The sequence below is a fragment of the Phragmites australis genome, chromosome 15 (genome assembly GCF_958298935.1).
Source record: "Phragmites australis chromosome 15, lpPhrAust1.1, whole genome shotgun sequence".
Lineage (NCBI taxonomy): Eukaryota > Viridiplantae > Streptophyta > Magnoliopsida > Poales > Poaceae > Phragmites > Phragmites australis.
This window is the reverse complement of record NC_084935.1, coordinates 17,392,273-17,464,361: the sequence shown is the minus strand read 5'-3', so window position 1 is coordinate 17,464,361 and position 72,089 is coordinate 17,392,273. Positions and strand designations below refer to the sequence as shown.

General features: G+C 44.0%; 1 protein-coding gene and 1 long non-coding RNA gene across 4 annotated transcripts; both read right to left on the bottom strand.

Annotated features, from left to right (window-relative positions):
* Positions 1 to 21,507: 21,507 nt before the first annotated feature.
* Positions 21,508 to 23,805, bottom strand: LOC133893618 (uncharacterized). Its single transcript, XR_009904540.1, has 4 exons — positions 23,679 to 23,805; positions 23,220 to 23,595; positions 22,053 to 22,174; positions 21,508 to 21,973 (listed from the first exon to the last, which is right to left on the bottom strand). It is a non-coding gene; the product is annotated as an uncharacterized LOC133893618 (long non-coding RNA).
* Positions 23,806 to 24,370: 565 nt separating this feature from the next.
* Positions 24,371 to 44,398, bottom strand: LOC133892437 (uncharacterized). 3 transcript variants are annotated; one of them, XM_062333209.1, is made up of 10 exons: positions 43,873 to 44,398; positions 42,793 to 42,863; positions 39,663 to 42,369; positions 39,495 to 39,575; positions 32,529 to 32,681; positions 32,027 to 32,190; positions 31,803 to 31,950; positions 31,577 to 31,699; positions 31,294 to 31,381; positions 24,371 to 24,861 (listed from the first exon to the last, which is right to left on the bottom strand). In XM_062333209.1, exons 3-10 carry the CDS (start codon positions 42,354 to 42,356, stop codon positions 24,683 to 24,685), a joined length of 3,630 nt encoding a protein of 1,209 aa, XP_062189193.1. In that variant the 5' UTR covers positions 42,357 to 42,369; positions 42,793 to 42,863; positions 43,873 to 44,398; the 3' UTR covers positions 24,371 to 24,682. The 3 variants fall into 3 exon arrangements, with proteins under 3 accessions (XP_062189193.1, XP_062189194.1, XP_062189192.1); XM_062333210.1 differs by lacking the exon at positions 42,793 to 42,863 and having other exon boundaries at positions 39,663 to 40,906; positions 41,015 to 42,369; positions 43,873 to 44,396; XM_062333208.1 differs by lacking the exon at positions 42,793 to 42,863.
* Positions 44,399 to 72,089: the final 27,691 nt, after the last annotated feature.

Genomic DNA, 72,089 nt, shown 5'->3' with positions numbered 1-72,089 from the left:
TCTAAGGAGCGTGTCTTCCAGTCGGTGCCTGTGAACGTTTAATTAAATAAAGTATTGCTTTTGTTACTTCACTTATGACGTCCTTATGTGTGTTAAACTTCCTGGGCACACCTAAGCCGCACTTGGTTTTGGCCGTTAAAACCAGGTGTGACATCAGTGGAGGTGACCATGTTTGAGAAGCCCTCCGACGACGGTCTTCGCCGAGTTCCCCGAGTCCACACCGCCACCGCTCTCAGAGCTACGTTCGAGGCAGGGATCAAGGACGCTGGTCGCCAGGCTCTGGCTGTTCTCTGCCGGGAGAACAGACAGGACCTCCGCCTCACTCAGTTCGGGAAGTTCCTGCAGCGCCTGTCAGGCAGTCTGGAGGTCATCTTCGCGCCCGTCAACAGCGAGCCGGATCTCCGTCTACGAGAGCAGGTCCACCTCACTGCCACCCTCTACGCCAAGCTGGACAAAGCACTCGACGAGTTGGAGGATCTTCACCAGCGCCACGCCGAGCATGAGCAGATGATCTACAAGATGGAGATGATGTTGCAGGATCCTGACCAGCACCCCGACAAGGTTCCCCCAGCACCGTTTTCCGCCCCTGCGTCAGGCAGATGTTGCAGGCCCTTCAGGCACCGCCGGTTAGGAGTAGAGTCGAGCTAGGAAGATGTCCCTAGCAGAATAAATCGTTTAGACTCATGTTGTTTTTCCTTGTGTGTGCTTGTGTCTGTTTAGTGTGAGCCTTGTAATGAGTTGGATCTTTGCATGTGTGTTGGTGTGATGTAGGGGTTTTCCCCTCTACATTTTCATCAGTTAATAAATTATAGTTGGGAGTCATTTCTATCTGTTTCCTTCAATTCCTATCTGTTCTTGTGTAGTCTTTCCGCCCTTGCCTCTCTCTTATGCTTTCCATACCTTGGCAACAACAGATGGTGAACACTAGGCGCAACAACAACGACAACATCAACAACAACACTGCCAACAACAACAACCTTCCTCCCCCGCCACCCCTCATGGACGCCAACCAAGTCATGACTCTTCTTCAAGGTTTGGTCCAAGCCATCAATCAGCAACCCCAAGCTCAGCTAGCACCACCGCTGCAGCTGCAGTCCAGGCTCAGGACTTTCTTGAGCGCTCAACCACCCACTTTTTCTCAGGCAGTGGAGCCTATGGAGGCAGATGACTAGCTGAGGACAATAGAGAGCAAGCTTCAGATAGCTCAGTGAAATGCAAGGGAAAAAGTTCTCTTTGCATCCCTCCAGCTGAGCGGGCCAGCTCAGGAATGGTGGACTGCTTACACTGCTGCTCACGAGAATCCCCAGGAGATTACCTGGGCAGAATTCAGGAATAGTTTTCGTGCCCACCATGTTCCCGCCGGAGAATTAAAACTGAAGAGGAAGGAATTCCTCAGTCTCAAGCAAGGCCCCATGTCTGTGAGGGAGTACCTCACCAAGTTCACTCAACTGTCTCGCTACGCCCCCAATGATGTTGACACAGACGAGAAGAAGCAAGATTATTTTCTTGAGGGTCTTAACCCTGGTCTATAGTATGCCCTCTCCGCCTTCATCATGGAGAAGAAGCGCCAGAATCTGGGTGAAGAGCGTAAGCGCTATCTGCAGGGTTAGCCTTTTGGCAGTAACACCCGCCCCTGCTTCAACACCTCTGCCACTGGACCGATGTTCCGCCATGGAGGGTAGAACCACCAGCAGCAGAATTAGCCGTAGAGGCCGCAGCAGAAAATGCAGAATCAGGGTACGGGGTCGTTCAAGCCGCCAGTGCAGCGGCAACAGCAGCAGTAGTCTCGTCCCAGCTTCCCGCAGTAGCAGCAGCGACCCAACAACAACCAGCCACAGTAGCAGAACTGCAACAGCCAAGGGTCAAGCAACATTGGTCCATGCTTCAGTTGCGGTAACTTTGGGCATCTCACCAACAAGTGTCCCAAGAAGCAGCAAGGCCAGGCCCAGGGCAACAATCAGCAGCAGCAGCCTCGCCAGAATGCAATGTATGGTCGTATCAACCATGTTGCAGTGGAGGAAGCCGAGAAAGCTCCTGACGTGGTTCTGGGTATGTTTTCTGCCAACTCTCATCCTGCAATAGTATTATTTGATTCCGGTGCTACGCATTCATTCATATCATATCAGTTCGTGAATACATATAAATTGCCAAGAGCATTAATGAAAAATCGAGTGCTAGTAAGTTCTCCTGGAGGAGAAATGGAATCACGGCATGTATGCCCTAAAATAGGTATATGCATAAGGGGGGTAGACTTTCTGGCCAACCTCATCATTCTAGAGTCCAAGGGTATTGATATCATTCTAGGAATGGATTGGCTAACCAAGTACAAAGGAGTCATCAGATGTGCTACAAAGACGGTTCAGTTGACCCATAAAGACGGAACCAAGGTGGAGTTTCAGGCCACGACAGAGTCAGATATCAACGCCAGTTTAAACAAAGCCAACGCAGTGGAAGATAGCAGGGTGGTCAGTGAATTTTTGGATGTCTTCCCGGAGGATTTGCCAGGTATGCCACCTGATCGAGAAATTGAATTCATCATTGAATTAGTACCTGGAACGGCTCCTGTATACAAGAGTCCATATAGGATGGATGCCAATTAGTTGGCTGAGCTCAAGGAACAAATCCAAGAGCTTCTAGACAAAGGGTTTATCCGCCCCAGTTCTTCACCCTGGGGAGCCCTAGTAATCTTCATTCTGAAGAAAGATGGTACACAAAGGATATGCATAGACTATCGAGCTCTAAATGAAGTAACAATCAAGAACAAGTACCCCCGCATTGAAGATCTATTTGATATGTTGATAGGCGCATGTGTATTTTCCAAGATTGATCTTTGATCTAGATACCATCAGTTGAAAATTCGTGCTTCGGATATCCCCAAGACAGCATTTGTTACTCGGTACGGTCTATACGAATACACAGTGATGTCTTTCGGACTGACCAATGCCCTAGCATACTTCATGTATTTGATGAACAAGGTCTTCATGGAATATTTGGACAAGTTTGTTGTGGTATTCATTGATGACATCTTGGTCTACTCCAAGAACGAAGAAGAACATGAGGAACACCTAAGGATGGTTTTACAGAAGCTCAGGGAAAACCAGTTGTACGCTAAACTGAGCAAATGTGAGTTCTGGCTGAAAGAAGTTCCTTTCCTTGGTCACATCATATCAGCAGGTGGTGTGTCAGTAGATCCATCCAAGGTAAGTGATGTTCTGAATTGGAAGCCACCGCAAAATTTATACAAAATCCGCAATTTTCTAGGCCTAGCAAGATATTATCGTTGTTTTATCGAAGGTTTCTCCAAGTTAGCGAAGCCAATGACTGTACTGCTAGAAAAAGGAGCAAAGTTCAAGTGGATAGCCACCCGTGAAGCCAGTTTCAATGAGTTGAAGAAAAGATTGACCTCAGCACCAGTTTTGATCATGCCAGATACTCAGAAGCCCTTTGCAGTGTATTGTGATGCATCCCGTCAAGGCTTGGGATGTGTGCTCATGCTAGAAGGTCATGTCATTGCATATGCATCCCAACAGTTAAGGAAACAAGAAGAACATTATCCGACGCATGACTTGGAACTAGCCGCATTGGTTCATGCACTCAAGATCTGGAGGCATTATCTAATTGGTCAGAGATGTGAGATCTATTCTGATCATAAAAGCTTGAAGTATATTTTTACTCAACCGGATCTTAACCTCAAGCAGCGCATATCGTTAGAGCTTATCAAGGACTATAATCTGGGAATCAACTATCACCCAGGAAAGGCAAATGTAGTAGCTGATGCCTTGAGCAGAAAGTCTCAAATTAATGCAATGACTCTTCAAGAGATGAGTCCCAAGCTATGCAAGGAGTTCGAGAAAATGAATCTAGGTATGGTGTGTAACACCGAGGTAGTTGCAATGGAAATTGATTCAATACTTGAACAAGATATAAGAAAGGGTCAGCTTGCAGATGAAAAGATTTTGGAAATCAAGCAGTTGATCAAAGTCGACAAAGCCCCAGATTTCTCTAAGGATGAGCAAGGAACAGTTTGGTACAAGCACATGATTTGTGTTCCGGACGTAAAGCCTATTCGGGACACCATCTTAAAAGAAGCCCATGATTCAGCTTATTCTATCCACCCTGGAAGTACCAAGATATACCAAGATCTCAAAGATCAGTATTGGTGGTACAGAATGAAGCGTGCAGTAGCAGGACATGTAGCTTTGTGTGATATCTATCATCGAGTCAAAGCCGAACACCGAAGACCCGCAGGACTGCTACAGCCATTGAAAATACCTAAATGGAAGTGGGAAGAAATCAGCATGGACTTCGTAGTGGATCTACCACGAATGCAATCAGGATATGATTCTATATGGGTCATTGTTGACCGTCTGACAAAAGTAGCTCACTTCATTCTAGTCAAAGAATCCTATCGAGGTCCGAAGTTAGCTGAATTGTATATGTCCAGAATTGTGTGTCTACATGGAGTACCCAAGATAATTGTATCCGATCGTGGCAGCCAATTTACCTCATGGTTCTGGCAACGATTGCATGAATCTATGGATACAAGATTGAATTTCAGCTCAGCGTACCACCCACAAACTGACGGACAGATAGAAAGAGTAAATCAAATTCTTGAAGACATGTTGAGAGCATGTGCACTGAAGAATGGTAACAGTTGGGACAAGAATCTACCGTATGCAGAATTCTCGTACAACAACAGTTATCAAGCTAGTCTCAAGATGTCCCCTTTTGAAGCCCAATACGGACGGAAATGTAGAACCCTGCTGTTCTTGAATCAGACCGGGGAAAGTCAAGTTTTCGGTCCCGAAGTCCTAAGAGAAGCAGAAAGACAAGTGCAAGAGATCAGAGATAATTTGAAAACAGCACAGTCAAGACAGAAGAGCTACGCAGATCATCGACACCGGGAACTAACTTTTGAAGTAGGAGATTTCGTATATCTCAAAGTATCACTAATCAGAGGTCTACGCAGATTCAAGGTTAAAGGCAAGCTTTCACCTCGGTTTATTGGTCCGTACAAGATTTTGGGAAAACGAGGAGAAGTAGCTTACCAGCTTGAGTTACCACCTCAACTCTCAGGAGTACACGATGTTTTCCATGTGTCACAGTTAAAGAAGTGTCTAAGAGTTCCCGAAGAACAGATGCCAGTAGAAGAACTGGATACAAGAAGATCTCTCATATTTTGAATATCCAGTTAAGATTCTTGAGATATCAGAACGGTTACCAAAAACAGGCAAGTCCGAATGTGCAAAGTACAGTGGAAGCATCACTCAGAAGAAGAAGCAACCTGGGAAAGAGAAGATGATCTGAAGACGGGGTTTCCCCATCTCTTCTCCGATCCTTCCGAATCTCGAGGGCGAGATTCATCCTAAGGGTGGTAGGTTTGTAACACCCAAAATTTCAATTTTTGCAATAGTTTAAAATTTTGCTAGAATTTAATTAGGTGGTTGCATTTTTTATTCAATAGGAAAATTAATTTCTAAATTTAATTTGTCCTAGGATAATGTTTGATGCATTCATGCCGTTGTAGATGCAATAGAGGTTTTATTGTGTAGAAAAAGCTTCCAAAAATTCGCTAGAAATCGCTCGTTTAAAACCCCTTTTGAAAATTGTTGAAAATCTAAATAGAAAAGGAATTCTAATTGGAAAAATTGCCTTTGGGCCGTTTCTTCTCTCCCCTGGCCCAACCCCTCTCCCCCTCCCTTCTTTTCTCTTCCGAGCAGGCCGCCCCTCTCTCTCTGCGCTGGGCCGCCAGCCCGAGCCAGCTCCCCGCCAAACCGCTCCTCGCCTCTCTCTACGCGCAGGCCCGGCCCCGAGCCGCCAGCCGAGCTGCCCGCTGATCGGCTCGTCTTCTTCCTCCCATCGCCGACTGGCAATGAAGCTGGAGCTTTCGACGATGACTTCGACCCGGAGCTGCTGTTCTAGGCTATGGTGCCCCCGGTCGAAGCCTGTGGAAGATGGAGCCGCTAGCGCTGAAGACCCTTTAGTTTCCCCACTGTGTTTTCTTTAGAACCTTGGGTCCTTTTGTATTAAGTTAAATACGATGTTGTAATAAAGGCACTGTTATGATATTACTAATGGTGTAAGCACATGTATGAAACTTGATCCCGGCATACATGTGTTGTGCCCAGTTTTGTTCGTTTAAAACTGGGTGTTACACCCCTGTTCACACATGAGGGCTTATTGTACCGCTTATGCTATCTTTTCGTCTGTATGTTCCCTCTCATGTTGTAGCACTTGTTCAAGCATTTGCATCATCCTAGCTTGTTCTGCCTCTCGCTCCCCTTGGGATTTCTTTCGACTCTTGTAACTGTTGACGTCGCCTGGGAATCCATATTTCCAACCCATAACCCCAACGGCTCGAGTGCAACCACCGTGCTCCTTGTTTCCCAGGGCCAAGGTGAGCATGTCCCTATCTCTGTCTGGCTTGAAAGACCCTTCTGCAGACTACTCGTGGGCTTCTACAAGCTTTTTTGCAAGAGTTTGCTTCACTTCCTGGTCTTTTAAGGTCATAAAGCATAACCTTCCATTAGACGAGTAAGAAGCACCCCTCCCAAGAAGGAAGCACGTCGATCGATCGCTCCAGCACTCTATCTCAAGTGTGACACCTCTTTCTCTCGCAATTGATCTAACTATTGTTGCCATTGCCATTCTTTCCTCACATACCAATGACTGTCGACTTTGTGGGGGTAGAGGTTCTTCTTTGAGTTCACTTTGTTCAACTCACTCAACCTTTTGTGCTTCTTCCAGTTGTGGCCACTTGTGGAAATCTGGCATTGTACCTTTCTGCACATACGTTTTATTCAGTGTGCCCTTCTAGTTCTTAAATGAAAGGCACATGATCATTAGTATCTTACACTTAACTAATTCTTCTCTAATATCTTAGACCACAAGATGTCGTTCTTGATCGAATTAGGAACCACGTGTTGATCACCTCGTTCTCCAGTCCACAATTTGTAGATGATGGGCACGTGATTCTTAACAGCAATCCCACAGACTAACTTACATGGCCCCAGAACTCTCTCGGATGCAGTTGGCTCCCCTGCTGGTGAGACCTCCGTGATCACAAATCACCCTGTAGGCATCTTCGAGAGACCTCGGACACAATGCCACTCCTGGTATTGCTCATTGTTGTGACCCTCTGGAGCATCAAGCATCTGCGCTTAAGGGAAAAAACTATTGGGAACCTAAACGATAATATGTAGAACAAATGCATTTATCTACTTATGAATTACCTCATAGCCTCCACAGGTGTCTGTTTGTTCCAGGTTGAGGTAGTGGCTCGGGCTACCTTCTTCAATGTTTGACGACGGCACTACATCTCCTTCTAGCACCTAGGCCGGATCGGTCGTTGGTGGTGTCATCCCTTCTTGGAAGTTCTGTATGCGATGATGATGAGCAGCTGAGTATTCTACAAATAGAGATAAAGCTGATGAGGGAGGGAGAGAGGTTGTCAAAAGAGTGAGATAACCATAAAGGAGTACATTGTGACCACATTTACATAAAGATGTCACATCTTACGAAGCAAATAGACATAAAGGTACTGATAATTGACACATTGATCTTACAAGTCACATCATCTTACATAGCAAAATAATGATGATTACAACTAGAACTAGGATTATAACATCTTTACACGTGACATCACACTTCTTCTTATTTTCAAAGTTAGCCAATTTTAGCTTGGCTTTAAGGATTTGACTGTTGTGTGCCGCAACAGCTTCATGTTTGGACTTGTATCCTTTTTAACATGCTCCTTTGAAGAAACACGGGGCCAAGAATCCATATCTCTTTCACAATGTGAACAATGAGATGCACCAAGATATCAAAAAACGATGGAGGGAACAACGCCTCAAGCTAGGATAGAGTCTCGACCACGTCTTCCTGCAGCTTATCTAGCTTGGTCAGATTGATGGCCTTCTGTGATATCGTGTTGAAGAATGAAGACAACTCTATGATTGGGTTTCGGACCTTCGGTGGTAGAATACCTCTAATTGCAATTGGAAGCATCTGTGTCATCATCACATGACAATCATGAGACTTCATGCCAGTTAATTTCAAGTCTTTCATGTTTACTAGTCTTTTTATGTTGGCGGAGTAACCGGATGGAACTTTGATTCCATGAAAGCACTTGCACATTATAATTTTCTCCACCTTGCTTAGATTGTAGCTAGCGGGGCCAAGATATTTGTCGCCTTCTTCCATCTTTTTGGGATGTAGATCATTTCTGAGTTTCAAACATTTCAGGTCCTTCCGTGCTTGGAGTGTATCCTTTGTTTTGCCAGGTATATCTAGTAACGTACCAATCAAGCTATCACATACGTTCTTCTCAATGTGCATGATATCGATTGCATGTTGAACCACAAAATCCGACCAATATGCTAAGTCATAAAAGACAAATTTCTTTTTGAACATAGGAGCTCTAAGATTAGATTTCAGTACCGGTGTACTCCCGCGTCCCTTTCCAAGGATAATCCTAAGTCCCTTTACATCTCATATATCTATCTCCTAGTGCGATGCTTAGGAGGTGATCGAGTCTCAACTTTCCCATCAAAAGCTCTTATGTTGCTGCGGCACGGGTGATCCTTGTGAAGAAATTTACGATGATCTAGGTACACTATTTTTAAGCTGTTCTTTAGCCACAAGCGCTCTGTTTCATCGAAGGAATGCACGCATACATAGTAGCATTTGATAGTCTAGCTCGATAGGTTGCCAAGGGCTGGCCAATCTTGGATTGTTATGAACAGCATTGCGCGTAGGGTGAAATTCTCTCATTTGTTGGCATCTCATACCTGCACACTATCGTTCCACAGTATTACAAGATCTTCCATTAATGGTTTCAGGTAGACATCGATATTGTTGCCAGGTTGCCTCAACCCTGGTATCAGCACCGGCATCATAATATACTTTCGCTTCATACACAACCAAGGAGGAAGGTTGTAGATACATAGAGTCACAGGCCAAGTGCTAAGACTACTGCTCATGTTGCCGAATGGATTCATCTCATCCGTACTCAACCCAAATCTTATATTCCTCACATCTTCTGCAAAGGGCTTCTTGTATTTTCTATCGATGTTTCTCCACTGCGTAGAATCAGCGGGTGTCTCAGCATTCCATCATCCTTGCGCTCATTGGCGTGCCATCGTATCAGTTCGGCATGCCTCTTGTTCGCAAATAAATGCTCCAAACGGGGGACTATAGGAAAATACCACATCACCTTCACAAGACGCCTTTTCTTCTTTCCTTAACCATCGATATCATCACTGTCATGCTTGTACCGTGCTGCACCATAGACGGGACATGCTTGCAAGTCTGCATGCTCTCCACGATACAACATACAATCGTTTAGACATGCATGTATTTTTTGTACTTCCAACCCCAATGGGCACACAACCTACTTGACCTTGTACATATTTTCTGGTAGCACATTTTCCTTTGGAAGCAATTTCTTAAAAAAAAGTAACAACTCTATGAATCTTGTATCAGGCTACCGGTTGCTTACCTTCAATTGCAACAGTGAAAGCACGATACGTAACTTTGTGTGCTCCTTCTCGTAGCCCAAGAACAACGATGTTTTAAAGTCCTACCATACGCTGGAACTTTTGAAACTATCTTTCATTGGTGAATTCCCCTCCCCATCGCGCAACATCTGCTCTAGATCATCGACATGTCGGCCAACATCTCCTCTAGATCATCATCGGCCAACGTATCTCTGGCAGGTGGTATATCGATGTATTTGTCGACTGGCATATCGGTGCATATGTCTTCGTCTTCTCTTCTAATGTATTGCCCTTCCTGTACGAACTTAGCTTTACTGGGCTCGATCCAATGGGTATAGCCAGGCATCTGCTCGGTGGTGGAGAACTGCTTCTTGTTCTTGCAATCAACGCATGGATAGCACATGTATTGAGACTATGTATTTGACTTGTGCGTCGTGGCTGCTACCAGGAAACCCTCCTCACCGTTCTTGTACTCTACGCTCACACAACTCGCATCGTACATCCATCTTCTGTCCATCTACAATTATATCATTATTGTAAATCCAAATTCCAAATATCTAGAAGATTTTGCGATCACCAACAAATAAATTACCTTACCATCTCCTACCGGCAATTGGCCCAGGTTGGAGTAGCTGCCTTTTGCATACTTTCGCGTCCGCTTCTGATGAGTATTTATTGGTGCCGTCCCTAGAAATTTTCTTTATTAGTCAACCCTTATCTATGACTCATTAAGGAAAAATAAAACATAAATACACTCATACCTAAAGTTTCTATATTGAAGGTTGCTAATTAAATAAAATATAAAAAATACAATTAGATCTTGCTACATACCTAAATATCATGGCTAATTTTTATAATTCATTAAAAATAAAAAATAAATATGCTCATACCTAAAGTTTCTATATTGTAGACTTCTAAATTTATTCCTATGGTTTATTAGAATCAACATTGAAGATTTGCCTAGGTCTCTATAGGGATAAGATCAACTTTGGTTTTCAGGAAAAATTTTGAGTTAAAATGCTAAATATAGGATTAACCTTGGGGATTTCAACTTACTTGACATCAAGAGGCTCCTGCTAGAAGCTTGCTTGCTGTTGGGGAAAAATCCAGAGTTCACTTGTCCTAAAAAATGAAGAAAGGGCAAATGAGCAAATGGAGAGGAAAGAAGGGATTTTGTTTGGATAGTTAGAGAGAGCTCATCTAGACCTCCTTCTTGACCAAAATTAAGCTTGAGTGGTCGGGGAATCAATGCGGGAGAAGGGATGAAGTGGTTGTTACCATAGGAGATTTTGTGAAGGAGAGAGTACTGAAATAGCTCTGTTAGCTTGAGGTAGAAGAAGGTAGGGAAGAGGAGGATATTACTGATAGCTCATATAATCCGCCGACAGTGATGTAGAGATATCACAGCCGGTTAGTAGATTAAGCCGGCAGTGATGAGGTGTTGGTGCATCACTGTCGGCTCAATCCATCAGCTGGTAGTGATGACCATTATTACTACCGGTTCATAAGCACAACGGCTGATTCTTCCGGCGCGGCTAATGAATCGGCAGTGATGTCCCAGTACTGCAGGCCTATGAGGAACCGGTAGTGATGGGTCGATATATAATCCTAGTTATGTAGTAGTGGATATCCCTTTTTCTATTCTTCTCTACGTTTGTCTTTTTAGTATGAGGTGACACACCTTTTGCATTTTCTAGAGGGCCTTTCAAGAATATTCATTGTCATTAGCGAACAGAATATTCTTCACACTACCTCTTACTATGATGGAGATCATGCGCATAGGAGGAAATAGATTCCTCACATCAAGAAATGAGTCTTAAAAAGAGAAGGGTGTATACCTTTACAGATCAGTTGTGATATTCGTTGGCGCGAGAGGCAATGGGGTAAGCTCACAGAACAGTGCAAGTTTGGAAATTAACCGTATTACCTGATGCCTGTATTTTTTTTATCGATCTTGTGTTTAGCGGCAATGACTATATAAGCTAAGCATGTTTTAGTGTGTTGCACGTACTCAGGAACTTGTGCATGCATTGGTGTATCGGCCGCTAGCTAGTGCATGCACACATGCATACGTACTCCACGCAACTTGCTGCCAATTTCCCATGTGCATACCTACTCCACGCTACTTGCTGCCACTATTACAAAATAGGTGATCAGTACCGGTTCAAAAATATGATCAGTATCAGTTTATGAATCGGCACTGATAGTCAGTGACTATCAGTGCTGGGTATAAAACCGGCACCGAAAATCACTATCAGTGCCGGTTAATATTACCAACCGGCACTGATATGAGTGCTATCAGTGCTGGTTGTTTGTTACTAACCGGTCGGTACTGATAGGTGTTTCCCGCCTTTTTTAAAAAATGTAGCGGTTGCCGCCAGTACAGTGCCATTTTCAAATTTTGGACGTTACCGAAAATAGACACGCATACATATCAAGTTTCATCACAGCATATATACACAACCACATATAAATTTTATTTATAAAACATCAAGTCTCGTCACAATATATATACACCGCATACTTATCAAGTTTTATTACAATAATCTTATGGAGTTTAAGATTTCTTGTGAACCGATGGTTCTGAACTCTGCCCTTTTTTATGGGTTGAAGGTAACGAGAAAGACGATCCAATTTCATGGAACTCGCCGGTTGGATTGATGATTTCATCATTGATAAACCCGACAAGTTGTTCTTGAAGTGCGTTGATTTCATGAGGCATGAGACGTTCTTTGGACAGCTCGAGGATCTGCAATTTCAAGAATTGAATTAATCAATACATATGATTTTGGCATATCAAACCTAAAAATTAGTCATCAATGTATATACCGCCTACCTCAGGATCTTCCAGCAGGATCGAATCCTCTGTAATGAAGCTGTGCATGAATTCCATTACATAAAAACCACATAAATTATTGCCCGAACCCTGCTTCCTACAAGGAAAGCCATGTTGGACTGTCCATTCTTTCGTGTATGGCCTGTATCTAACGCTATTCTTGGTGTATCTCAGGTACACTCTGTATGTGTGTGATTATTACCGTAAGTAGACTTAGATTCAATCAAATCAAATATTACAAGAGCAGTAACGAAATGGTCGGTTTTTACCTTTGTAGCAAGTCAATGACGGGTTGGTAGGTTTCTTTCAGATTATTTTGTGAGTCGAAAATAAAGTTCTTGCTAATATCTGACTGGATGACTGTACATAGGTCACTATAGGTTAGTTGGTCCTAATTTCTAACGATGTATTGCTCAAAAAGAGTAGAAACACGTACCCCCAGTGGTAGGGTAAAAGTATGTATTTCTTCAATTGTAGCTCCAGAAGACACTTCAATACATAATCCTCGGCTTTCTTTAGGTCGGTAGATTTCATCATTGTCAGGTTAATAAGATATGGGTCGATGAATCCCACATGCATGATGCACTCCTTCCTGCATCTTTGTACCTCCATTCTACACAAGGAATAAGTTAAGAGAATCAATACAATGGTACAGAAATGTATATTGTGAATTATACGTATACAACACTTACAGAGTCCAACAACTCAAGATAGACACGTCGAGGGCATCATGTTGGTACAGTCGATACATTTCCTCGAAGAATATAAAAATACTGCCGTCCCCGTGGAGGAGATCTTGTTCCTTGACTCTGGCCTCGAAACTTTCCTACCCTCCTTCGACTCATTCATGTACCACGCATGAAATTTCCGAAGTTGATATGTCAGTTTGGCCCACTCGTCCGGCGCGACCAACAGTTCGCCCAGCTTAAATTGCCATCTCTCGGCTGTTTTGGGTGCCACGGACTCATTAAAAAAATGCTCTCTTGTCATATTGGCATCCTTAAGGAATCTTTTTAGTTGTTGTTCTTCCCGTACCTGGTCGATAGAAGCCTGCCGCAAGGATTTCTTTCCTTTGATACGCTCGTAGTCTGATTGATGCTTAGCCATAGCAGGTTTGCTCAGTGTCAAGAGAAACTTTTTGGTTTCTTCAGTGAGTGGTTTTTTCTTCTCAGGCTCTCGCTTTTTAAAAAATTTCTCAACTTCGGCGTTCACTATCGCTCTGTTTTCCTCTGCAGTTCTTTCATAAGGCAACTTCTCAGGTGCTGCCACCTTCTTAGACTGAGAGCGTGTTGTCAACTTCGGAGGAGGAGTTGGCAATTTTGGTGGCAGTGTTGCTGACTTCGGAGGAGGAGGAGTCGGCTCACTTGGTGGCACTGGTGCTGACTTCGGAGGGGGAGGTGTTGGCTCCCTTGGTGGCACTGTTGCTGACTTTGGAGGGGGAGGAGTTGACTCTCTTGTTGGCGACTTGCATTGGGGAGGAGTCGGCTCTCTTCTCGGTGACGGTGGCAGTGGCGGCGACAGTGGAGGAGTTGGATCTCTTCCTGGTGACGGTGGCACTGGCGCCGACCGTGGAGGAGTTGGATCTCTTCTGTGTGCTGGGTCCGACTCCGCATCAGACGACTCGTCTGTCTCATCCTCAAACAATATGTAGTGCTTGTGCCACAAAATGAAGCCACCCACGTTTGATCCGAGCCTCTTGGAACCCGTCTCTCCGGGGTAATCCATGTCAAGCTTACGGTACGGCTTTCGCACAGAGTCCACGTGGACCTTAACATATCCCCGTGGTATCGGGAGATCGTTCAAGAGAGCCCCTTCGACGCATTGGTCGACCTGCCCCATAGCCACCGTCATGGTAATGTTCATAGTGGGCACGACAAGCTTGCACACATTCCTTTCTGTGATGTCGTCCACGGGGAAACGGGCTAATTCTTCTTCTCCAAACCCCGCGGATGCGCAGCTGCTGCGACAACCACCAGGGCTCACAACATTTTCTTCGCCTTGCTGCTGCCTGATTCCTTGCAGAAATGATTCTTTGATTTCTCTGATTTTGGCATCTGTCATCTGACGCTCTTGCACAAGTTCTTGTCGCACTACAGCCAGCAAGTCTTCCAGCTCTTCTCTCCTTCTCTTCCGACTCCTATAACTTCCGGCGGATTCTGGGAATCCCTCTTTCTAGGGCACCACACCCTTGCCTCTTGTGCGACCCGGGTGCTCCTTGGTTCCTAGTGCCAAGGTTAGCTGGTCGTTCTCCCTATCCGTCCTGAAAGAGCCTTGGGAAGACTGGGTGTGGGCATCTGCAATTCTCTGCATCACTTCCTGTTCTCTGTCGCTTTTGAAGTTCAGACTGCCATCTGCCGCCAAGGTCACCCCTCTCGCGTACAGATAGTGCACGTGGTCTTCTGGGAGTTGGCTTTGTTGATCTCACTTAGTCGTTGTGCTTCCTCTGAACGCTTGTGCTCTATGAAATCGTTCCAGAATGGTTGAACCGTCGGATAATGGTCCTATTTTGGTGTCCGACCCACCAAGCTATAATTTCTCCACAGCTTACACTTGAAATTCTTGAACGTGATGGACATTGTTGATAGGGCACGACACTTCGCTTTGGCCATGCTGCATCCTTCAGGGAACTCAAACTTTGCCAACAACTTGCCCCACATAAGATCCTTGATATTTTCGGGAACCACCCACATGTCATCCCGTCTGCCTCTCCAAGTTCTGTATGTGACTGTGACATGGTCCCTCACCAGACACCCGATTGTTGTCTTGTACGGGCCCAGAATAACTTTTGGTCTCGTGGGATCCCCGACAGCATTGACCTCCGCAATGATGAAACGTCCCTCAGGCATCCTGCTGGGATCTCGTCCACTCCTCTCTTCTCCAGTCATCTCATCACCACCCGGAGCATCAGCATCAGGGTCGATCTGACCCTCCGGTGCATCACCTTCGGCCATGCCCTGTGCAGCCTCAGCGGCTGTCTCCAACTCAAACTGTTCCATATTCAAGTACAACCTCGGGCTACCACCCCATGTCTGGTCCGGCTCCATGTTTGCAGGCTCATCATGTACTGAGGCTGGGGCCGGACTTGAGGGACCTTGTATCGGAGGGGGGACGGGATGGGGCCGTGCACGGCAGTTGAATTTCATATGTGTCATTCCTACATCAACATTTTAGACACAAGAAGCACTTGATTTAGAGATAATCTAAAACCGAATGCTATACTGGAACATAGAAGAAATGAGGAGAAAGGGACGTAAAATGCAAGGGCATAAGGCACACAGAAATGCAAAAGTACAACATATTGATCAGGTCCATAAATACAACATACATCAGTTTCAGTTATACAAGTGTTCATAGCCAGAGTACAGAACACATAATAATCAGGTCCACACAAGCATTATACATTCAAACTACTCATCGCTATCATCACTCGGCAACCACCAGTACTCGTCGCCCTCAATGTGGCCAACATCATCGCCCTCAACGTAGTCATAAGGAACCACGTCGTTCAGGTCCACGCTAGAATCCACATCACCGCCATCAAGGTGGCCAACATCTTGATGGTCCAGCACCTCGGCCGATTGAATGGACAACTTCTGAAACCTGCTCACTACCTCCTCAATTTGGAGTACAAGCCAGTTCGCATCCATAGAGCACTTGCACGAATAGGAATCGAAGCTTTCGTTAGCCATTTCCTTAGGTCTACAACTATATCATCGATCTTTTCGATGGTCCACGCCCAACCATTAGTCATTGTTCTACAACCATCCAAAACGGATAGGAAAACACATATGACATACCAATTTATGACAAAGCTATATATACAAAGCTATATTCAAAGCTATATATATAAATGAAAGGCACATATTAGAATCAATGACAAAACTATATATACAAAGATATCGAATTTCCCTTGTACTAATGCTATGAAGAATTCTTGAAAAATTTAATTGTATTGAGATGGAGGATGACTTGAACTTCTTTTGGAAAAATTTAAGGAAGCATATAGCTTGATCAAAGATTTTATTGCTTGGTGTGTGCTACTCAAATTCTGCATTAATCCTATGCCACAAAATAAAAACCTGGAAACAAGTCAGTGTTATCCTTTTGTACACAACTAATTTCCATAGGTAGTAACTTGTAAGAATAGGAACAGCAATACAGGTTTGCACTTCTAAATATTTCCGGCATAACCAAATAAAACTGCCAACTTGCTAGTGCCAACACAGCACTGAATTAACAAAACCAACCAGAATATCTCCAGTAAATCTATAGAAAGTGCAAAAATAGGTAATATTTTCTAGAAAAATGCATGTTCTTTGGATATCTGCAGATTCAGTGACAATGTTTCACATTTCAGAAATCAAGTAGATCTCTTACAGGTTGTATACTTCCATCATCGACATCAAGTAAACCAATACTACCTTAGCTTTCTAGCTTTAGGAGATTTAGGAATTGCGCAAGTGGAGTCAGTTTGTGAAACTGATAGAAAGAGGTATGGAATGAAACACTCAATGAAAATCGGGCATAGATACTGAGTTAAACAAGTTTACTACAAGGTTCATAATAGTGCTCCACCACAGGAGCATCCAAAAGCACTAACTTGAACGATGTTGCATTATTGCTTTTGGGATCTAACACCAACGGCATTTTGGCACTCATAACTCCTAGCATAGCAGTTATACAGCCACAAAGCAAAAACAGAGTGACAAATGCAGCAAAATAACAATATCTGGGCAACATATCAGCACGTTTTTCACAATGTATATACACAAGCAGAACAGCAGATAAACACATGCGCACAGAACAAAATCAATTCACTTATGTATGCTGCCAAGTAGCAGATAAACACAACATCCATGCTGCTGCCGAGCAGCGTCCAAGTTGCAGGTGGCCTCAAAGATATCTTCATTAACCGAACAAAGAAAACCATGTCTTTGAGACGTTACTGAACACAGAAAGAAAAGAAAACATAGCAGAGTCTATTGTTTCTAGCTTTAGGAGATTTAGGAATTGCGCAAGCATTATTTCACTAGAACTAAACTTCCAACTTAATTTAGCAAATTGTTATGATATTAACTTCCTGAATCCATCTATAGCAAGTACCATTCAAATACTTGCTACAATAATTCATACTTTTGGAAATGATGGTGACTACTTTATTAAGATCATAACTTCGTTACAGAGATTGGGCCTCACTTTTAAACAAAGAACAATTCAAAGAAAAGCTACTATATGCTTTATACCATAATATCTAGCAATTTATGGGATAATAGCCACATCGATAACTTTTTCTTTTACCTACTTAAATTGCTTCTTCAACATCCTTTAGGGTCATGGGCATATTTTTTGTCATTGCAAAACAATTCACAATGTGGAGTCAATATGAGTGCACTTTCATGTGCAATCAAAATAAACAATGGTCTGCATGTGTAATATTCCTAATTTGAGTTGAAGGATTCAAATTGAGCTGTTCGAGTCAAATTGGACGCTGCCTGGTACCCTCTGCATGTGTAATAGATTACAAGTTTACAAATGGGTGGGTGGGTTGCTAACCGAAATCGAAACCGAGCAGGAGAGGTGGTCCTCGGCGTCGGCATCAATGGCGGCAGCGGCTCCTCCTCCATGGGGGTGATGGTGGCAAGAGGTCGGGGACAAATCGACATCGGGAGGAGGCGGCAGCGCGTCGGGGCGACGTCCAGAGGAGGCGGAGTCAGAGGAGGCGGCGGCGCGTCGGGGCGGCGTCGGGAGGAGGCGGCGGCGCGTCGTGGTGGCGTTGGGAGGAGGCAGCGCTAGGGTGAATAGAGGAACGAGGATGCAGCTAAGTGTTGGAGATAAATATAGGAGACGTATCAGTGCCGGTTCTATTTTCTAACCGGCACTGACACTAGTATCAGTGCCGATTATATTTACAACCGGCACTGATAGTTGAAGTATCAGTGCCGGTTATATTTACAACCGGCACTGATAGTTGAAGTATCAGTGCCGATTTTATGTACAACCGGCACTGATACTTCAACTATCAGTACCGGTTACTGCATAGAACCGGCATTGATACAAGTTTTCCCAGCAAATTAATTCTTATAATGTGCTTTGTTTGACAAAATAAATGCTTTAATGTGCTTTGTTGCATATAAAATTAGTTTTAATTCTAGAAAATTGCAAATAAATTTTATAAAATCTTTTTAACTTGTTTTATGTTGAAAAATAATTCTAGAAAAATTCAATATGCACTCGATATAAATTAAAGCATATTATTACATCACCCATACATGTCCTTGATACAAAATAAAGGTTAACCTAAATATTATACAAATTTCACCAAATACATGAAAGCTGCTTTCACTGAACGATTAATGCTTCGTTATGGTCGCGGCGTATGTAGGTAGCTTCCGCAGTGTCATCAATGAGAGGCAGTTCGACATTCTCTCCAAAAGGAGGCAGGTCTTCGAATTTGTCGCAGTCTTCGTCATCGACAACATTCTCAATACCGACGATTTTTCTTTTTCCTTGAAGAACCATGTGACGCTCCTCCTTGTTAGCTGGGTCCGGGTCCTTTACATAGAAGACTTGTGCAACATCGTTGGCAAGCACGAATGGTTGTTCTCTGTATCCGACGAGTTTGAGGTCCACGATAGTCATACCGTACTTGTCGACCTTGACTCCCCCTGTGAGCCTGACCCATTGGCACCGAAACAGAGGGACCATCAACTCGCCATATTCAAGTTCCCAAATCTCCTCTATGAATCCATAGTACGTCTCCCTATTGCCAGCACGATCACAGGCATCAGTACGGACACCGCTATTTTGGTTAGTGCTCTTGTTGTCTTGACTCGCGTATAAAATGTATAGCCGTTAATCTCGTATGCTTGGAATGTGCGAATCGTAGTTGATGGGCCATTTGCCAACAGTTCCAACAGAGCATCGTCGGTATCCTTACCCATCATGAGTTGACGTAACCAATTACCGAAATTATCTCTGTGCTCTTTTGTGATCCAATCATCTGACTTCGTTGGATTTGTGGAGCGTAGCATGCTCACATGCATTTTGACATACGGGATCACTACAACTGCCTGTTGCAAAACTGCAAAGTGTGCTTGAGTGAATGAAGCACGATCTTTGATATGGATTGAAGTATGATCTATCGTCCCTTTCCCCTTTAGCCTCCCCTCATAGCGAGATATAGGCATACCAATCGCGTTCAGTTTCATATAGTCAATGCAAAACTCAATGACCTCCTCCATACTCCACCCTTGGGCAATGCAACCTTCCGGACGACCTCGGTTACGAACATATGTCTTCAGAACCCCCATGAACCTTTCGAAAGGATACATCTGATGCAGAAACACGGGGCCAAGGCTCTTTATCTCACCCATAATGTGAACAATTAGATGGGGCATTATATCAAAAAATGTCAAAGGGAAAATAGTCTCAAACTGACATATAGTATGGACCACGTCTTCGTGCAGCTTTGCCAGTTTGTTCGGATCAATGACCTTCTGTGAAATTGCGTTGAAGAACGAACACAGCTTAATGATTGGGTCTTGGACCTTATCCGGCAGGATACCTCGAATTGCAACTGGAAGCATCTGCGTCATCATCACGTGACAATCATGAGACTTCATGCCAACTAACTTCGTATCTTTCATGTTTACAAAGTTCCTGATATTGGAGGAGTAACCGGTCGGAACTTTGACATCACGCAAGCAACCAAACAAGCGGATCTTCTCTTCCTTGCTCATAGTGTAGCAAGCTGTGGGAAGTTTCTTTTTGTCGTTGTCTAATTGTATGTAGTGTAGGTCCTTCCTAAGGTTCATTTCTTCCAGGTCCAGCCGTGCATTTAGTGTATCTTTTGTTTTGCCGGGTATGTCTAGTAAGGTACCAATCAAGCTATCAAACACATTCTTCTCCACGTGCATGACGTCAATTGCGTGTCGGACCATAAGATACTTCCAATAAGGCAGCAACCAAAATATTGACATCTTTTTCCACATGGGAGTATTTTGCCCAGCCTGCATTTTTGTACTGCCTGGCCCCTTTTCAAGTACAACTCTAAGTGTATTAACCATCTTAAATACCTATTCTCCACTGCGAATCTTCGGAGCTTGACGAAGCTCCATTGTCCTGTCAAAAGCTCTTTTATTCTTGGGGTATGGGTGATCCGGATGGAGGAACCTACGATGACCTATGAAGATCATTTTCCGGCTGTTTTTTAGCCACCGTCCCTCCGTTTCCTCCAAGCACTGAACACATCTATCGTACCCTTTTACAGTCTGTCCTGATAGGTTACCAAGAGCAGACCAATCTGAAATCTCACGAACAGCATCGCGCGCAGGGTGAAATTCTCGTGTCTGTACTCATCCCATACCCGTACGCCATCTTTCCACAGTACAAGAAGATCTTCCACCAATGGTTTGAGGTACACATCAATATCGCTGCCTGGTTGATTCGGCCCACTAATCAGCCGAGGCATCATAAGGTACTTCCGCTTCATGCACATCCAAGGTGGAAGGTTGTAGATACAAAGAGTCACAGGCCAAGTGCTATGAGTACTTCTTGTGTTGCCGAAAGGATTCATCCCATCCGTGCTCAACCCGAACCTTATATTCCTCACTTCATCTCTGAATTCCTTGTATTTCGAATCAAATCTCCTCCATTGCATGCCATCAGTAGGGTGTCTAAGCATTCCATCTTTCTTGCGCTGTTCGGTATGCCATCGCATCAGCTCGGCATTCGCTCTGTTAGCAAACAATCGCTTCAAATGGGGGACTATAAGGAAATACCAAGCCACCTTAACGGGGGGTCTTTTCTTCTTTCTCTTCACCCCTACGCCATCGCTCTCGATATCATCAACGTTACTCTTGTACCGTGGTGCATTGCAAACGCGACACGCTTCCAAGTCTGCATCCTCGCCGCGGAACAACATGCAGTCGTTTCCACATGCATGTATTTTCTCTACTTCCAATCCCAACGGGCAGACAACCTACTTGTTATGGTACGTGTTTTCGGGTAACACGTTCCCCTCTAGAAGCAATTCCCTCAAGAATTATAACAATTCATTGAAACCCTTATCGGCCCAACCATTGCTAGCCTTCATTTGCATCAGTGTCAGCACCACATGCAACTTGTTATGCTCATCTTTACAGTTCGGGTAAACTAGTGTTTTAGCGTCCTCTATCATATACTGGTACTTTTGATGTTGTCTTTCAATGGTGAAGTCCCCCTCCCCATTGCGCAACATTTGTTCTATGCCTTCTTCATTATTACCAACAAAAGTGTCCCGATCATCGTTCTCGACAAAAGTATCTTCAAATGCCGACATATCGAAGTATTCGTTAGCCGTCGGATCGTTGCCTCCGTCTCCTTCGACTGTTGGTTGCCCTTCATGCCCAACATCTGCAAGTTCACCGTGCTCAGTCCAATGGGTGTAGCCAGCCTTGAAACCCCTGCGAATCAAGTGTGCACGGATCTGCTCTATGTTTGAAAACCGCTTCTCATTCTTGCAGTCGACACACGGACAGCATATATAGTGCTCGTCACGCTTCCCTTTTTGCTTCTTGTACGCCGCGGCAGCCCTCAAAAAAGCCTCGATGCCAACAATGAACTCTGGCCCTCATTGCTTGTACATCCATGACCGGTCTATCTGTAAATCATTATAATTAGACACATTGGACTTATAATCATTAACCATTTCAAAATCTAGAACATATTCATCGAATTACCTCGCATCCTGATTGGTCCCTATTTGAGAGCCCATCTCCTTCCGGTACTTGGGCCGGGTCGGGAGACCCGCCTTCCAAAGGCTGCCGAGTCTGATTGCGACCCGTGGGTGGACGTGCCATCCCTACAACACAGTATTTTATCAACTGTACATGTTAAATTCACTATGTTGATTAATTAACAGAGGAAATCTACTGGATTATTATTAAAATTCATGACTTTAAAAATATACGCAATCCACATACTAGAAAATTAGAGCTAGATTTTAGGGACATTTTGCAAATACCTCCCTGATTTTTTATTCTTTGAATGCCACTCGAATGACAGCTCTAGCGGTATTTTTGCAATTTTTGAATGGCAATAACGGTTCAACAAGTGGCAAATTTGCAATTATCCATAGATTTTAATGTAGGTACCCAACTCTATTTACATGTGACTTTTAATCTACTCGTTAAATCATCTACAATGAAAAAATTGCGACCTTTCTCTAATTTATATGGATATTTGAGCTCTTGCTCATTCCAAATTTCAACACCAACTAACAACCACCTAAATTCAAACCTAGAGAAATCTAGCAACTAAAATCCAACTAAGAATCAAATGTAGATAATCTCTATACATCTAATAACGATAAAGTTGCAAACTTTACCTAAATTAGATCTCAACTACATCTCTAAATCCATAACCATGGAACAAGCACCATCCATCATCAACCCTAGAGCAATCTACCAAGTAATCTATCCAAAAATGAAATATATATCTCACTAACCTTAAAACAGTTGACTCCTCCAAAATTTGAAGGCTACCACACAAAAACCCTTGAATCGCCAAAAAAAATGGCAAGGAAGCGCTGTAACACTGGGCTGCGGCGGCGACGGCTCTGTTCTGGGTCGAGATGAGGAAGAAGATGGGCTATATATATACTGTAGCAGACTATCAGTGCCGGTTCTAACCATAAACCGGCACTGTTACTATCAGTGCCGGTTCTTAACTCTAGACCCTCGATCGCGGGCGGAAGTTTTAGAACCGGCACTGATACCACTTTCAATACCGGTTCCTTTGAACCAGCACTAAAGGTGACAGCTATTATGTGGTGTTCTGTAGTAGTGTGCCAATTTTCCACGACGCATAGGAAAAAAATTGTTTGTGTGCTGAAGATCTTGACTCACCTCTTTTTCAAAACAAGATCACACACAGGTAACCAAATCATCTGTAGTTCATCTGTGATACGAGTCATTGCCTCTTCTTCTTCTTTGGAGGTAAATATGTTGACATCAGCATTGACTTCCATTGAATCAGTCACTATTTCGCTTTCCATGGAGTCAGGAACTACTTCGATCTTCATGGAATCAGGCACTTCACTCACTATGGAATCAGGCACGACTTCGCTATCCATTGAATCAGGCACTATTTCCTATGAACCAGATCCTAGAAGCGAAGAGGGACATGATTCACAAACTGGAAACCAAATTCTTCTTAGTTCAGTTATGAAAAGCACCATTTCTCTGTCAAGAACATCCCTCTCTGTCCGTTGATGTGCCACTTCTACATGTTGTGGAAGAAACACATTTGAATGACTAGAATCATGAACACCAATCAACTAATAAAACAAAACTAATCGAACTCACCATATTTTTCCTCCATCTTCCTACCCATCGCACAAGTCCTGGCTTTAGTTGCATCACCAGCCATGAAGACTCTTGCCTTCCAATGCGCTCCTGTCGGCGCGACCATGAACAACGTCGTCCTGCCCAGGCATTAAGTGTTTCGGGAGCATGCACAGGCATTCAAAACTCATGCAGGAAATTAACTCACACGGGTTGTAGTGGCAAACCGGGTTGAAACTTCCCAAACATCACTTATTTCCAGCCGTTATCCCAAGTGCTAAAACTTCATTTAAATCAGACTAGAGGGTGACACCATCATTTGTGTGTAAACAACTAGAACTGATAACCAGTAAAGGTCTACTTCCACTGATTCCAAATATAAGTTAATAAGGATATAGACACGATCTCCAATATGATACTTTGATTAATAATATCTATAAAAATATATTATTTTAAATAGAAATATATATATAGTATAAAAGTATTTAATGAAAAATCTAGTAACATCAACTTATGTTATCAATCTATATAATTATTTAGCTATTTATGGTCAAAGCTAAAAACCTAAATGGACTTATATTTGAGATTGGAGGGAGTATTTCTCAAGAGAAGCTACTCAAAAAGACGATAAAACCACCTGACCTTACCATAGGGAACGTATGGCAACCCTGTTATAGATGGTGTAAGAAAAATAATGTAGACACACCGAAAAATGCTTAAACAGAAACTTTTTATATACTCTTTTGCAAAGTTGTAGGAGCTTCTTATTCACAGTTTTGAGTACATTACAACCCTGCTTTCTGTTTATGGAGTAACACCTGTCAATGACCATTCTCCAAATTCCATATAAAGTTCTACACATCACAACCTCCAAATAGAGTCAGGATACAGCCCAACCCATGAGATGGTATAAATCAAAGCACTCATTTTTACACAACTCGATAACATACATGTATATATTACCCTCCAAGGGAAAAAGAAAACTACAAATTGGAGCCTAAAGGGGAATGCTCCGCCTGCACACTTTATTTGGTCACCTTCGCCTGATTTGCCGCAACGGACATGGAGCGAAGTCGTCCAGCTATCTCTGTGAATGCTGGGCGCTGTGCCGGATCCGGGGACCAACACTGCTCCATTAGCCTTCTCCACTCCGAATCACACGATGCTGGTACAGGCGGCCTCAGTGTGTTGTTCACAATCCCCCCTGCAAGAGTTTCAAAAATCCCATGTTATGTGCTAATTGCCGAAAAGAAAAGAAAATATTAGGATCTTGGAAAATAACAAAATACACATAAGCACAACCGATTTTCATCATAGGATTGCTGTGAAGTATCATGATAACTTGGAATACTAGGCAACCAAATTTTCACCATATTGAGTGGCGGCAACCAAAAAATTAATCCTTACAAGAAAACTGCCTTCATAAATCTAATTAGATATCAAAGAATTCATATTTAAGTTTGTTGTTATGTACCAGGACATCACTAATTTGGCAAATGAGAAATAAAGAAAAACTAAGAGGAGAAAATGATGAATAAGATGCAAACGGTTAAATAGCCTTATCTGTACTACTTTTCCTTGCCTATAATTAATGAATGAAAAAGTTTCTATCAAAGCAGTCCAGCGGCCGCCAACCATAAACGAAGTGCCAAACAGGACTAGTAACCACTCACCAGGCTAGAAGCTTACATGATATCACCTAACATGGTTCTCTCAAGAAATCTCTAGATTTCTAAACAGCAGGAAGTGCCCAAATAGACAAAGGATTTGCCCTGTCCAAAAGGAAGGATCTGGTCTGTTCCTATTGTAGACACTTTTGTCGGACGCGTCTACAGGCGGCGGCAATAGGCGAGTCCGGCAAATGCAGGAAGATCGGTTGCAGCTTCTTCAGTGGATGGATAGATGTTCAATTAGAGGTAGAGTCTGTTAGCTTAGTTAGATTGGTTGAATTCAGATATGATTGTTAGTCGGTTTATGGTTGAATTCAGATATGATTGTTAGTCGGTTTAAGTTGGAGATAGGGTTGTTACTCGATCTGTTAGGCGCCAGCTCTATTTAATAGTTTGGATTGTTCGGTTTTAAAAAGCATCAATAAAGTTTAAGGTTCCATCTAATAGCTGCTCAGAGCCTCGAAAGAGGCCGAGTACGCTCCACAATCTAACCATATCATCTTTGGTATGGGCGATCTTGCGACCATGGCCGACCTCGCATCCAAGCTCGATTGGCTCTTGCTCACCGTCAACCGCAACAACAATGACATTGCACACATCCAAACATAGTTTGCTTCGCTGAACGTCGCCATAAATCATCTGCAGAGCAAACAGCTCGCGCGTGAGACCGGCAGTGCCTGGCCAGGACGATGACCGGTAGTGCCAGCATATAAATTGCCCGCCCAGCAACGCATGTCCACAAGCTTCGATTTCCGGATTATGATGGCAAGGATGATCTGCCCATGTGGATTCACCACTGTGAATAGTTCTTAGCTCAATGCACTCTAGATGACGAGAAGGTTTGGCTGGATCAGCAAGCCAATGATATTATCGTTTGGAACGCAACCGTGGTGTCCCGACTTGGTCGTAGTTCGTCAATTTCGTCAATGGCCGTTTCGGACCACCTGTTCGTAGTAATCCTTTTGGTGAATTGATGCATCTACATCGCACAAGATCCGTGAAGCATTTTAGGAGTAGTTCTTGACGCTTCTTTCTCGGCACGACGGCATCACAGAGATGCAACAAGTGCACAAATTCACAGCTGGCCTTCAGAATCCTCTTCATACCGACGTCGAGTTGCAACATCCTACGACCTTGGAGGACGTCATGAGCTTGGCTCGAGCTTTTGCCCGGCGCCTAGACGTTGACGATAAGAACACGCGATCGAGGACGCAGCTGACTCATCCTCATGTTGTTCCGGTTAGGTGCGGCACGACGTCCACGCCATCACAGTAGAAAGGTGTGCCCCCATCCACCTTAGCGCCATCCGTGTCTTCAATTCTGACGCAGCAACCTCGCACGGTCCTTAAGCCTGGAACACGCTTCACATGCTTGTCGCATGCGGGGATGGCAGAGCGTCGCCTAAAAGGCTTGTGCTTCAACTACACGGAAAGTTTTCTAAGGACCATCATATCTCCTGGAGCTTGAAGATGCTATTGCCCCGGAGGTGACACCAGAGGACGGCCCTAGGATCTCTATGCACACCATCACTGGGATTGTGTCGGGCCAAACGATGCATTTGTCAGTCAACATTGCTAGCGAGACTCTGCGAGCTTTAGTCGACACCAGCTCCACCCACTACTTTGTGGCCGACCAAACTGCATGTCGCCTCAGCCTCGCACCGACGCCCCACTAGGCATAACAGTGGGTCTCGCGAACAGTGATCGTCTTTTTGTGCACAGGAATTTGCACCACGACGTCTGTGAAGATAGGTGGGAACCTTTCTCCATTACCCTTTATGTGGTTCCTTTGGAGGGGTATGACCTGGTTCTGGGCGTACAGTGGCTACACACCTTAGGACCGGTTTTATGGGACTTCAAGCATTTGTCCATGTCGTTTTGGCGCGACGATCATCATGTTAGTGGATTGGAATGGACATCACACCTACACTTCGCCTTCATGCGTTACAATCGGACGACCTCCTTTGCTTGCTGCTCGCCAAGTTTGCGGACATCTTCGAGGCTCCGCAAGGTCTTCCTCCACGCCAACGTTTCAACCATCGCATTCATCTATTACCAGGAACTACGCCCATTGTCGTCCGACCATATTGTTATCCTCAATTACTCAAAGATGAAATTGAGCATCAATGTATGGAGATGTTGCGCTAGGGGATCATTATGGAGAGCACATCGGCCTTCTCATCACATGTTCTTCTAGTTCGCAAGCAAGATGAGTCATGGCGCTTTTGTGTCGACTATCGTGCTCTGAATGCCAAGACAGCGTAGGACAAATTTCCAATCCCAGTCATCCATGAGGTGCTCGATGAATTGAAGGGTGCATGGTTCTTTACAAAATTGGATCTTCGCAGCCGCTACCATCAAGTTCTGATGCACCCACCAGACATTGAGAAGATGGTGTTTCGCACTCACCACAGCCACTATGATTTCCTGGTCATGTTGTTCAGGCTTACCAATGCTCCCTTGACGTTTCAAGCACTAATGAATGATGTGTTGAAGGCGATCATTCGACGGTTTGTGCTTGTTTTCTTCGACAATATCCTAATCTACAACGCGTCTTTGTCTGAACATTTGCAGCATGTTCGAGCGATCTTTTTGTTGATGCGAGAATACCAACTCCCGGTGAAGAAATCCAAATGTTTGTTCGATGGGCAAAGGGTGGCATACCTGGGCCACATCGTCTCAAGTCAAGTAGTTGCCATAGATCCGGCAAAAATAGAGGTAGTCCAAGCATGGTTGACGCCGGGGGCAGTACGTGCGCTTCGGGGCTTCCTCGAGCTTACAGGCTACTATCGCAAATTCAACAAGGAGTATGGCGCAGTGGCCCAACCATTAACGCAGCTATTGAAGAAAGAGGCCTTCATTTGGATGGCTGAAGCAGACCACGCGTTTGAAACACTCAAACGTGCGCTAATGGAGGGGTCGATGCTTCAGTTGCTGAATTTTGATCAACCATTATACATCGACTATGAAGCGTTGAGATTAGTTTTTTGGCAAGGCACTGCACCAGGGAGGCGGGCCGATCGCGTTCTTCACTCAGGACGCAGCTACTCACCACGCCAAGCTAGCCACGTACGAGCGCGAACTCATTGAACTTGTTAAGGTTGTGTAGCACTGGCGGCTATATATTTGGGTGCGTTGTTCGTGGTCCGCACCAATCATTATAGTCTGAAGTACCTATTGGATCAATGCCTTTCGACGATACCACAATATACATCAGTCAGCAAGCTCTTCGGTTATGATTTCTCGGTGGAGTTTTGGCCAGGACGCTAAAATGTAGTAGCTGACGTGCTCTCGTGTCGTGATGAAGACAAGACCTCCATCCATGCTTTATCCACACCGGAGTTTGCTCTTTTCAGGAGGTTTAGCAGGAAGCTGCCCCCTTGCTAGAGGTGCAGGCCAAGAAAGATCACTGGACATTGGTGGATGGATTCATCCTCCATAAGGAACGCATATTCGTGCCGACATTGTCGCAATTGTGTCCACGAATCTTTGCAGTGGCATACAGGGTTGGCCATGAGGGTGTCCAGAAGACATTACACCGTTTGTGTGCATCCTTCAACCGACACGCAACCAAACTGGTACTTGACTTCATCCAAGGCTGTGTGAATTGCCAACAGAATAAAACTGAACACCTTCACCAACCTTTGGACATGCCTCGGGCAATTTGGCAGGACTCCTCTAACCTTTGGACATGCCTTGGGCAATTTGGGAGGACATCACTATGGACTTCGTTGAAGAATTTCCTAAGGTGTCTGGCACGTCGGTGGTGTTGATTGTGGTGAACCGGTTCTCCAAATACGCCCACTTTATCGCGTTGGGGCACCCATATACAGCACTGTTAGTAGCTCAGGCATTTTTTGATCACATCTTCCGATTACATGGCATCCCGTGTTCGATCGTGAGCGATAGTGACCCCATGTTTACGAGGTCTTTCTGGACCGAGTTGTTCAAGCTCATGGGAATCAAGCTATAGCTCAGTTCGGCCTTTCACCCATAGAAGGATGACCAATCGGAGGTGACTAACAGGATTCTGGGTGTTATCTGCGTTGCCTTGCGGGGGATTGGCCGTGCAGTAGGCTTCGATGATTGCCTTGGGCCGAATATTACTTCAACACTTGTTTCAGACGTCCTTGAAGTCCACTCCATTCTAAGTGGTGTATGGTCGTCCACCGCCTGAGCTGATCTCCTATTAATTAGGCCTGCCGCGGGTAGTCGCAGTGGACAAGCAGTTGCAGGATCATGATCAATTTCTCCGGAAATTCAGGAACGTTTGCGTCTGGCTTAGGATGCTATGAAGTTGTCCTATGATGATTGCATCACGATGTGCAATTCACGATGGGCGATTGGGTCTGATTGCAACTACGACATCAAACGACGACGACAATTACGGACAAGTCGACCGACAAACTTGCTCCCAAGTAGTATGGTCCATTTCAAATTGTTGAGCGCATTGGTCAGGTTGCATGCGGTCTTCCTGAAGAAGTTTGTTGGCGACCCTCCTAAAGACATTATTCGCTTGCCACACATCAAGCATAGGTGTATTCTACCGAAGCGAGCTCATATTGTTCGTTCTCGGCTCAACCATGGCACTTGGAAAGATTTGGTGCAATGGATCGGAAGCAGCGTGGCAGATGCAACGTGGGAGACCCTTGAGAGCTTCACTCAGCAGTACTCGATGTTCCAGCTCGAGGACGAGCTGTTTCACCAGGAGGGCGGAAATGTTGTAGACACTTTTGTCGGACGCGTCTTTAGGCGGTAGCAACAGGCGAGTCCGGCAAATGCAGGAGGATCAGTTGCAGCTGCTTCGGCAGATGGATAGATGTTTAATTAGAGATAGAGTATGTTAGCTTAGATAGATTGGTTAAATTCAGATATGATTGTTAGTCAGTTTAAGTTGGAGATAGGGTTGTTAGTCGATATGTTAGGCGCCAGCTCTATTTAAGAGTTTGGATTGTTCGATTTTAAAAAGCATCAATAAAGTTTAAGGTTCCATCTAATAGCTGCTCAGAGCCTCAGAAGAGGGTGAGTAAGTTCCACAATCTAGCCATATCAGTTCCGCAGCTGTTAAATGATCTCAAGCATATTAGGGATAAGTAATGTGTTTCATTTTATATGTGATTCTGTCTGGTTCAACCAATCAGATAGACTATGAACATTCCAACCTGCATGTTTCGTTATGGCCAAACAGTTGAAGGCCATGTCTTTTCACTCCAAATTTCAAACATTTAAAATGTGATTGTTTGAGCTAGGTGGAATGTGTTTATCCCCAAATATGTCGAATACATAACCAATATGTAAAACTGATAATGATACCTTATACCTATGTGGAGGTGGTTGACTCCAATGGTGATATGGTAAAACCACCAGGAACAGGAATGGATGTGCAGCTTTCAAGCAGAACACTTATTTTGGTATTGTTACATTAATTTTATCAGACATTTTAGCATTTCTATTTCAGTTTAAGTACAAATAAGTGTCTAACTAGTTCGAAGTAAAAAAAACAATACTTCATTGGGCCAACGGGTAATGACCTTTCTAAGAAAAGGGTAGTTACCTGCAGGCTGCAACACTTCTTGTTAGCGGGTCAAGCTCCCACTCCCAGGACCAATATCAAAACTATGCTGATGAGGCTGTTTTCACTTTTTTGTTTTCTCTAAACTAGTAGCTTTTGTTGGCTCTTTTGGTGAAAGATCCAACAGTCCACGACCCACTATGCGCAATGTAGTTCCGAAAAGCCAAAAAGACCTTATATGGTTATAGTTTAAAATTACATTTTTATTAGTATACAGGATTTTCAGTTTACACAATCATCAGTCGACATATAAATCGAATCTCAGCAGAAGTGGGACTCAGGGGAAGAACACCATTTTCTCACAAAGAAAGGGAAACCAAAAGAAAAAACCAGCAAACAACCTTAAGTTAAAACAAACAATTCATGGAGAATTCTGTAGGGAATAAACTACATACCTATAATAGCACCATAATGCATGTTGGCGTAAGGTTCTTCACCAGTGAGGATTTCCCACATTACAATACCAAAGGAAAATACATCAACCTGAAGCAGTGGAAACAATACTGAGTACCTAAAATGTAACTTTTTACCATAAAACTGAAGCAAATATAGATATTACTGCCTCCTAATTGAATGAACATGATAAATCTACAACCTGAAAGTATAAATGACAACCACGTGCTGAACTCGTGCTCCAGTATGGAACATTATGGAAAGACCCAAGAATTATGGTTTTACCTTCTCAGACACCTTATTGCTGCTTCCACTGAGTAATTCTGGGGCCATCCATGGGAGTGTGCCCCTCACACCACCTGAAACTAGTGTGTTTCTTTTTATTTTGGATAAGCCAAAGTCACCAACCTGAACATAAATGATAAACTCGCTTGATGAGTAGAATGCAGAGCAATTGAGAAGATATAAACAGAACAGTTATATAAATAATAACACTATAGATGGAACTCACTTTACATATAGGACGCGATTGATCTTTAAGATTTACGAGCAAGTTATCACACTTCAAATCAAAGTGCACAATATTTTTCGAGTGTAGATACTCTAGGCCAAATGCTGCATCCATTGCTATGATAAGCCGCTTACGACGATCAAGATATCTGTCCAGTAAGAAAAAACATTTTGTTATTCACAGTAAAGAACAGGTAAAATGAAAGAACCACAAAAGGCAATTACTTGTCCTTGCGTTGCAAAACATGTCGAAGAGAACCATTAACCATGAACTCAGTCACAGTCGCCAAGGTACCACCTGGCCCGTCTTTTACAACACCATAAAAAGCCACAACATTTGGATGATGAAGCTTCGAGAGAATCTCAGCTTCCCGCCAGAATTCATGTGCCTGAAAAACCAAGAATGGAAGGTAAATTTTGATGCTTGATGACATGATGTCCGCTGATGGTTATTAGATTATTTTGAGCTATGGTGGAAGTGGGGACATAGTCATCAACATTTGGACTTGGTGGGACCATGTCTAGTATGGTGCATGTAGAAATTGTTAATACATTACATAATCGCACAATAAGTCCCTAATATGGTCAAGAGTTGTTATGCTGAGATAGTGCTGTGACCTTTGATTTCATGTCCTGCTGCAATATTTTGTAGGACTCCAAAAATAATGTCAAATAAAATAAGAAATACTTATTGCAGGTATATAACAAATGGTGGTTCAGAGCTTACTAGTCTTTCTAGCTCTGAAGATCTTCCTGTAAAACAGCTTTTCTTTATTCTCTTAATGGCCACATCACTTCCCCTCCATTTTCCATGGTACACAGTTCCAAATGTGCCAGAACCAAGTTCCCTAAGCTCTTCAAGGTCTTCATTCTTGATGATCTGTGGAGAAATATTTCTAAGTTCAATATTCCAGCCAGATAGTTCATAAAGAAATTAATCAAATGAGTGTACTGCCGTTTCCAGGCACAACCATTGGACTTTCCAAACAGAAGATTTGCCATTCTTTGTGGCCTAATTTAACAAATAAAATTCACAAAAGACAAAATGAAGATATACTGTCAATCATGCCCAGGAATTTCAGGACGAGAAACAACTAGGGGTAGTATCTCATGGAGATTGCCAAATGACCAAATGTACATTCTAGTTAAACATGCACCTAACAAGGACCACAAAGAAATAGCAGGATGGTAGATTGCATCTGCACTAGTTCACTGTGGAAAACACTAGAATGGCTCATCTCATGGCCTATTTTCAGAAGCAGACTACCAAAAGTAATATCAAATTAAGGAAAACATTAATTGGAATCTAAAAAATATTGACCTTGCCTCAGCAGAATGATATCGAAGAACCAAGATATACAACCTCATTCTACATGAATGCCTTTACTTCCAAAGATGCAGTGACAGCGCCTTTTGCATCAAAACCTTTTATCCCTTTTCATCTTCATCACTATATTAAGATAGCAAATGATTTTTAATCTTTGCTTGGCCTTTTCCTTTCCGTGGCTACCACAGTAGCAACATATTTGTGGAAAAAACATCAGACTTGTCACTCTAGTTTCTTGATTTATTATACCTACCCCTTCAAGTGATTGCACCTTACTTTTGTAATTTCACAACAAGTTAGCACACGTGTAATTCAGTGCTAATTATTGTAGATTTTGATATCCATGGTTGGTTAACCTTCTGACAACAATTTTCCCTATCATTAGACGAATCCAAATCAGCGGTAGTGTTCCTAAATTAATTGTCATTTGAATCTAAGAAAAAAAAATTAGCAGCAACAACAACAGTCTTATGGAGATGAAACCCAAAAGAAAAAAAAATAGAGACTTAGTAAAATCCAATATGAAGAATTTAGTATATTGCAGTAGATTTTCAATATGTTAACAGTTTTACAGTAATGCAACATAACGAATTGGTTCTGTGTGGTATTTCGCAACAATGTCTAAGACCAGAGCGTAGGGTAGCTTCAGCGGAAGTTTCTTTTCAAGAGTATTTCATGACAACATGATAATCACAAACTAAAATTTCATTTCAACTAATTTCTCTTAGGTTGGTGCCTATTTATTACTTCCCCACTTTTAAAGGAATTGGCATATTGAAAAAGGCCCAATCTTGAAATTTAGAGGGTTTACTTTAAGACAGGGGAGAGGTTTTACTTCGTTACTGCTTAAGAACAGTTGGATTGGTGTTTCACCACAGTCAATTGGTCTTCAAATTTCCCTAATACTCTTCTTCAACCTTTGGTCAAACCTCTATCGGATCACATCCCTTGCATGGTGCAAATACAAACCTCCACCCCTAAGGCACAAGTCTTCAGATTTGAGAACTTTTGGATGGATCACCCGGGTTTCTTTGAAACTGTAGAAAGTATTTGGAAATCTAAAGTACGATCTAGCAACAGTGCTACCAAAATCTCAGCTAAATTCAAGCTTCTAAGGATAGCCTTGAAAAGGTGGAGCAAAGGAATATCAAAGCTCAATAATTTGATAAAAGAATGCAACTCTGTTTTAAATGTGTTGGATAAGCTAGAAGAGCAAAGATCCCTTTTCACCCAAGAAAGAAACTTCAGACTTATCCTCAAAAATCATATCATTAGATTACTACAGTACAAGAAGGATTATTGGAGAAAGAGGTACACTATCAGATGACTAAATTTGGGGATGAAAGTACAAAATTCTTCCATGCTGCGGCTACAGAAAGATTCAGACATAATACTATTACTAGTTTAGAATCTCAAGATGGTAGAATTGTTACTAGTCATTTGGAAAAGGCTGCAATTTTGTATGAGACCTATAAAGCTAGAATGGGAACCTCGCATAATCCATTGATGCACTTTGCTCTAGAAGACCTTGTAATCAAAAATGATAATCTAGATCATCTTTCTGCTCCTTTTAGCAAGGATGAAATTGGTAGGATTGTTCTTCAAATGCCCAATGATAAATCCCCAAGACCAGATGGTTTCAATGGCTCTTCCTTAAAAGCTGCTGGAACATCATCAAAGAGGATTTCTATGACCTTTGCAACAACTTCTTCAAGGGCAGTCTTAGTTTGCAGGCAATCAACAACTCCTTTATCACGCTCATACCCAAAAATAATAACCCAGTAGGGGTTAATGATTTCAGGCCTATCTCTCTGCTGAATTGTGTTCTTAAGATTATCACTAAGCTTATGGCCAATAGACTCCAGTCAGTTATTATTTCTATTATCCATCAAAATCAGTATGGTTTCATAAAAAATAGAACAATTCAAGATTTTCTAGCTTGGTCCTTTGAATACATCTTCTCAATCTATAGTATAATCCCTCCCCTAGCAGCCCACGCCGCCCGGTTATCCTCCCGACGGGTGTTTACCCTAACATTTAGTATCAAAGATGTCATGTTCTGAATCAGGCGAGGGCTCTACTATTGAGGTCGTGGACACCTTGGCCAAGGTAGTGGCCAATCTGCAGAAAAGCATGCAACAACAGATGCGCGAATTAGCGCAGCAGATGGTCGCGAATCAGGTGGCCACGCTATACAGTGACATGTCATCCGTGCAGCAATCGCAACCACAGCAGAAGCAAGAGGCAGTGTTCACGCAACAGTCGTCGTCATCGTCGTCGCTAGCAAAGCAAGAGACGGTGCTCGTGCAACAATAGCCACCAGTGGCAATGATGCAGGTGCCAACGCCTCAGCCACCCATGGTGCTTGCGCTGACGGGCCCCAACTACCGGCTCGGCCTCGACAACGGCTTCGTGTCTTCCCTAGTGGTGAAGGTTAAGGACCCGACAGGCAATCCTCCAACCCCCGCCGAGTTCTAGCACCAGTTCCAAGAGTTTGAGAAGCTACTAGTCACCAATAATGCCACGCTGAGGACGACCGACTAGAACGACGATGGCAGGGCATGACGTTGGCTGATGGCGCATCGCGGAATTCAAGCTTGCCTACCTTAGTTTCAGCTCGAGGACGAGCTGTTTGCTGAGGGAGTTAGTGATGTTATGGGCGGTTGGAATAAAGACGAACTATTTAGTTACTGTAGCACCGAATCATATTAGATTAGTTAGAGAAAAGTTAGTAGTTTAAATCAAATTTAGCTAGAGATAAGTTATAGTTGAATTTGAATTATGACTCTGTAGATCGGTTCGCCAACTATATATACACAGCGTTAGCTGTGATTAAGAAATCAATCAAGAAAGAGAAATCAATATAGTTTTCAGTCTCCTTCCCTTATGTCTCCCTATAGTTCTAAGTCTAACCAATCTATAGCCCAACCCCTCCCTTAGCAGTTGACGCCGCTCGGCTATCCTCCTGGCGGGTGTTTACCATAACAGCATGTTTGGTGCTACTACATCAACTGTGGACACTGCCTTGTGCCAATGCTTGCATTGATACTTCTAGGTGATAAACGCATCCAAAAGATTCCTCCCTCTTTGAGGAACATCTCATCCTCGAGCTAGAATGTCGGATAGTTCTACCGTGAAGTCATCGAGCACCTCACAAATACCACAGATGAGGGCCAAACTTTGATCACCTTGAGTGACAAAGGAACTATTACATCGTGGACTGTATCTAGCGAGGAGACATAAGAGTTCAGTGGACTACCAAAGAATTCCTTGAGTAGAGCCACATGAAAAATCAGAATTTACAACTCTTGTCGTTATCTAGAAAGGGCCATAACACAGTGGATCCAACTTGGAGAGCTGCTTGAAATGGTGTTAGAATTGTAAGACCATTGCGCTCGAAATGCACCTGGCCATTTCTTTGGCCGATCCCCATACATAACGAAGGTACAAGGCATCGGTGCGGTTGAAGATCTTAAACTGCGCATCAGATTAGAGATAGAAAAGTGTAGCACGTGTGAAGCCTAACATCGACAAGGTGGAATAGCTTTGCTTAGAGGTTGCTTGAGCACAACACTCAAAATGGTGAAACGAAGACCATGAAACCACACAATGTTGTCGAAGGAGACTAAGTTCGCAGTGTAGGGGTGCCATAAAGCGATGAAGTGAGCATACTTGGAGAACCTGTTAGCAATCATCTTGCCGCCATCATATGAAATCCCTCAATAAAATCGAGACAAGTGTCCTCCCAAACGACCTATCAGACTTTGAGATGTTAAAGAGGCCACTCAGGTGGAGTTATTTGGTCTTGTTGCATTTACAAACAGTAACACCCAAGGGCAAACTTTTGAACCATCAAGTGAGGCATGAGAGTTGAAAACGCTTAGAGACAATGGAGGGTCTTCTGACGCCCTCATGCCTTGTGTTGTGTGCCTTGGCTAGAAGTTCCAGCCAAAACGGGGACACAACCGACATGAACATCTTGTTCTGCATTATCAGATGGTCCACCTCGGCCAAAGCCATGACAGGCTCTCTCACCGCCATCTTCAAGCACAAGGTGATGAGCTCACACTCTCTTGCAATAGAGTCATGGAGAAGGTAGACCATAATTTTGGCCTTAGAACGCAAAGTTAATGTTAAGGCTAAGGTGATTGATCTCCACATGGTAGAACTTGCTCCCTGCCATGACAAAAGGCTCTGATCTTTCTTGACTTGATGGAAGGAGTTTATTTCTTAATTTATTCTCCTAAGCAAAAAATAGGCAACATCAATAGGTTTAGGCACCAATAATTGACATAACAAACTTATCAAACTCATCTTTGGAAGAAAAAAAGCTAATCAATCAAAATTAATACACTTACTCATAACTTAACAAACGTAGCTTGTTAGAGGACTCAATTACGCTTGTCATGCAACACCAGTATTGCCGCATCAAGAGTTGTGCTGGATTAGGAATAGTGGCCACCGGTTGATTGCCTTTCCACATCCAGTGTTGGACAAGGAACAGGAGCTGTGCCAAATTAGGAATTATGGCCACTGGTTGATTGCCTTTCTGCATTTGACATGTACGATTCTTTGTTGTACAACTCTCATGTACATGTAATGAATTGAGGCATCGCAATTTCGTCCTCGCAGCATAACTTTCATGGTATCAAAGCCACGCGTTTTTTGACACGTCCAACGATCTTACATGTCGCCGCCGCATCTTCCGAAACCATAGCATTTTTTGACACGTCCAGCGATCTTACACGTCGCTGCCGCATCTTCTGAAACCACCGCATTTTTTGAAGCCACTCCTAAACTTTCATATTTCCCATTTGATGTGCCCACTTTAAGCTAAAGGAATTGGCATGGCTCATGATGTCGGAGTTGCCATGGACGATGTCGTGGTCACTTCTGGCCAGTAAAACAACTAAACATGACAACAACATCTGCCTTCAGATGATAGTGCGTTCTAGAGATGTGCTCCAACTATGAATGAAGCAATTGGAGGTAGCACCACTACAATAGGGCACAATGGGGATATTGGCCTTTACATGATGTCATCATCAAGGCTTTGATGCTTGTTCAAGGAAACAACGCACACTTCTTAGTGTTGTTCAAAGTTGAAGATGATATTAGTGGATCCAGAATCTATGAGGGATAGCAGGGGAGGTCTTTCCACCATGAAGTGGCACACAACACGGCCGACAGCGAAGTCATAGTCCGATACATGACACCCTCTATGCTCCACACTCAAGACATCAAAGCCTTGGTGCCACTGAAAAACTATTGCACCATGGCATTTGCCTTTTGTTCTGTTGCGATGTCACAGGTCGCGCCACCTTCACGGGTCTTTCAACTTCTCCACTAAAGCATCTTGTTTCCCACAATGGACTTTCATCTTATCAAGTAGAGAAACCGTGGATACTTCGGCAACAAAAGGCATGGTGTTGTCTCTCATACCATGTGTGATGAACCATAGCTCACCAGTAGAAAAATAAGATATGGGGTTAGATTTATGGGACAAATATGTAAGGATCGGACTTTAGGACGCTTCATTACTTCTTTAATCTGAATTTCACACCACCTCTTTACATAGAGGATGTACCTAAAATAATTTAATCCAAATATAGGGAACTAAACCAAATCAAACACACATCAAAAAAGCCACCATATTCTGAAAACCATATATTAACCCAAAACTAAAAAGATTTTTTATGAGAAATCATATTCCAATTACATTAGTTTTGGCATTTTGGGCATGAATCTCAAAGGCAATAACCAGAAAAGGCAAACAGTTGGTTTTACAAGTGTGAAGAACCATCAGCCAATTTGTCATATTTGAACAATTTACGTGGTGGTGGGCTACTTTATATCGAGTCAAATGTTTCACCATAATTATGGAACAACTTAATAACTAAAAACTTTAAAATATCATGATTGGACAAAAAAGTTGGGACTCAACTAGTTACTTCTTGGTTGGTCCAGATTTTATTTTATTTTTTACAGTTGGATTTAGCCAATTTCAGACCATTATGTGGCAGGTGGCCAGCACCCAGAGTCCCAAAATTGATCAGGAGCTAGTTTCAGGTCCCTTGTTTTAACTACTTTTTCACACCTTTCTGCTGTTTAACATGCTGTTATTCCTCTTGTTTCAGAGTTCACTCAAGCCAGCACCATGGAAAGAAAAGAACATGCTGGCTTCCCTACATAAAAATAACATGCTGGTTTACCTACATACAGATGCATAGCCAGTGGGCAAACACAAACATGAATCGACTCAGAGTGATAGTACTTATGGAATACAACCAAGCACTCTTAATATGCAAAAGGATATTACTACTAGGAAAGTGCATAAACTTCTCTGCAACCAAAAGCCATTTATACCTGCAAGTATTCAAAATCATTATCTTTAAAGGAAGCATCCATGACTGGTCCAACAGCTTTACCCTCTTCGGTCTTAGGTTCCTGGGACCAAGTAAACAATCTCAAAATTAAGCACAATCAAAATCACAAAATAAAAAGAACTTCACACTTATTCATAGACATGCATACCTCAAACTCAGGAAGAGATGGCATCATCTCACGCACATTTGTAAAAGGATTGTCAACCTGAAAGCCTTCAACATTCTTCATCATCGGTGGATTGTCGATCTGTGATGAGATAAAACTTGGAGGTGAAATGCTTGAATCAACATTCGTGCGGGAAGGTACTGCTTGTGTTTCCACATTAAAATTATTCTGATCAGCCAAATTCTTCACATTAGTTGCATCATGCTCTAAACGTGCAAATGGATAAACTCCCTCCTCTATCTTTTCCAGGTCTTGGTCCTTATCTTTTTGTGGAAACTCGTTTTGTGCAAGATTTCTGAAGAATGACCACCGCTGGGGTTCATAATTAGGCATGTTCAAGCTATGGACTGCATCAATAAAAGGACTGGTTGACTGTGCTGCAGCATTGGCATTTGTAAAGAAATCAGAAAGAATATCAGGGGAGATCCTCTCATCGGTACCACCAGCAATATCTGTATTCTCTGTGTTTGGGACAATAGGTCCCTTGTGAGAAGCATCCACGGAGCTGGTGGAACATGGTACAACAGGATCAGATTCGACATCAGTTGGGAGTGCAGCAGCATGAGATTCCATCTGGTCAGTTGTTTCTGCATCATGAGAAGTTTTCTCATTCGGTTGGCCTCTAGCTACAACCTTTTCAGTTGCATGGGTAATTTTCTCTGCATTTCTACAACTCATGTCATTCGAGGACCTCTTTTCACCAAGTAGTTGTTCACCAAACGGAGATGTTTGTTGTACAGTATTGGTAAATTCTTTCTCGAACTGTATGAGACTATCATCCACAGATGGATCGTTCAAATTTATTGCCTGAACTGCTAAATTTGATCTTTCAGTCCCCTCAGATGCAGGGTCGGTATTTCCTTCAGTGTACTCATTTTCAACACAAGACTGCGATTGAAGAATTAGAAATTGAGGATTAAGTGAATCTTCAGATTTAGATAACCGGTTCAGAAAACCTGCTTGCTCCCTTGGAATCTGCTCAGAATGAAAGACTCGTCCAGGGTGAGGTGGTGGATTCTTATAACTGTGATCCATCGTATCAGTCTGAAAGTCCGAAAAGCCTGATGGAAACGCTCCACTAGAGTGGCGGTCATCTTCACTCATCTCTGAACCCTGTGCTGTAGACCTAGCTCTTGGCGCTGTGCAAGTCTCTAGGCTCTTTACACTGTCACTTGGTTGGAGAGAAATCGCTAGACCTTCTTGAACAGAAGCATTAAGGGGGGGCCCTGAATGCATATAATTTGAAATAGATGAGTCATGATGCGTAGTATTAGAATTCAGATTTTCAAGGGATTGAAAATAATCGAATTCACTATTTTGATGAGTCATTTTACCAGAAGCCTGTTTTTCATTTTTCATTGATCCTTCCGTCATGACCTCCTGATTAGACTGATGATCAAAAGAACGCAATGAAGCAGTTCCTGAGTAAGGAGCATACTGGGAGGTATATCTGCAATCAGACGGTGCCGATAGAGGTATAGAAATCTGGCTCTCAATGTCATGAAATCTTTCATTGTAAGTTGGATAAGAGGAATCAGAACCCTGCACATGCTGCATCTCATGGCTACGGTAAGAATGCAAATTTGCTGAACGATCACCGGATAGACCCGATGGCATTGGACTTGGGAGCATAGCAGGAGGGACCAAATTTGGTGCATTCACTGTATCCAAATTTGAACGGTCTCTGGTTGAATCTGCCTGCCTACTATCAATATTGAAATTAATGAACTCATCCAACTCATTGATGGATGTGTTTACAAAACCATGCCCACTTGAAGGCTTCACAGATCCCCCATCCATTCCATTGATGGCAGCAACATACTGGATTCCAGAGTCACTATCCATACTGCCCAGGCTGAAACTCATGTCATCAAAATCGATAGAGGAAACGAGGAAGATCCTAAGCTTCTGGGACCCATCCCCATTATCAAGGAAGACACATTCTTCCATCATGTTTCTCAAATCTTCATCATTTGAAACTGAGATCAAGGCATCAAGATCTTCACCTGGTAACTGATACTTGATAACATGAGGTTGATTATAGATGGCAGTTGTCTTCTGTTTAAGCTCCTGCCAAGAAATATTCCTATTGATCCGAATTATATGTGTCTCACCACCAACATACCTAAGCTTTCCATCACTTGGTCGGGGCAATATTTTCCCCCCAAAGCTACAGATGATTTTTATCCTTCTGGAAGTGTCTGAAGCCTCAGAAGAAGCATAGCCAAGAGACAGTCCATGACTACTACCACCACCAGATGGAACTCGCGGAACTGACATAGCTGACATGTGCCTACTCCTATTTTCATTAACAGTGAAAGGTTTTCCTTGAACATCTGTTTCCTGATTATCCGAGGTCAAAAAAATTGCTGCATCGATTCTAGTTTCCGCTCTTGTATGATGAGCACCAAGGCTTCCTCTAGAATCTTTGTGAACCACACCAGGTGCAACATTTTGGTCATGGGACATACCAGGGACAAGATTCTTCTTGGATATTGCTCGATCTCTCATGAATTCAAGAGCAAACTCCTCCCCGGTTTGAATTGAATAATTAAGGACAGGCTTCATGGTGCCTGCATTAGGGTATTCTGGAACCGGAGAACTGATACATGCTGAGCTTGAGGATCCACGCACGGTACTTTGAGCTGCAGAGCGAACATCTTTCCTAGGTTCCATCAAGCTGTCTTGGCTAAAGAATAACAATGAAGCAGGATCTATAAGTCATTGTTATTTTAAACAGTTAACAGATAATAGTTCATTGCCTTCTATCCTTTTTATTTGACAAACAGTGTGTTATTACTTATTAGCCCAAGAGCACCAAGCAAAAAAAGTAGCTTAACCTACAGAAAAGAAACACAACTGTAGTGCTTAACAAGGAACATGCAACATTTCAGTGCGTACAAACTAAAAAAAATTAGTATCTAGGTCAAAACTAAGGAAACAAATATCAGGTTATGCTTGGTAGCACAGTGTATTATGGTAATTGTACAACACCGTGTTAGAACTTGTCTCATTTAATATGATGTCAGCAAAAAAAAGCAAGGACAAGATAGCAATCTAATGATATTACAGAATAAGCCCAACATATATACAAAAAAGAAGTAACAAGTACCTAAAAATAATATCAACATAAACTCCAGTTTATAGCTTTTGTGTTCCAAACATAGCATCTCCGGGTTAACCCTTTCACACGAAGCGATGACATAACAAGTACGTAAAAAATAATATCAACATAAACTCCAGTTATGATAAAAGAAGATCTACGAAAAGAACTATATCAATAGCAAAAGCTCCCTTAGCCAATGATTAAAACATGAAGAAATGCTCTCTGATGAAAATAAACTGATCATGGCACTCTGAAGATGCAGTAACTTTTCCTGATTGTTCAAATGTGTAAATTACAGTCCAGGTCACTGAACTTATGGAGGATGTTTAATCTTGGTCACAGAACTAATTAAATGCACATTTATACCAGTAAAGTGTGTTAAGTGGTTCAATAGCCAATCACAAAAGTACATACTGGCATCCCTGAGCACGTGCAGTGCCACATCAGCGCGATTAACACCAAAAATTTGCACACATTCCACACCTACCATGTACTCTAATCTTTTGAAGAAATTCTCCATACGATAGATAAGTTCTAAAGTCAACAATCAGGCAAGCTTTATTTCTAAATTGGGAAAGTTGCAGGACTATTCAGGGTACAAAGTATGAATGATACTGCAATGTAACAATCAGGTAGTTTTGAAGTTTGATAAACGCAACCCCACTCACGGAACTGATTTTTTTTTTTTGAGAAACCCCAGTGCAACATGTAGACGCACCCACACTCACACCACCGCGCGCACGCACTCACACAGCGCCTACCGAAGACCGGAGATGCAGAGCTTAGAGATTGTCGATGTATGTCACCTACCACAAAAGAAATTCCGCATTGGTGAGACATGCAAGGAGCAAAGCTGAGGATTGATCTGGTAAGGATACAACGATCTCCACTATCCACACAAGCCAAGGCTGGGTTCTCATGAAACTGATATAACTCATGAATTAACATCAAACAAATTAGCAACTAATCCAACACCGGAAGCACCCACGCGACTAATTCAACCCCACTCCCAGACAAAGGCTTAATCGCTCCAGGTCACGGCACATTCAGGAAAAAATCAACCAATCAAAGCTAGACAGGACTCACCGACAAAAGAAATCCTACCCCCGGATGCGCCTCCCCGGAAGAAGGCTTCAAAGGGACAACACCTTCGCCGCCGCCAGCCCGCCCGCCACCGGGAGCGGCCGCCGCGGCTCCGGGTCCGGGCGGAGGAGTGCTAGGGTTTGGATTGGAACAGCCTTCCTTCCTTGCTTAGGTCGGGGTGCTGCTCGCTCGAATCGAGCTCTTCCCAAACCGAGCTCCTCCGCGCAGGGCCCTACGGCACCGAACTCAGCTCGGGCGCCGCTCAAAGCAAGCCCTTGACCGTCGGTGAAGAGGAGAGGTAGGGGAGGTGAGGAAAGGGAAACCAAACGCCCTTCCTTCCTTGCTTTGCCTCTCCTTGCCTAGCGAGGCGAGCGGGGCGAGGCAGCTACGGAACAAGCACGCCCTTAGAATGGTGAGAGGAGGAGAAAGGGGGAGAACCGGAGGAGAAATGGAGGAAAGGATGCTGACTTCACGCCGGCTTGCACTGGGCCAAGTGACGTGTCAATAGTGCTGTGCGTGGGTGGGATGCTTATCTCGACTACTCGAGCAAAAGGAAGAGTTGGTAGAGAGCGGCAAGTAAGGACGTCATGCATTGATGCATCGCGGTAGGTCGTCTTATTGGTATATTTGTCAAGCTTTTGTCTGGTTTCGATTTGTTTAAAAGTTGTTGAGGTAAAGATGCTTTTTCTGTTAGCATTGAGGTATGCACTTGGAGAGGTTGTTTGGACCCATTGTTTCATCAAAAGCAAATTTTCTCGAAGTTGCTAGGCATTCGTGTTTGGCTATAAAAGATAAGATAAGGATAGCAAAAGGTATTTTTTTTCTTATAGAAACAAAATTTGTCAAAAAGCGGTTGAGATAAAGATACTTTTTCGGTTAGCCTTGAGGTATGCATTTGGAGGTGTCGAGGATTAATAAAAACATAGATATGGCTAAATACTGACTGTGCATGTTAATGTTCATCTGCTGCACACTTGTAATTAGAAAATTATACTTAATTAGTTGCATTCCTCATTAGGCAAACTATCTAGATTAGGTGGATTACTTCAACCTTATAAACAAACTGTTTCAATCTGATAAGCAAAATCATCATTATTAGCAGAGGCACGAGAGCAGCCGGATCAATATTTGGAAGAGCAAATAGAATATTTTCTTAAGCAAATTAGAAAAGACTAGAAGGTGAAATCTGTATGAACTTAGAAAAGCAAATTTGTTTAATTGAAAAGCTAATCCATCTAAACTCAGAAAGCAAATTTGTTTTAATTGAAAAACAAATCCTTCAAAACTCAAAACATATATTGGTTTTAATTGAAATGCAAAAGCATCTAAACTCTTGCTTTGGCACTCATGCGGGTAGGCGTTGTCAAATTAGTTGGCACCAGAGGAGGAGACGTAGGGTTTGATGTCGTAGATGCTGACGTGATGAGGTAGAGAAGGTGAAGAAGATAACGCTCTAGCCTACGGTTGGGGTGAGGGTAGGGGCGACACCACCGGCGCCGAGAAGCCTGAGGTCCGAGACAGCGACTATAGGGGAACCGTCCAAATAGTATTCTAGTTAATCACCAGGAGGATCATTATTCACAGTCACAATCTCGATGATTAACTAGAATGACATTCCGGTAGTCATAGCACGTGTTTACTTTCAGGATCGAAACTGTCACGTCCTGAAATCCGTAATTGTGTGTTTTAATCCTAAAACATGCAATTTCAGCTTCATGTTCCAGTTTGGGTCACTGGAGCACCTCACTTTGAATCAATGAGGTGGGAGAAGAAAAAAACTAAGAGAAATAAAGGAGCTAGAAGCAAGTCTGGACTTTCCTCTAGGTAAATAGGGCCCACTTGGGTGGAAAATATCTCTCTATAGGTGGGCAACAACACTCTCTCTCCCCCTAAAAAGCTTGCCCATACGTACTACTCACCCACTCCACCAGATAAGGCTTTTTGAGGAAGCAAGTTGGAGTTGGCTGTCTCTCACTCTCTCTCTTAGGCTCCCTTTTTCCCCTTTGGATCCCTACCTCTGGGAGCAAGATCAAGGTACGTATGTGGTACTCACGTGACCACCAGCTTAAGGATTACTCGTCCATCCAATTCATTTTCAGTTTCCCCGAAGGAATTCGAGCTGGTTCTGAACTTGTTTGGTGTTCTTTGGGAGAAGCAAGGAAGCAGTAGTTTTTCCTCTCTTCTCAAAGCCATTTTCCGTCGTTTCCTCCTTCAACTGGCGGTCACCAACCTCAGCAAAGGACCTTGGGTGAGTCTGCTAGGCTCCCATGGCAAGTATGCTCATTTTTGGTTGGATAGATCTTGAATCTGGAACTAGGGTGGCAAAGTTCTTAAAGTTCTTCAGTCTGGGAACAAATGATGATTTATGTGGATTTGAGTTAGGAATCATGTTGCTAAGTGGTTGAGCAAAGTCTAGACCCTGTACATCCTTCTAGGCATTTTTACTTTTGATTTAGAGAGACTCCCAGGTTAGTTTAGCCCAGTTTTTCCCTTCGTAATGGCTGCTGTTCTGAAGCTGCACGAGACTGATTTACTGTAGCACTCCCCGGGGGGTACTGTTCACCCGAGCACCCGAGCACAGTCACCCCCGAGGACCTCCGGGTACTGTTCACCGAGCACCCGAGCACTGTTCACCCCGAGCACTCCCGGTACTGTTCACCGAGCACCCGAGCACGGTTCACCCCGAGCACTTCCCGGGTACTGTTCACCGAGCACCAGAGCACTGTTCACCCTGAGCACCCGAGCACGGTTCATCCCGGGTACCGAGCACTGATCACCCCGGTACCCCCGAGTACTGTAGCAGTGGTCGCAGGGCGGTTATCAGGCTTTCTTGGAAGCTGGTAGCTTATAAAATTCATAGTTAATTCGTACGAACTCCAAACTTCATGAGACCAGTTGCGTTGGCTTCGTAGGAATATGAACTACATGTTAAAAATGTTGAAACTCATTAAATACGTTCTGAGAATTTATTTAGTGATTAAATGTGTTTCAGCTTAGTTAAAGCACAAATAGTCAATGCCATGTTCGAAAGTCGTGAGACCACTGGGAAAACTCTTATTTTGCATAGTGTGATCTGGGAAAATATTTTCATGTATTGTGGAGCATATTTTTCTTATATGGTCGCATTTCATACATGCTCATTACATTGCACGCGTTGCTCTCTATAGTGAACGCCGATCCGTCGATCCCGGAGGCCGTGGGCGATCGTGAGGCGTCCCACCTTTCTGATCCAGGGCAGCAAGGCAAGCATCGTTCATACTGCACCGTGTCTACTTGAAAATTTAATATGTTATCTACGCTTATGTATACATTGCATGTGTCGGGTACCGAGTTGGGTAGAACCTATGCAGATGCATTATCCCATTTCGGTCACGTGTCATGTGTTGTTCTTAGGAGCCTAGTGGTGTCATCGCGGTCTAATTTTAGTTTGCTATGCTTAGTGGTACTTAGGCTTTCCGGTAGAAGTCAACGACGGCGTCCACCGTTGTCGCGAGCCTAGGGCTTATTACTTGTTCACACTTATGGTTGTATTGATGATGAGTCGGTTTGGTGAGTGGTGAGTTGAGATGAGGTGTGGGCGGTGTTAGGGGTGTCATCTGCTCACGACGAGTCCTCAGGCAGTTCGGGGAGGGAACCCGGACACCGTAGACCGCTTGCACCGGTTAAGCTTCGACCGTCGGTGTAGTCGGCTTTAGCACATACCTTACTCACCACATGCTGATATAATGGTAGGCGAGCCGATTACCTTCGCAGACGTGGTCATGTGGGCCTCGTCATAGACGGTGTGAGTCCGGTTTGAGTCCGGGCTTTTAGCGGTATTAGTTTGCTCGGGGAGTAGTTCTAATACCGCCGTGCCGAGCTATGGTTGATCCACATGGTTGGGCCTGGTTGGGAAAGGTTGTCACGGGTACCCCCTTGTGTGCATCTTAGCGGGTGGCACAAGCCGTATGGTCCCTGTGTCGTGTGGGTCCAGGAGTATCCCCCTGCAGGGTGTATAATCAGTTCGAACTGCCACGCTCTCGGTCATGAGCATCGCTATCGCTTATCTCCACCGAGCGACCATGTTTTGGTCGTAGAGTTTCGATGTGGGTTGTGGCTTGGTTGGATTGGGGTGGTTTGGTCGGTATGTGGTTGGTGTTTTGGTGGGAATGGTTTGCTTTTATACACTTGTTGTTCATATATCTGTTCTGATCAGTTGGTTGGCAGGGTTTGAGTCGGTGGTTGGTTAAGTCAGTTGCTTACACCTAGAGTCTAGGTTGCTTACCGCTTAATGAACTTAAACATGTCTTAATCCTTGCTACAACTTCAAATGCATGATCCTTGGAGTCGAGAATATATATACTCATGCTGTGTAAGTCTTGCTAGTACCTTCGTACTAAGGGGTGCTGCCCTTAAGTTGTTTTCAGGTTCTCAGGTTGGCGAGGAAGAGGCGGTGTTCGGCTACTTTGTGCCTGCCGATTAGGGTGGCGGGCAGGAGTAGCACCTTCTACTCCGAACTCCGGCGCTTTTGGTATGGAGCCTAAGGGCATGCGGCTCCATACTCTTTTGTTGTATAGGTTTTTCTTCCGCTGCATAGTTGTTGTTGTTCCTCTTTTGTTGTAAATTGTGGAAGCAGTTGCTTGTTAATAATTGTAATCCAGTTTAATTATTTGCTCTCTATTAAACTGTGTTGTGATATTTGAGTTGGAAGGCATGTGTTCCGATCCTGGGCACAAAACACGTGCCGGGACTACCGGAATGGTATTCTGGTTAATCGTCGAGGTTGTGATCATGAATAATGATCCTCCTGATGATTAGTTAGAATACTATTTGGACGGTTCCTCACAGAAACACATACCTTTACAACATATAGCATCACAACACAGCTTAAGAAAAAGCAAGTAATTAAATTATATTACAAATTCTTTAGGATTTACTAAGTTATTACAATTTACCTGCAAAGAAAACTACGCAGCAGAAGACTAAAACTATACAACAAAAGTAGGATGGAGCCACATGCCCTTAAGCTCCATCACAAAAGCAAGCCAATAGATTAAGATGCACTACTCATGCCCGTCACCACTCTGGGCAGGCATGAAGTAACCAAAGACCAACTCCTCCTCACCTACAAAACCTGTAGAGCAGCTAAGCACGAAGGTACTCGCAAGACTTAATCCGTAATGGGCAACTTATAATTAGTCCGACTCCAAGGATCATGCATTTGGATGTTAGCAAGAAAACGGCCACATGGTTAAGTAAAACTTACATACAAAAGCAACTTAACACATACATGTATGAGCACCTAAACTTAACTAACAATAATACCACTATACCCTACAAAGACCAACTGTACATAATTGTAACTGGAACCATAATGAACATAAATGTAACACGAATCATCTCCACTATAACCAACATAACCAACCACAATCTACAACGGAACTCTACGATGGTGCGCATGGATAAAAGACATGCTCATGACCGAGAGCGCGGCATTTTAAAATATTTTTACACCCTGTAGGGGGATACATCTTTACCCACACGACACGAGGACCATTCGGCTTGTGCCACCCACTAAAGTGCATAAGAGGAGGTACTCGTGACAACCTTTCCCAATAAACCCAAACCATTTGATACATGTATCGCTCGGTGCGAAGGTATCTAGAACTACTCCCGGAGCAAATTAGATACTTCTTCCAAGCCCGTTCGCTCACACCGTTGATGTTCTGGCCCAAATGATCATAGCTACAAAGGTATTTAGCTCTCCTTACCATTAGATCTGCATGTTGTGAGTACAGTAAGTGCTTAAGCCAACGGCAGCCAACGATTGGTGCTTAACCAATGCAAAGCAGTCTATGGTATCCGGGCTCATTCCCCTAACTACCACGGGAACCTCCTCCAGGGCAGATGATGCCCATAACACCGCTCACATCTCGTCTCATACTCACCACTCATCAACTTATCATCAATATTATTGTGTAAGTAATTATTAAGCCTATGATAACTTATCATCAATATCATTGTGTAAGTAATTATTAAGCCTATGATTGCAAACGATGAAACATTTCATCGCTCGACTTCTACCGTGACGAGTCTTCACTACACCAAAGCAGAACTTAGCCATAGAGTCTTCATTCCGATCGAGCCCTCCACCTTCGCCACCAAAATCTCCTCCTCTAATGCCATCGCCATCTCCAGCCCAGTTCAACTCCGTTGTGGAGTAGTCGACATCTCCACCGATGAGGAGGCAGAAGAGGAAGCAATGGTCAGCAATGTCTTTGTAAAAGACGGCAAGCCCTCGGCTTCCCGAGAATTGTCCCTAGTCCAAAGTGAAGTGGACTAGGACCTTTTGGAGGCGAAGATGTGGGAAGAAGAGGCGGCAGCTAAGGCAAAGAAAGAGTGGGCAATCAGTAGCGTATTTATAAAAGACGGCAAGGTCTCAACTTCTTCATCACCTTCATCCTTGAGCGACGCTGATGATGACGGCTGAGGGGGAGAGCCAAGGTAGCGACACCAACAATGACGATACCGGACGGAGAGGAAAAGGAGGTGGGAGAGACTTCCTTGATTGTTTTCTTTCTTTCTCTCTGCCCAGTGTCGAGTAGATCATGGGGCCTCTTGTAAACCTTCTTTATTTTCCTTTACCTTATCTGTAAAAGAGATTGAAATCTTATTAAATGAAAAAGCCCTATTTCTACTGCAATGCATGTGTATGACTATGGATCTTCATGGATACAAGGAATGTTAAACAAGTGTTCAACATTTGAATCATATCTTCTGATTAGTTTAGGGAGTTTCAGGACCACTTGTCGAGATGTTCATCTTGATTGCCTTAGGTTAGACTCTGAGCAAAAAGTGTCTTAGCTTTTAGGAACTCATGGACTTGATCAGGGATTCCAAGGTCCCTATAGAAAGTGATTTTAGATGACTTTCCCTTCTCATCAGAAAACATTTTTGTAGTGTGCCCAATAAGTTTTTGTAGTCCGAGTATATATGAACCCCCCAACTGGTTATCGGGGAGAAGTTTCTGGATAGGCAGTTTAGAATATCGAGTGTGCATATGGGCATAGGTACTCGAATAGTGGCTTATCTCAGTTTGAAGGCATTGGGTCAAATTAGGGGAAAAACAATATATATTAGTCTATTTATTAATATGACAACTACTATTGCAAAATATATTATAAGCACTTACACATAGAACTTACCAAGTTGGTCGATATTTCCAGAGTTTTTAAGGACTTGATCATCTTCCGTAGCTAACATATACAACCACTACATGAAAAAATATCGTAAGTAATGGGTGATAACCGTTATGGGTGACGGGTATTGTACCCGTCACTCCGAACGCGTTACTGATGACTAGTCATCAGTGACGAGTAAAGACCCATCACCATTAGGTCATTGGTGATGACCTATCATTAATAAAGCTCATAAGTATCGGGTCGTAACTCTAACCCATCACTTATTACAAGTCATAAGTGACGGATCATAGTTATAACTCGTCACTTATGACGGATGAACGGTTTTCACGCTTTTTGGACAAGAAAAAGTTGAAAAAAAATTCAACCAAGCCAACCTAGCTCAGTGCCATTATCACTCGCCATATGTCCCTTGCAGTTTTTCACACTGTTTTCATACTTTGTATTCTGTGAGAATAAAACTCGCGAGCTACCCTCACGCGCGTAGCAGCCTTACCACCTCACCCTTGCATGCATTCTGAAGGGGGCCGGATAAATATCCTTTTAACCTTTTTGCCGAAAGTCATAAGTGACGGGTTACATAAGTGACGAGTTACAGTTATGACCCGTCACTAATGTTCATTGTACAATAGACACAAACCAGTTGACTTGGAGTGCCTTAATGTTCATTGTACAATAGATACAAACCAGTTGACCTGGAGTGTCTTTGGTAAAACGGGTATAACTTTTGCATACGAACTCCGAATTTGATATTTTTTTTACTCTGCGGACATCTATAAAAAACGTTACACCATTTCTCCCCCCACTTTGTCGGGTTCAGCGAATTTTTGAAGGTAAAAACGGCTTGGAAGATTGAATTCTCGCCCCCAGAAGTTTCTACACCATTTTCAGAATGTGCGTTTGTATCCATAGCCGTCATCCCTTACATCAAACTTGAGCAAAAATGTACGATGGTTCCTATTCTAGTGCTGCTGAAGTGACAAAAAATAAGACAAAAATTAAAAAATATATATTTCACTTTGAATTCAAGATATTTCACTTCAAGCAAGATATGAAAAACAAATCCAATGGAGAATTAACACTTTATTCGAGATTTATTTCTTCTAGAGGAATTCGAAGCACTTTCGAAGCTACCCATTAAATTTTTTAATTTGATACTGAACACACATCAAATTGAAGATCAAATACTTTTGACTTGCTTTTTTTAATACACTTTCAATTTGAAATATGGATCTTCTAACTCGATGATATTTGGAGTTTGTGGCCCTTACGTTATTCTAGCATCAGTACGGTAGTAGGCTAGTATTGTGTCAACATATGTTATATAGAGTATATAAGTGATGGGTCACAACTATCCTACTACCAAAACTGAGCCAAGTATTTGTGAATATTGTCATTAGTGATGGGTCATAACTTGACCCATCACTAATGACAGGCCTAGGAGACCTGTCATTGATGAGGTCATTAAAGATTGGCCTAGGATGATTCATCACGGATGAGTCATCATTGGTGACGGGTCAAGTTTTCACCCATCACCAATTACTCGTCTAGAATGACCTATCACTGATGAGTCATCATTAAAGTGACAAGTTACAACTATGACCCGTCACTTTTACCATAAGTGATGGATCATATTATGACCCATCACTTATGTTGTGTCTCCTTTGTCTATTTTTCACGTAGTGAACCCTGGTCGATTAGACTCAACCACGCTATAAGAACCCTCCCACTTGGAGATAACTTGTTTTTTCTGGCTCTGGATGAGTCGTAGAACCAGATCTTATTAGCACTTGTGTCCTTTTTCCCTCGAGAACGTTGAGGTCATCATATCTTCTTGAGGTTTCAACCTTGTTAGCGTATAAATCGACATGGGAAGATTTGATCTTTAGTTCATAGTGTAGTATTGCTTTGGCCTCCTAGATTAGGAAGAAAGATGTTTCACTCGTCGCCCTGCTTGATGTCGTTTGGAGTGCCTAGAGTACATTAGGCAACTCGGAAGCCCAAGCTTTATCATAGGCAGACAAGTTGTTGAAGATGCGGGTCTTGATTCCTTGGAGCACCAAACTATTTGCCTGCTTGACCTACTTGTTGTTATGTGGATGAGCCATGGATGAAAAGCATATTGTAGTGACTAGTCCTTCACAGTAATCGATGAATGCTACGTTGGAGAACTGAGTGTCATTGTCAATGATGATCCTACTCAGCACACCAAACCTTGTCATGATACTTTTTGTAATGAATTTCTTGGCCACTACCGAGGTGATATTGCCAACTGCTCCGCTTCAATCCACTTGGTGAAATTATCAATTACGATGAATAGGAACTTGAAGCCCTTGGGTGCTACCGGGATGAGCCCAAGAATATCTAGCCACCAAGTCACGAATAACCACGATAAGGGGATGGACTATAAGGCTTGAGCGGGCTAGTGTACACGTCTACTATGGAATTGATAGCTGGTACACTTTGTTACCAACTCACTTGCATCTTAGAGAGCTATAGGCCAATAGAAACCTTGTCTAAATGCCTTCCTAACCAATTTGGAAAGAAGCATAAGCACTGCACACCCCTTCATGGATTTTGTCGACGATTGGTGAACCACCAATTTTATGAATTTGTAGAATAGGTTGGGGATGCTTCAAGTAAATGAATCACATGGAAACATAGAGGGGGTTCTATACAGGTTCATGCCTCCGTTAGGATAATAACCCTATATCATGTTTGTTTTGTATTGATCTGAGCATATTACAAGGAGGTATATGGTTAGCCTAGATAGATCTAAACGTAGTCGACAACTTCCTTGCTCAGCTTGCTCTGGTTATGATGACTTCTAATGGATCTCAATTGGAAGTTACCCTATGGTGCCTGGATATGATAGTTACCCAATAGTCATCGTCAAGCCCCCATCAATACATGAAATGAGGCTTCAATGGATCAAGTATGGCTATCAATGGCGAGTTTTTGCCCGACCGAATCATCAATTAAGACTCAGGCTTCTAATTAGGATGAAGCATCTAATCGGGTTCTCCAGGTTCTCAGATCACCTACTCGGGATTTCGAATGACTCCGAGTTCTCATGTGAGTTCGTTCCGTCGTTGACCCTATCTATGTTTCTACGAAACGGAAATCTTTTAGCAGGGGAAGGAGTTCACCTCAAGAAGGTATTCTATCTGGGTAGATTTTCTAATCAGTCCATAAAAATCATCCCATCCTTGCAAAGGTATGAGGGAGAGAAGGATCACTGGCTAGGCTTAAAAGTTGAACTATTATAGTGGAATTTTTGCGTAGTGGTGAAAGATTCTCTATCATGAGCATTAAAGAGTTGTCGTTCCATCTTTTCAATTGTACCCTGTGCACTAGAAAATCTAAAAGATAAACGGTTGCACCGGTGCCTACTTCTTTGTTTGCACAATCCAATTAATAAGATGTAGACTCGAATATTGTGGTTTCATGGAATTAATGTTTGGGAGATAAAGCGACACACCTCTTAACCTGTTGGCCTATATAAACCTCCAAGTGCCAGAGCTTGTCTGCATCAATCATGAATCTGATCATGGAACCTCCTCCTTCGCTTGAATACACACCTTCTTTTCCTAACTACTCCCCAACTTCCCCCGAGTACTCGCTCCTTATCTCACTGTCGCCTCCCATCGAATCTGGTTTGGTGGTGGAAGTTATCAATATCTTCTCCTACGAGGAGGCTAAAGAGAAGGTAGTGACTCGTGGCTTCCCTGTTAAAGATAGCAAGCCCCCGACGCCCCTAGTCTAAGACGAGGTGGACTGGGACCTCTTGGAGGCAGAAATAGAGGAAGAAGACATGATGGCTAAGGCAAAGAAAGGTGATGCATCCAGTAGCTTCTCCGTTAAAGACGGCAAGATGCCAGCTGCTTCATCCTCTCCGTTCTCGAGTTATACCAATGAGGACAATCGGAGGGAGTAGCCTGAGCACTGAGAACGATGATGACGTCAAGGAGCTAATGCCTCTCCCAAACCCTATGTCGTCGAAGATGTCAATGATCGGGCAACAACAACAGCTAGTTCAGCAGGGGGACCAGTGCGTCGAGGACCCCATCCTCTCTGTTGGCATCAACGGTTGAAGGGAGTCAAGGAAGTCTCTCATTCCTCTTTTGTCAAGTAGATCTTTTAGGACTTCTTGTAATCCTCCTTCCCTTAGCTTATCTGTAAAAAAGCTCAAAATCTTGTTAAATGAAAGGATCCTATTTCTACTGCAATGTCTGTGTATGACTGTGAACCTTCTCGTGAATACAAGGAAAGTTTAAACAAATGTTCGGCTTTTGTTTCTTCCGAGTACTTTTTGGAAGTTTTTGGGATCTCTTATTGGGATGTTCATCACGATTACCTTAGGCCAGGCCTCAAGTGGAAAATGCCTCAACCTTCAAGCACTCGGGGACACAATAAGGTTCTCTGCGATCCCTAACAGATATTTCTTCCCTTCTCATTAGAATTGTAGTATTTGTGAAGCCTCAGACTAGGTATCGGGTAAGGATTCCTAGATGGGCAGTCTAGAATTCTTAGTATGCTCATGGGCGTATAATCTCGAATAGTGGCTTATCTTAGCTCTTGAAGGCATTGGATTGAAATAAGTAAACGACTAACGATGAATAATGGATAGTTACTATATCTAGGCACCCTAGGGGCTCCCGTAATTCTCGGGGCATATCTTTATCTTTGTGAAGGGGATACCTGGATAAAAGGAAACTACTCGAAGGCATCCAAGGCGTCTTGTAACCGGGAATGCTTATCTTTAAGAATAGGAAGGTGGAGTCTAGAGGACGTATGACACCCCATATTTATATGGAGACAGAGGGCCCTACGGAGGAAAAGTCATGAGAGGCAAAACTAGGCAAGTCGAACTAGAGCCAATAGAAGCCTTAAAAGGAAGTCGCTGACTAGGTTTAGATCCATCTAGGATAGCTACACACCCCCTTATAACAGGTTTAGATCAATATAAGACAAATAAGACGTCGAGTTATTATCCTCATGGTGGCCCAAATCTGTCTAAAAACCCCTGTGTATTCTCCTACAATACGTTTACTCAAAGCATCCCCTATTTCTTCAACAAGTTCATTATATCAACGATTCACTAATCTTCGATAGCTAGCACTATCTGTGGGGATCATGAAAAAAAGGCGTTGAAGAATCTACAGACAAGATGTCATCAACATCACTCAAAGCTTCATCGTGAACCAGTTTTTTAGATGAAGGGTTTATGACAACTCTATGCCTTTCCCTAGCGAGCCGATATCGACTGGGTAAATTTCAATGACAAACTTTCCAACAACGATTCAAGGAATGAGGTAAGTCAATTTATGTATCATTGCATGGGGATTATGACATTGAGTTCGAACCACTCGGTTGCCAAGACGACTGTGAATGTCCAATTCACAACAAGTCAAGATCGATCCTCACAGCTTCTGACAACATGGATTGTCAAGATACCAACCCGAAGTAATCTGATGAGTATCCACGATAGATCTAGACACCTCCTCTAGTGGAGATTACCCTCGAGAGTTTTCATTATCAGAGATGGGGGTGATGATTTGGAACATCATTGTGACAACCTTACAAATGGTCAGGGTCCTCTGGCTCCAACAGTGCGCAATGGCCAGCCCTAGATGAGCACATCACCCTCGGTCCTCAATGGAGCCCTAGTCTTACTGTCTCCTGAAAACCAGCAGGGGGCTTACCACTTTGAACCTGCAACTTCTAAGAGGATCCTCCTTCTACAAGAGGCCTTCATGCGCCATCCGACCATAGATCTGGCTACCCTAGCTGGTAAGAATTGGATGAACTCGGTGGTCGACTTAACAAAGGAGATCATCAGTCAAGCTGATAACTCTCATCAGGCCCTAGCTTGAAACAGTGCTAATCGGGGTAAATCAGGCAATCCCCCATCGTGAGATGCATTGGAATCGGAGAGGCATAACCCTAGGAACAAAGTTCCCTGGGATGACAATTGGGCAAACAACTATAGCTGGATCTCACCTGTGAATGGTCATCCGATCAATGACTTATGTGAGGTCTTCAATGACCAGTGAAGGCACTCAAGGGCTTCAGAAGAGGCTTCGTCCACCCTATATCGATCTCATTGGTTAATGTCTTGACATTGATCGAATCTGGACCGATCTCCACGGGAAAGACCCTCGAGGATGCTAGAACTAGGCAAGGTGCCATAAACGGATGCCTGGCCTTCTTTCCAGAACTGCAAAATGTAAGCTGGCCAGAAAGGTTCCAACACGGGATGATCGAGAAATACAATGGAAGTACAAATCTTGTTGAGTTTCTTCATATCTACACCACATCCATCCAAGGAGCTGGTGGGGATAAAAAGGTAATGGCTAATTACCTCCCAACCGCTGTTGAAGGGGCAACCATGATATGGCTGACTAATTTACAGCTCGAAACAATCTACTCGTGGGAGTAGCTTTGCGATGTGTTCTGATCTAACTTCCAGGGTATATACGTTTTCCCTAGCACAAAAAACAATCTCTACCATTGCGAGCAGATGGGGAGTGAAACTTTGTGAGAGTTCCTATGCCATTTCAGCAATATTCAGAATAACATCCCTAAGGTCAGTGACTATGATGTCATACAAGCATTCACCCGAGCAGTCAAGAGCTGGAGATGCATTGAAGTATCACCATCCAAGAGCCCGAGATGGTTAAGGGGCTGATGAAGATCGTCAATGAGTCTACCAAGGGTGCAGACACGCTTCTCTTCATCATGGAGACGACTCAAGACATCAAGTGCCCTCAACTCCAACTCGAGGGTGACAAGGCCAGGGCGAAGCGGGGGGTAAGGGCAAGAAAAAGAATTGTGAGGAAGTTTTTGCAGATCACACTACTACAAAAGCATTTTTGCAAGACACCTAGGTTTCATTTTTACAGGAGGTTCATATGACAAACCGCCTGAATACTTGGCTGTGGCTCTGTGCCAATGTGAACTGCCTGTGGAAATAGCTCCATTTTCACAGGCGGTTCACATAAGGAACCGTCTCGGAAAATATCCATTTTCATAGACGGTTCACATAAGGAACCACTTGTGGAAATGAAACTATTTCCAGAGGCGGTTCACATAACAAACTGCCTGTAGAAACTAATATCCACAGGCGGTTCACATTAGGAACCACATATGGAAATATCTCCATAATAGTGCCTGTCCGTGGGGAGCTCGATTCAGACCAAGCTCACTGTTATTCGTCCAAGAGGCGGTCGCGAAATTTGAAAACAAAGGGGGAATGTTTTGTTTTTGAATTCCATGGAGGAGACATCTAAGGTAAGAGTATCTCATCCCTATGTAGCATCTTTTTGAAGTATAGATTTAGATTTATGGCTTATTTAGGGTTTGAATATGTTCTACAGTGCTCATGGTTCTAGCCATTTAGATTCTTAAATTAGCTAAAATTTGTGGCAATGTTGACTCTATTGTGTAGATTCACATGATTCTAGCATTATATTTCAAAAATGTAGCTTCAATTTGATGTTTTTTTAAGCCTCTAGGAGGTTTTATCATGAATGGTGATTTTTTTGATCTAGATCTAGATCTAGATGTAGAGGAGAGAGAGAGTAATGAATCCACATTGTTTTGAGCCATAAATTTGCACCAATATAGATTCAATTTCGTAGACATATTATAATCATAACATGCCCAATTTTTTCTATATTTTAATTTTTTATTTTAATTGTGATTTTATTATTAATTAATTAATTTATGTATCTAATTTTGTGGTTGAAGTTAAAGATGGACATAGCATGGATATACGATGTGCCAAGACGTGGAGAAATATACATCAAAGGACTTTCTGCTTTTATTGAAGCCGTCGAGAAGGATGCTTTGACTAAGAAGACAAAGGAAATATATTAACCAGCTCAGGGGCTTGCTATGGATTGATGCCCTAAAAGGAGTTGTGGGGAACTAGTACAACATAGAAAAAAAACAACAAATTATCTTTGAAGTTGAAAGGTCCCCATAAGGTGGTCAAATCTAACGAATAAGGGTCGTATAGGTTAACTATGGACGATGGTCAAGTCCTTAAAAATTCTTGAAATATCGACCAGCTTCATAAATTTTATGTGTAAGTATTTAGGATATATTTTGTAAATATTAGTTGCCATATTATCAATATATGTCTTTTACCTATTTTGAGATAATGCCTAAAAAAGAAGAAAAATAAAACTGAGATAAGCCGCTATTCGGACACTTATGCCCATATGCGCACTCAAATTTCTAAGATTGCCAGTCTTGGAATCCTTCCCTGATAACCAGCCGGGGGCTTCACGTACACTAGGATCACAAAACTTGTCATGTGCGCCATATTTTTGAAAAAAATGAAAAAATATATCTTTGAGAACCGTAGGAAACCTTATCGTGTCCTCAAAGTGCCTGAGAGCTAAGACATTCTCCACTCGGAGTTTGACTTAAGGCGATCGCGATGAACATTCCAAAAGCTCGCTAACTTACTCAAAAGAAACAAAGGAAAAATAGTTTAAATTTTTTCCTATGTTCGTAAGAAGATTAATAGTGATACACAAACATTGCAAAAGAAATATGAACCTTTTATTTACAAGATTTTGAGCTCTTTTACAGATGAGCTAAGGGAAAGAGGATCATAAGGAGTCCTAAAAGATCTACTTGATGAAGAGGAAGGATAGACTCCCTTGTCTTTGTCCAACCACTAGTGCCAATAGAGAGAATATGGTCACTGTTGGAGCAAGAGTTTCTCTTGCTCCAGCAAGTACGGCGAGAGTTTCTTCTAAGGAGGAGACTCAAGATTGGAGATGAAATTTGAGAGGAAGTTTGATGATAGAAAATGTATTACTCTAGGAGGGGAGTATCACAGCGTTTGCTGTGGTGTGTTTCTGTTTTTGCCGTTCTCTTGGGTTCTTTTTTCCTTCCTCCCTCCAGAGGACCATGGCCTCCTATTTATAGTGCCATGCGTAGCTTGGCGTACAAGTTATCATAATGTACAAATATCTGGGATCCAGCTAAATTACTGAACCTTATCCCGGATAACTACCTTCTATCCTGTCGAGAGATAAATATCAACCGTGGTAATTATCGTGGTACCTGCCCCCTGAAGGGGGCGAGTCGGTCGCTAATTGCGGCCGATGCCGCACTATTAGGGATGTCATGATAGCCCTCATCACGCCAGGGTGCTAGAGTGGCGCCCATCAAACTAGGCCTTTAATGCTGGCCACTTCTTGGAAGGCAAAGCAAGACCGGCACTCCCCTTTCGGCAGATCTTCCCAGGGCCTGCTGACTCACCCTGCTGCCTTCGGGAAGGTGGGCCGATCATCCCGAGGTGAGGGCCTCGGGAGGCATAGAACAGGGAGGTGAAGGCGTTGGGAAGCGGGACCCTGGAGGGCCGGGACTTCAGGAGGCCGAAGCTTCGGAGGACCAAGGCTTCGGGAGGCCATGTTTTGGAAGGCTTCAGGGGGGTTGAACCAGCGGAGCTAAGGGAAGGCTTCGTAGGTGCGAAGAGGTACCGTGAAAGGATCTGATGATATCAGAGATCGAGCTTCTAGCAGAGGGTTTGGAGATCAAGGCTTCGGAGGGACCTGGATGGTGATCTTCAACCGTTATCGTTAGGCTGGCTTATTTTGCCCCCAATAGTACACCCTCATTCTCAGGCCCCAATGTTTTGGAGGGGGGAGAGGATGCAGAGGAAAAATCAACCCCAGCCTGGTATCGTATCAAGGATGCCCGATGGTGATTCTCTGTCCTCCGAAGTCGCTAGAGTAGAGATTTCGTGTGGGTTTGGAGAATCCCACACGTTCGCTTGGCGGGACAAGATGTGCCACTGCCACGTTCTAACTGGATAATAAGAGGGGTCGCTAGGGTCTTGTGCCTGTGATCCTGTCACGCGCCGAAAGGGATTTGGGTCATTAATGTGACGGGACGTCCGTGCGAGAAAATGAGGCATTTCATCATGAAGCGCTGCCACATGTTGGAGGGAAATCGGATAGGGCCACAGCCCTGTCCCCTAGGTGTTTAATGGGAGAACACAATGACGTTCACCCCACTTCGTCTTCTGGACCTACGTAGCTGCGTGGCTTGGGTATAAAGCCGGGGGTTACCCGGTTGGAGTCTGCACAGCCCCATGAGCAGTAGTTAACCTTGACTTGAGTATGACATCGTCTTCCTCCTCATCCTCCTCAGAGACATCGATGATCTTGATGGCTCCTTCGGGAGCCGGGCTGTTTTGGTTATCGACAGAGGTGTCAGAGGTGGAACAGCTTCCACCTCTACTGGGGAGGCGGTTGTCCGCTGCTCCAGCTCGACCTTTGGCTGGGGATGGCATGCCTGTCGAGATCATTGATATCTCCAATGATGACAAGGAGATCGACTAGGATCTCCTGCTAAGGGAGAGTGAGCCGGCGTCTATGGGCCCGGCGGCGAAGCAAGAAGAGGCTGGGAAGGCGAGGGAAAGGGCCTCGCCAATGACCTCCTTAGACTCCTCAGCATCCTCCAGCAGCTCGGGAGCCGGCTACCATACCGGCTTCCGCAATGGCAGGCCGCAGATAAAGCGCGTACGCCGTCTCATGAGTGGCCCTTGCGGGACTCGTAGGAGGTGAAGGTGGTCACCAGGATACGTACTTGGAGACACCGTGATATATCAATGTCACAGCTGGACTTAGTCACCTTGTACTCTTTCTCACCTTGTTTTTCTCCGTAGGGATCCATCTTCTTTGTGACAATTTCTGTACGGTTTTTTTAGTTTGTATCCCCTGGATGTACTGGTTGTTTAATAATATAACATGGATCTTCGGGAACAGTCGTGTCTCCCTCCATATCGCAATGCGAGAGGACCTTTCGAATGGGTGGCCACGCGTGCATGTGTTTTCATGCCTCCAAACCATACTTCTTTGTCCCTTTCGAAGGCGACGGCTAGTTTTTCTGACAACCGGTGGATACGGAGGTGAAGCCGAAGGCTGGGCGGAAGAGAGGGTCCTTGACCCCCTCGGCCCTTGGCTGTAGCCCGGCTCTAGAGGAATTCCATCCGGAGCTTGGCAACAGCGTGTTGGAGGCGAAGACGAGGGTCGGGCGGAAGAGAGGGTCGGGCGGAAGAGAGGGTCTGTGACCCCCTCGGCCCTTAGCCGTTGCCTGGGTCTGGAGGTATTCCATCCGGAGCCTGGCGATGGTGCATCGGAGGCGAAGCCGACGGCTAGGCCGGAGAGGTGGTCCGCGACCCCTTCGGCCCTTGGCCACTGTCCGTCTCCGGAGGTATTCCATCCGGAGCCTGGTGATGGCGCGTCAGAGGTGAAGCCGGAGGCTGGGCGGAAGAGAGGGGCCATGACTCCCTCGGCCCTTGGCCACCGCCCAGCTCCAGAGGTATTCCATTCGGAGCCTAGCGATGGCGCGTCGGAGGTGAAGCCGAAGGCCAGCGGAAGAGAGGGTCCGTGACCCCCTCGGCCCTTGGCCGCCGCTTGGCTCCGGAGGTATTCCATCCAGAGCCTAGTGACAAGCAGGACTCCACTTAAATACCACATTTTTCTGAAGAAAAGAGGTAAGAGGTCGGGCTATCCTAGAGAACCCTTCTATAAAACGGCGATAGTATCCTGCTAGTCCAAGAAAACTCCAAATTTCTGACACGTTGGTCGGTGGTAACCAATTCAATACATCCTTTACTTTACTGGGATCTACCGCTACATCTCCAGCGGTTAAGATATGGCCAAGAAACGCGACTTGGTCTAACAAAAAATCACACTTGCTAAGCTTGGCATACAACTGATGTTCTCTGAGTGTCTGTAGCACAATTCTCAAATGTCCTTCGTGTTCTTCTTTGCTTCTAGAGAAAATTAGAATATCATCAATGAACACCACTACAAACTTGTCCAGATAATCCATAGATACCTTGTTCATGAGATTCATGAAGTAGGTTGGGGCATTGGTTAATCCGAATGACATAACAATATACTCGTATAGCCCATATCGGGTACTGAAAGCAGTCTTTGGTACATCTGATGGTCGAATCTTTAGCTGATAGTATCCTGATCTTAGATCAATCTTGGAGAACACTCGGGCTCCTCTCATCTGATCAAACAAATCCTCAATCCGAGGCAACGGGTACTTGTTCTTAATAGTTACCTCATTAAGCGCTCTGTAATCTACACACATCCTTCGGCTACCATCCTTCTTATCCACAAAAAGAACTGGGGCTCCCCAAGGTGATGCACTTGGTCTAATAAAACCTTTGCTTAACTGCTCTTGAATTTGCTTCTTTAACTCGACTAGGTCATTAGCCGACATCCTATATGGCCTTTTTGCTACAGGGGCCGTACCATGTACCAATTCAATGACAAACTCGACTCCTCGATCAGGTGGCATACCTGGCAATTCATCGGGGAAGACATCGGGAAACTCACAAACTACCTTGATCTGATCAATGGTTGTTCCTTCAAGCGAATTGAGAGACCAATCCATAAGCTACGAACTCAACCTTGGTACCTTCTCCATTGGTTAGGTGAACTGCCCTTCTGACACATTCTATAATTCCGTTGAACTTGGCTAATCAATCCATTCCAAGGATTACATCAATGCCATTGGTTTCCAAGACTATAAGATTCGCGGGGAATTCTACCCCCCCCCCCTTATGCTAAGCCTCATCCTAAGACATATATATTTTGCCTTCAAATTCCCTCCAGGCGAGCTAATAAACATATTATTCTTCATCATAACCATAGGCAATCCATGTTTTGCAACATATTGAATGGTGATAAAAGAATGCGAAGCTCCAGAATCAAACAAAACAGATGCAGGTCGGGAGTTAACGAGGAACATACCGCACACCACATCCTGAGCATCAATAGCCTCCTCTGCTGTGACATGGTTGACTTTCCCATGAACATAATTCTGTTGTCCGCGATTGTTCTGACTGGGGTTCTAACTTCCATTGCGTGACTGGGCTGAAACTGGAGTGTTCCTTGGTGTGTTGTTGGTTCTGGTCAGATCCTGCATCTTTTTAGGGCATTTATTCACATAGTGCCCTTCCTCTCCACAATAGAAACATCCTTTATTTGGGCCTGGAGTTGCTGGACTGTTCTTGATTTGAGGAGTAGCTGGTGGGGTTGATCGGGGCGTCTGATAGTTGGAGCGCTGAACAGGGATTTGCGACTAAGTCTGGTACTGAACGTTGGAACGAAACATAGGGCCTTGCGGAGACATCTGTGTTGCTCCACGGGATCGTGTGTTGCTTCCTTGTCCCTGGAATGACATCTTTCTCTTCTTCTCATCCAGCTGGCGGCGCTTGTGCTCAACCATTAGGGCTTTGTTTACCAATACTTGGAAATGGGGAAACTCTTGGGGAAGCAAAGCATATTCTATGGCGTCATTCAGGCCTTCCAGAAAACGTTTCTGCTTCTTCTCCTCTGTGTCCACTTCGTTGGGTGCATATGTGGACAGCTGAGTAAACTTGGTTAGGTACTCCCTTACAGTCATTGGTCCTTGCTTCAAGTTCATGAACTCCTTCAGACGAACATCTCCAGATGACAGGTGATGGGTGTGGAAACTAGATTTAAACTCCATCCATGTGATAGATTCTGGATTTTCATGTGCAGTGCAGTATGCTTCCCACCAGTCTAGGGCTTGACCAGTGAGTTGATGCGAGGTGTAGAGAACCATCTCCCTATCGTTGCACTGAGCAACATGTAGCTTCCTCTCTATATCCTTCAGCCAATCATCTGCATCCATTGGTTCCACTGCATGATTGAAGACTAGGGGTTGAGTTCTCTTGAATTCTCCAAGTCTTGATGGTTGATGCGGTTGAGGAACATGGTTTGGCTGTTGTTGTTGCATATGCACCATAGTTTGAGCTAAAGCTTGCAAGATTTGAGTCTGCATAGCCATCTGTTGCTCCAAGGTTGATGGAGGGGGCGGGGGTGGATTCTGGTTGTTGTTGTTCTCCTCTTGAGTGTTAATGCTCCTCCTCATGTTAACCATCTGGTTAGGGTTGAAGAAGTAAACAGAAGTAGATAAGCAAGTCTGGAATAGTTTAACTAAAGAAACCTATCTATATTATATTATATAGGAATAAAGATGCGTCTGTGGACAAGGTGCCAAAGCATCCACAGCTCACATCAGTACTCAAACAAAAACTCCAACTTGCACACTTAGCACCATAACAAAGCTCACACTAACATTATTATTACCCTTAACGATTACATCGACGCTAGGTTCTAACAAGGATAATACTACCTATGGAAAGATCATACTACTGGGACTCCTCTCTAGTGCGGGATCCTGAGGGGGAGGAATCAACTGATCTATCCTCAAAGGTGGCGGGGGTGTTGAAGCAGATCCTCTTACGCGGGGGCGAGTGGATAGACAAGTCTTCCTCGTCATCTTCAGATCCTTCTTGGTTGGCATCTTGTTCATCCTCAAGAGAAGCGGAGACGAATGCAAGGTGTTGGCGAACTTCTCCCAACTCCCATAAAGCACAGTCGAGTTCGTCCTCCAAGGCCATAGTAAGGGCAACTTGCTCTCGTAGCTTGGGGTTTTCTCTAAAGGAGCTCTTCACGAATGGTTTGTTACTCCCACGAGTTCTGCGAGGACAATATGCATAAGGAGAGTTGTCCATCTTGCTGTTATATTGATCACGAACACGGGATATGGCTTGACGAGCTGCATCTCGAACACCAGCGGTGAAGGTTGCTCTTGGGACCATTGTTGAGTGAAATCTCACCACTCTTCGCACTTCCATACCCTCATCTTGACTTTGCTCGTAATTGTAAATAGTGACTTCAACCTTCCATTCCACATATCCAGAGTATTGTTTCTTCACTCCCCTATAGACTGGCTTCTGAGTATGTCCAAGTCCAGAAAGTATCCCCCAAAAGAGGAGCGGAAGGTGTCCAGTATGAAGGCCATCACTTTCATAAACGTCAGGAATGAGATCCATACTCCGGAAGGTGGAGTCATCAATCTCCTCTTCAGTTGGTACACGTTGAAGAATGGGTGGACGTCCTTCGGTTGACTTGCGGGCAGTAAGTAGCTGGCGAACCATCTAAAAAGGAAGAGATGGGATATAAGAAATAAACTTATGGATAGCAAGAGACAAGTTTGAGAACTATGGAAATGCTTGGATGGGTTTAGACGACTAGTTAATTCCTTAGGACGACCATTCTAGCTAGGCTTGCGATCCTACAGTCAACCTGGCTCTGATACCACCTCTGTCACACCCGGTTTTAATGGACAAAACCAAGTGCGGCTTATGTGTGCCCAGGAAGTTTAGCACATATAAGGACATCATAGGTGAAGTAGCAAAAGCAATACTTTAATTAAATAAACGTTCACTTCTTACAAATAAAAGACTTCACCTAAGCAACCTCAAAATTAACCTAAACGACAGCATCTAAATGACGGCAGCGGGATGAAAACATTGGCGACCAACACTCCACAGGCACCGACTGGAAGACACGCTCCTTAGAACACCAGGTCGTCGTCTTGGAATCCTCAAAGTCTTCCACTGAGCAGCATATGTTTTTGTAGAAGAAAGCAAGGGTGAGCACATAAAGTACTCAGCAAGTGTGGGAAAATAATGACATGTAGGCTTATATCAAGAATAGGCTAACACATGGTAATATTTGCATAAATGCGAGTAATGAAAACACATTTGGACTCAAAAGCATCAATCAAGTATTAAATGAATGTAACCAAAACAATCCATCATCTAGCATACAAGGTTCCCCACCCTGCATACCACAACCGTCTAGTACTCCCTGTACTATGACCAAAACCACACCATCTGGCACTTCCTGTACCAGAACCAAAACCATCCACCCTCTAATCATGTGAGAATCCAAGTCTCTCATGTCCATGAGCACGGCTATTATAACAGTTTTACACTCTGCAGAGGTTATCCAGCTTTCCTCACGAGTTAGTAAATTTCATGTTGCCGTGTTTGCAAGACACTTAACACACGCCAGTGGTGTGCTGCCAAGAATCACTCTATGACACTTTCCACTAACCAGAGACTAATCCAGTATGTGTCTGCCCACTAGGTTTCACCGCCAGGCTTTACGCAAGCAAAGCTCCTACCCAGAAGCCCCCTTTTGTGCTGACCCAACGCACACTGGACAGACTCTAATCAGTATGTCACGCCTTACCCATATCAGCCTCGTGGTTGGTACGTTACTTCTTGGGTTGTCGCTCCACAAACCGGTCCTTACTTAGGTTACTTGAGCAAACACTAAACCAACATCATAACCATGACAACCATCAAAACCACTTTGCTCAAGGCCTAAGGTTCCATGTTGCTAGACCATTAACATATTAACCACTATTGTTGCTTATGTTCATTAGTCAAGATTATGACACTTCCATGTATCCCAAAAGCACGGCTAAGGAATCTACCCACAAAAGACACCTAATCATAAACCATGTAGGTTCCAAGGGATGATAAGGGAAAATCTAGGGAAAACCCTAACATAGGTGACTACCCATCATATTGACAGACATTGTATGCAATTTTGTAAAATAAAACATTTAAAAACATAGGTTCAAAAAGATCAAGGACACTTGCCTTCTCCTTGCCGCTGCTCAGTGTATTCTTGCACCTGGTCTTGATGTTCCTCAAATTGATCCGGGATGTTGTCGGCTAATCGCACAATAACCGACAAACAAACAAACAAGATACACTAAGAACAGAGCAAAAAACAAAAGAACAATGAGATAAAAATTGATTAGAAAGAAAGAGCACTGAAAAACGAATCCATCGATGCAAGAATCGCTTAAATCGGAGCTACGATGAAAAAGTTAGGGCTAAAACAAGTTTAGGGTTAAATCTGGAAAATAAAAGGGTTTATTTTGAGTTAAACAGAAAGTTCAGGGACTTTTTTGTAAAAATAGAGGGACCTAAATGTAATTATGAAAAAGTCTAGGGACTTAACTGTAAAAAGACAGGGCTCTTTTTGTTATTTCAGAAAGTCTAGTAGCTAAATTGCAAAATTACCAATTATAGGAATTATCATATTTATTTTTATACTGAAAAAGCTTGAAATATTGACTGGGCTGCTTTGGCTGACGTGGCATGGTGACAGGGACGACACATCAGTAGAGAGGGCTAGGTGGCAGCTGAGGTGGCTAGATGACATGGCATGGCTGCTGACTGGTTTGAGTAGTGACACATGGCAGCTTCTAGTTGGTCAGCCGAAGGGTATGGATGCGATCTAATCTAGGCCGATGAGGACAGATCTGACGGCACAAAACAGATCGGGCGGTCGGAGGGGAAGAGCTGGGCGACGCCCGAGGGGTAGCGGCGGCGCATGGCTGGGATTCTCGCCGGAATCGGCTAAGGCTCGCCGGCGGTGACGACGAGCAGCGCAATAGAATCGGGGGAGCGCGGGGAATCCGTTTTGGGGCTTGCCGCGGGCTTGGCGGCACGGGAAGGCGGGCGGCGATGGAAGGGGCGATGGAGCTTGGAGTTGTCGTCGGGGTCGCGGCCGAAGGTGGTGTGTCCCAGGCCTGGTGGTCTCCCTAGGGGCTCCTTCCCCTTTGGGAGACCCTCGGGGTTGCCTGGTGAACTGGCTTTTGGAGCCAAAGTGATTCTGACTATGCCTCACTGGACGAGGTGGGCTTGGGGTTCCCTGCACGCGGTTGGTGTTGCGACGTCAGAGGCGCTGGCGGGGTCCAGGCACCCCTGAGTCCTCTGTCTCCTTGGAACCCTCTTTCGTTTGAGGGGCCCAAGGAGGGCGCTGAGTGGATAGACTTTTCGAAGATGTTGGCTCGCTCGGGGTATCCCAGGTGTGGTCGAAGGGGACGCCTGGGGACCACGCCCAGGTAGGAGCACTCCTGGGTTGGACCGCCCAGAACCATTAGAAGGCGACCTGCATGGCTGTGGCTTCGGCCGCGTTCTCTCCTTAGTCGGTGAGGTCTTCGTCGCGTAGAGGCAGGAAGGCCTCCGCACTGTCTGGGGTTCTTGTACCGACCCAGGGTTCTGAGTTGGCCAAGGTCGGAGGATCGCCGTCCCATACGGCAGCAGGGCTGGAGCTTGCATAGTATGCGTATGGCTGAGGCAGCCATGCATAGGGTTGCATGCTCGCAACGATGGGTATGACGGTTTTAGCTGATTCTTTGGTGGTTTTTCTGGTGGATTCCTACCTCTCTTAGCACTTCTGTGTTCGGGTCCCCACGGACGGCGTGCTGTTGGAGCAAGAGTTCGTCTTGCCCTAGCAAGTACAGTGAGAGTTTCTTCTAAGGAGGAGACTCAAGCTTGCAGAAGAAGTTTGAGAGGAAGGAACACCACAGATATATTGATGATAGAAAAATGTATTACTCTGGGAGGGGAGTATCACAGCGTTCGCTGTGGTGTGTTTCTGTTTTTGCCGTTCTCTTGCGTTCTTTTTTCCTTCCTCCCTCCAGAGGACGATGGCCTCCTATTTATAGGGTCACGCGTAGCTTGGCGTACAAGTTATCATAATGTATAAATATCCGAGATTTGGCTAAATTACTGAATCTTATCCCGGATAACTACCTTCTATCCTGTCGGGAGGTAAATATCCACCATGGTAATTATCATAGTACCTACCCCCTGAAGGGGGCGAGCCGGTCGCCAATCGCGGCCCGACGCTGCACTGTCAGGGATATCAAGATAGCCCTCACTATGCCAGGGTGCCAGAGTCGCACCCATCAGCCTAGGCCTTTATTGCCGGTCACTTCCTGGTAGGTAAAGCACGACCGGCGCTCCCCTTTCGGCAGATCTTCCCAAGGCCTGCTGACTCACCCCGCTGCCTTAGGAAGGTGGCCCGATCATCCCGAGGCGAGGGCCTCGGGAGGCATAGAACAGGGAGGTGAAGGCATTGGGAAGCGGGACCTCGGAGGGCGGGGACTTCAGGAGGCCAAAGCTTCGGAGGACTAAGGCTTGGGGAGGCCGTGTTTTGGAAGGCTTCGGGGGGTTGAACCGGCAAAGCCAAGGGAAGGCTTCATAGGTGCGAAGGGGTACTGTGAAAGGATCTGATGATATCAGAAATTGAGCTTCTAGTAGAGGGTACGGAGCTCAAGGCTTCGGAGGGACCTGGATGGTGATCTTCAACCGTTATCCTCAGGCTGGCTTATTTTCCCCCCAATAGTCGTCGAGATTCTGGCCTCATACTAAGCTCGCTGGTGTCACCTCCCGATCATCAACATCTCTGATGATATAGGGTTGGGAAGAGACATTGGCTCTCCACCCTCATTGTCGGTGTCGTAGCTCTAGGTACTCCCTCTGGCCATCCTTACTCAAATAACATGAGGATGGAGAGGATGGAGTGGATGGTGTCTTGCCACCTTTAATGGAGGCGCTGCCGGGGCCCCCCTCTTCTTTGCCTCAGCCGCCGCTTCTTCCCCTTCTATTTTTGCCTCCAGAAGGTCCCAGTCCACCACATCTTGGACTAGAGATGTTAGGGGCTTGCCATCTTTAACAGGGACGCCGTTAGTCATCATGCTCTCTTCGGCCTCCTCGTTAGAGGAGACATTGATAACCTCTACCACCGAACCAAATTCGGTGGGAGATGATGGCGGGGTAAAGGGTAAGTACTCGGGGGAGGATGAAGAATAGTCATAAGATGAAGGAATGGATTCAGGCAAAGTAGGAGGTTCCATAATTGAGTTCTGGCTTAATGCAGCCATGTTCAGGCACCCAGGGGTTTGTATAGGCCAACGGGTCAAGAGATGAATAGCTTTGTCTCCCAAATAGTAATTCTGGGTGCAGCCGCATTATGAGCCATGGATGCCCAAGCGACATGCGGTCATCGAGCCTACATCTTTTCGGCTAGCTTGCACATGGAAAGAGGCAGTCACTGGTGCACCCGTTTATCCATTCGGTTTTTTAGTGCATGGGATACAGATGAGAAGACGGAGTAGCAACCCTTCTGTGCTTGTCACAGTGAATCTTTTCACCACTATGCCATTTCCGCTGCAACAGTTCAACTTTTGAGCCATGCCTGCGATGAGTCTTATCTCCATTGTACCTATGCAAGGATAGGATGAGTTTTTACAGACTAACTAGAAAACCTACTCGAATAGAACACCTTCTCAAGAACTCTCTTGGGGACTTGGAGGCGTTCAGGAGCCTGAGTAGAAAATCAGCAAAACCAGTTAGATGCTTCACCCTAATTGGGGACCCGAGTCCTACTGGATGATGTGGTCGGACAAAAAGGTTATCTTTGTTGGCCACATACTTGATCCATCGAGACCTCATTTCACATACTGATAGGGGGCTTGACAATGAATAATAGATAGTTACCATATCCGGGCACCCCAGTGTTTCCCACAATTCTCGAGCCATATCGTTATCTCCATGAAGCAAATCCCTCGATGAAAGGAAACTACCTGTAGGCACCTAAGGCATCCTGTAACTGGGAAGGTTTATCTCCAAGAACAGGAAGGAGGAGTGCAGAGGATGTTCGACACCCCCATATATATATGCGAAGTCACGAGCCCTGAGGAGGACAAGTCATGAGAGGCAAAACCAGATAAGTTGAACCAAAGCCAACAAAAGTTGAACCAAAGCCAACAAAAGGCGAGCAAGGAAGTCCCCGACTAGGTTTAGATCCATCTAGAATAGCTACACCCCCTTGTAACAAGCTCATATCAGTACAAGACAAACATAACATAGGGTTACTATCGTCTCGAAGGTCTCAACCTGTCGAAAAACCCCTGCGTATTCTCCTGCAATCAGTCTACTCAAAGCATCCCCTATTTGTTCAACAAGTTCATTAGATTGGTGGTTCACAAATCGTCGATAATGACATATATTGATAAGATTATAACTATTATGACAAAATAAACCCTAAGCACTTACACATAGAACTTACGAAGTTGGTCGATATTCTAAGAATTTTCAAGAACTTGACCATCCTTCATAGCTAACTTATATGACCCTGGTCGGTTAGATTCGACCACCCTATAAGGACCTTCCCACTTTGGAGATAGCTTGTTGCTGTTTGTCTAGCTCTGCACGAGTCGTAGAACTAGATCTTTGGGTACAAAATATCACTTACGTATGTTCTAGTCATGGTAGTGTTAGCTTGTTGGTACCATGCTGATGTT

What these genes read in the sequence shown, in the direction of transcription:
- LOC133892437 (XM_062333209.1), bottom strand. Translation starts at nt 42,356, where the DNA reads ATGGAACCTAGGAAAGATGTTCGCTCTGCAGCTCAAAGTACCGTGCGT. An exon ending in ATGATTTTGAATACTTGCAG is followed by an intron (nt 32,682 to 39,494) that starts GTATAAATGGCT and finishes ATTTCTCCACAG; the next exon opens with ATCATCAAGAATGAAGACCT. An exon ending in GCAATAAGGTGTCTGAGAAG is followed by an intron (nt 31,382 to 31,576) that starts GTAAAACCATAA and finishes CCACTGCTTCAG; the next exon opens with GTTGATGTATTTTCCTTTGG.